This window comes from Phycodurus eques, chromosome 10 (assembly GCF_024500275.1).
Source record: "Phycodurus eques isolate BA_2022a chromosome 10, UOR_Pequ_1.1, whole genome shotgun sequence".
Lineage (NCBI taxonomy): Eukaryota > Metazoa > Chordata > Actinopteri > Syngnathiformes > Syngnathidae > Phycodurus > Phycodurus eques.
Genome location: NC_084534.1, coordinates 8901493 through 8955699, shown reverse-complemented (window position 1 = coordinate 8955699; position 54207 = coordinate 8901493). Strand labels below are relative to the sequence as shown.

The 54207-nt window shown below is 41.1% G+C and overlaps 1 protein-coding gene, 1 long non-coding RNA gene and 1 other non-coding gene across 6 annotated transcripts; 2 read left to right on the top strand and 1 right to left on the bottom strand.

Moving 5' to 3' along the window:
• Window positions 1-4504: 4504 nt before the first annotated feature.
• On the bottom strand, window positions 4505-48987 carry fgd5a (FYVE, RhoGEF and PH domain containing 5a). 4 transcript variants are annotated; one of them, XM_061687902.1, is made up of 21 exons: window positions 48653-48987; window positions 44184-46833; window positions 35050-35164; window positions 34426-34484; window positions 33326-33356; window positions 29393-29544; window positions 29151-29307; window positions 25387-25477; window positions 24735-24785; window positions 24558-24616; window positions 22714-22785; window positions 22528-22596; window positions 19120-19203; window positions 18943-19022; window positions 16805-16901; window positions 13534-13671; window positions 10982-11084; window positions 10749-10885; window positions 8536-8664; window positions 8123-8277; window positions 4505-6082 (listed from the first exon to the last, which is right to left on the bottom strand). In XM_061687902.1, the coding sequence occupies exons 1-21, from the start codon at window positions 48660-48662 to the stop codon at window positions 6046-6048; spliced, it is 4476 nt and encodes a 1491-aa protein (XP_061543886.1). In that variant the 5' UTR covers window positions 48663-48987; the 3' UTR covers window positions 4505-6045. The 4 variants fall into 4 exon arrangements, with proteins under 4 accessions (XP_061543886.1, XP_061543888.1, XP_061543887.1 ...); XM_061687904.1 differs by having other exon boundaries at window positions 8563-8664; XM_061687903.1 differs by having other exon boundaries at window positions 8536-8646.
• On the top strand, window positions 9142-9213 carry trnae-cuc (transfer RNA glutamic acid (anticodon CUC)). The gene has a single exon. It is a non-coding gene; the product is annotated as a tRNA-Glu (tRNA).
• LOC133408730 (uncharacterized) lies at window positions 48931-52205 on the top strand. Its single transcript, XR_009769317.1, has 4 exons — window positions 48931-49228; window positions 49645-49693; window positions 51732-51902; window positions 52027-52205. It is a non-coding gene; the product is annotated as an uncharacterized LOC133408730 (long non-coding RNA).
• Window positions 52206-54207: the final 2002 nt, after the last annotated feature.

The following is a 54207-nucleotide window of genomic DNA, read 5'->3' as shown; positions in this document are numbered from 1 at the left end:
GTCTACTCAGGTTAGGAAGAAAGGGCCCTTTCACCTTAAAGCGTGAGTGGTGATTGGCTGATTCTAAGGGCTCAGTAAAACATCAACAAGGTTTCCCCTCACAGATTCTCCCAATTTCCCTAACAGGGTTGGTTCAATACAGGACTAGTGGGCCGCTGTTGTAACCTATTGACCTCTTGTAGGTGCATTTGAAAGTATTTGCAAGTTGTGCCTTTATGTATTATTGTTTTGGATTTTTTTTACATTTAGATTTATGTAGCTTTTCCCTCCACAGCGCCTTTTACGCTGCCTGTCGAATCCTGCATTTTTCAACTTGGCAATTTTCTGCATTTGACTCTCGTATCACAGCCGTAACAGTGAAGACTAAGCCTGTATGTCTGTAGTGGTGAAAGTACCGGGTTCTTTGATTTACGACTGACTTCCTTTCATACGGTGGTAGGAATTGAACCGCTCATCACATCTTTTTGGCATCTCGTCTTCTAATCGGCCAATTCAAAAAGGACTTGTCTCCCGCGCAATGTGTGGCCAACAAGGTGACACAGTCTTCAAAAGTCTGTGTGGGTCACATGGTACGAAAATAAGCTGGTTGTGGACGAGCATAGCAGTTAGCATCGCTAACTTGGGCTAGCCCGATCACTGCCAGTCTCAAAATATTCATAACAGCGGCAGCTGTCTCTATGTACGAGGAACTTCCGTGTTCGGTGTTAACGTGTTCAGATCAAGCATGGCATAGTTCACTCCTGTCTCTTGTGATCTAATGTTCCAATACCAAATAAAAAGGTATAGTGTCTTTAATATACTGTATAACATTTTCTTTATTGCTTGCCCTGATTATGGTTGGAGGTGAGCTGGAGCCTATCCCAGCAAACTTTGGGCAAGAGGCGGGGTACATCCTGGACTGGCGCTAGTCCAATTGCACGTACATTCTGTATAAAAACGCTTCACGCTCACACCTACGGACAATTTTGTGCAGGAGCTTCAAGAAAACCCATGCAAGCATGGAAAGAAACTGCAAAATCCGCACAGGAAGGCCAGAACCAAGATTCAAACCAATAACCTTTATTGACAATTATTATATTATATATATAATATATATATATATATATATATATATAATTAACAATCTTAGTAATCAGTTCAACTCCCAACTGAGTAATATGGTCAAAGTGATTCAACCAAAGACAAGCATGACAGATGATTATTATATTTTTATATTATTATAATATTATTATATTAATGATTATTAAATGTCTGCAGATTGCCACAGCCCTTTTTGCTGGTCAATGTTGGCTGTTCTTGGACCAACCAATCAAAGCACGGAGAAATTCTGAAAACATCAAGGGCCCGTCTTGTCCCTTGAGGATACATTGGAAAGCTGACTGGTTAAAGAAGCAGTCGGATTGCTAATATAATTTAAATTACATGGTCCAGCACTACTGATTCTGAAGGCCCTGGGCAGATTAGACCTACATGGTAACACAGTTGGCTGAAATCTGATTTGACAAAAAAATTTAATAAAAATCGAACATACACTGACCCGAAGGAGTGCAGCCGAGAGAAATGCTATGAAATGAAGAGGAAAATAGAGGGATGGGAATAGAATTCCATTGGAACAAATATTACAATTGACGTTGCTGGCAATGAGCGCCACCCACACAGGAAAACACACCAACTGAGGATAGAGGCAGAGAGTTGCTTGCGGAGCAAATTGGTGTACATGCCGAATCAGGCCTTTTTTCTTCTGGTCAGTAAGGAGCTAGGAATGCAAGTATTGTTGTCCTTGAAGTTGTTATATTCAAAGTAGGATTATTGGAGTCTGTTAGCCCTTAGTGTCTCTCTCCACTAGCAACTCTTCGGCCTTTGTTCTCAGTCAGGGTGTTTTTATGCTCCTGTCCACTTGGCTCAGTCTGTCTGGGGCTGCTTTTAGCACTGGTTTAATTGCCATGGTCAGTTTGTTCAGTTTTTAGACTTGGACCGAAGTGTATTAATTACACACGATTGTCCCGATTGTCAAAGACAAACTCATGAGTTGTATGCTTGTTACCGGTGGGATCCACCAAACTAATGCACTATTGGGTCAGAGACACTCTTGGAATCACAAAATTAGGGCAACTATCTCCCTATTCGACAGATTTGTATCATTGCTAATTATTTGATTTGTATCATTGCTAATTATAAATGCCTCTTTTGCTGTGCCAAAAGGCGCTTAATTAAATACATTCTCTTCAGTTCGGAAAGTGCTCTCTTCTAGTTAATCCCCTGTCATTAATATTGCAGATGTCGCAAAAGTAAAAAGGCCAACATGTTTAGTGATCTTTCTATTCCTTTAAATATTAATAGCGGTTTTCATGGTCTCCGTCCCAGGCTGCGTGTCTCTAAGGAACTCTTTGCTATAGATAATTAACTCATTAGAGCTGGGTTTTGTTACCCAGCAGTCTGGCTCTGACAGGGAAATAAGCATTGATTGCAAACCGTACTGGCTCGTGTTGCGCCCTTCGCAAAAGATTCATTCAAACGAACGAATCTTTTGCATGAATGTACAGAATGAAATCTTTTCATGAATTGATTCATTCCTTGCTCAGTTTAGTTGACCTTAGCCACAAATGTTTTTTTGTCTCCATAGAGTGATTTTGGATTGTTCAGCACTTTGGTCAGAGGGATTTAAAGAAGACAATATATATATATATATATATATATATATTACAATTTAAAACAGTTCACAGTTGTCCGTATGACATCCAATTTGTTGTCTTGCTGAAATCACCCTGTTTTGAGGGGCTGGCCCTGTCTCATGCAAGGAGCAATGGCGAGTCCCAAAGTGACTGCTACTTGCAGGAGCAGAGGCCAGAGTGCTGAGGAGAAAAAAAGACAATAAAAGCATTTTTTCTCCTCGAGGCAGCATTTCATAAACTACACGTACTGTATGTATGTGCCGCATCCTCAAACACAAACACCAACCACGGCCTCCATGTCAACAACATCACAGAAAAATCACGTAAGCGCCGCTTATCCGAAGCTAATGTTGTTAGCTAACACTAACACTGTCCGTCCAACAAAACGTAATGCAGCTCTGCTTACCTTTTGGCTTTGACATGACAGCAGGGGTGTCACACCTGTATGGGATGTGGATTTTTCTACATGATGGTGCTTCTGTATGATGATAATGTTTCATAGTGTAGTTCTGCCGTTGCTTGAAAGTGGTTGTGCATCTTCACCTATCTTAGCTGATCATGTCATGGGCGTAGCGCCGAGGTTCTCGCTTTATGGTTACATAACAGTGGGGCAGAAGAAAAGGATGACTTGCTCACAAACACATTTTCACAAACTGGATCATGATAACGAAAGATTTATTGTGGTTGTTTAATTTCACACTTGATGGGTGGGCAGGCACGACAGAGAACCGACTATTTGTATACAAGTCATTAAAAAGTCAATTTGACATAATATGTCCCGGTTAACATGACCGGATGAAATGACTGCACTTAGTGGATTTAACAGCGGCAGACACACAAAACACATACGCTGCTTTAGCTTACATAATGATGGACATTTTATAAGACAGGTAAGCGACTGTACCTGTTGATCGACATGACACAGGCTCATGCAAGATGGCGTCAGGGAAATTTCCATCGTCTCATAGCTAAAATGCTTTGAGATGTTATCACGAGAATGTAATTCGTTATAAAACAAACTGTAAATAGCACAAGGACCAAGTGACTTAAAACCGTGACAGATTCCTAGCGATTTAGTGGGCAGTCTGTTCTGAAGCCCAGTTACATGAAAATAAAACTCATTGTTCATTTCTTATTAATCATCTCTTCTAAACACTGTTATTGCAGCAGACCGATACAAACAACTAATGCTATTGGACTAAACTGCATATATGCAAAAACACATCGCATGCCTCATATGGATTGGCAGCATTCATTCCCGATTTCAAATTGGTCTTTGGGCAAATAAAGAGTTTTTAATTTCCCCAACGTCATTTTAAGTCGACTTTGTGGGTATGCTGCCCTCTGCTGGATAAATTAGATATGAATCCAACAATCACGGAGCTGCAAACGTGGCAACCTCGGCCACCAGTATGCTGTGGAGTGCTGAGGCCACCTCACGGAGCAACTACCATGAAGAGAGCTCCGAAAATAAATAGGCTACATTTGAATTCAAGGATAATAAGTTTTGGATTAAATGGGGGTAAAGAGAAGACCAACATGCAAAGTTTGCAAGTCAAACATAAGCGACTTTTTGCCACTGTAACTTGGGACTGGCTTGAAAATTGAAAGTTAAGACTTGCACATATGTGACTCACTCCCACCTCTACAAATAAGTCCAACTCAAACATTTAGCATTGTGCACTGTCAAGTTAATAACTCACTTCTGACCGATAAGCCTCAACATTGTATCTCAATGAATAAATAACCAGATCCTTTGTGGGTTATGCACAAATATGGACCTGTATGAATAAAGACAGGCAAATAAAGAGCATTGCATATTTTCCAGATTGTTTATTTTCATATGCATCTATATACATATTCATTTACATTTACAATGCACTGTATGCAAGAGGTACAATCTCATGGAACACTTAAGGTCTGGCAAAAGAGAACAATTGAAAAGCAGAAAAGAACATGTGAGCTTTAGATGTCATGGTAACACTTCACTTGGACTCCAGTTTTCTTTGAAGTTGTACTCATACATAATAAATAGTTTAGAACACAATCTAATGTTTTTTAAGCAACTACATATTCATCAATAAGCCTACGGATGTTGGATGGGATGAATACATCTTCAAAACGTGATGTTTTTCTTGATTATGTATAACTGTTGACTAAACAAATGCTCTGCATTCACAAAGCGCTATAATGATCCTGTCTCCCTATTACTACATTACAGTGTGTTTAGATTATAAATTGTTGCCAAAATTATCTGTTTAAAAGGGCTGTACATATACGTATAGTATGTGACGCATAAATGTGTGTTGTTGTTTTTTTAGAAATACTGCATTAACAGATATAATTTTCTCTATAGAAGAAAATGATCAACGTTTGAACTTTGAGAAAGTGTGAAGCTTCAGATTTTGAATATTTAAAATCAGCATTTTCTGTCACGTAAATCAAGTAAGATTTCAACCGGCAATATATTTAGAGCACTAAAATGGCACAACTATATATTCTTAAGTTACCCGGGCGGTGAGTGAACACTTTCAAAATACTAAACAGTTGGAATCTATAAAAGCAAATATAAACGCACACTTCTTCTGTTGACATAAAACTAGTACAGTGTTGACTAACATTGTAACAATTGTAGTTCAATATCAGGCACAAAAATAATTCAATGCAAATTGCACTGAATGCAACAGGAGGAAATAAACTGGCACTTAAGAAACAGTTTCCTTAATTTCAAAAACCTACAAATGCAAAACATGTTCATTATTACAGAACTATTACAGATGTATACTTCACAATATATACTCAGAATAAACTTTACTTGACAATGGTGAAATGGCTCCCCTCTTTTTGTTTTAGCTGCTGCCAACAATGATGCGTCTGTGTCTGTGTGTGTATGTGTGTCCGTGACATCCCAGTACATTCATAACTGGAGCCAGGATCCAGAACACAATGCAATCCAAAATCCAGTGGCTAATCACTTTCAAAGGTAGAAAAATATAATCCATCTGGAACGTTTACCGGACGGAGAGAAAACTGTTTTGGCTCTCAAATGACAAAATGTGAACAAAATAAAATGTTATGTTGTCCGAGCTTCTTCTGAAGAGTGGACGCTCATGTGCAGGCTTGGCGCACCGAGAAAAAAAAAATGGTGTGCGTTGGATCACATGCTGAGCAAGATATTGGATCCCCCACTTTTACCCCCTTATCATGTGGCAGTCGTAGCTGTGGGTAGTCTGTTGAGATAAAAAAAAAATTTGCGACAGGGAGGTGCTGATTTAGATATGGATGGAGTGTCTGTGCTAAAATGATACATAACTACATCAGGTTCCATTGACTGTCCATTGTCAGAATGGTTTGTTTTTACATTGAGCTGGTGCTATAAAACTGTAGCCTCCTCAATGGCGTTGACCCATCTGGAACAAAAAAAGGTGGAAAATAAGACACTTTGAGACTAGAAATGCAAAGATGAACAATTATTTTGTGAAAATGCCAAATTCCTTTTGTGTCTTATAACATACTTGGCCAATAAAGCTGATTCTGATTTGGGGGGAAAAAAAGAGCAGTTAAAATTGTTTTAGTCCGGGTCGCGAAAAAAGCCAAAGTACTCGGAAGGAACCCACATGAGCACGGGTTGAGGGTGGAAACTCTCCACAGGAAGGTCAGAGTCCAGATTATTTTAAAGAACACGGGATTGCAGTGTGCTGCTGCGTGCTGTGCATTTTTGGACTGCAGCATAGTACATACAGTGTGTAGATTTGACCCTTCTTTGATGTATTCAAGGCAGCTACAACTACAACTACAACTCTTTATAGCCAATCTTTTAACTTAGGCCTCTTGTCTAACTTCGGGGATGGGCTACCTGAGAGCTTAAATTGGTACATTTGAAAATATCTGAATAGGGACCAGGGGCATACATTTTAGACCTAATTATTCATCCATCCATCCATCCATTTTCTGAGCCGCTTCTCCTCACTAGGGTCGCGGGCGTGCTGGAGCCTATCCCAGCTGTCATCGGGCAGGAGGCGGGGGACACCCTGAACTGGTTGCCAGCCAATCGCAGGGCACATACAAACAAACAACCATTCGCACTCACAGTCACGCCTATGGGCAATTTAGAGTCTCCAATTAACGCATGTTTTTTGGGATGTGGGAGGAAACCGGAGTGCCCGGAGAAAACCCACGCAGGCACGGGGAGAACATGCAAACTCCACACAGGCGGGGTCGGGGATTGAACCCGGGTCCTCAGAACTGTGAGGCTGACGCTCTAACCAGTCGTCCACCGTGCCCACCTAATTATTCATCCAATTTAAAAAAAAAAAAAAACAGTATTATATGGATTATGCATTTATTTATTTTAATACAATGAACACAGTCAATAATACAACTATTAACAAAGGAGGTGAAGGGAACCTCCAGAGGGTATAAAAAGTCTACACACCCCTGATCAAATGCCAGGTTTTTGTGATATACAAAATGAGATTAAGATGAATCCTTTTCAAACCTTTTCCAATTTAGTAGTTAACCTATAACCTGTGCAACTCAATTGGAAAAATAAAATAAAAATAAAAACATTGTTTTGAATGTATAAATGAAGAAAAAACCTGCGACTCTACTGAGGATAAGCGGTATGGAAAATGGGTAAATGGACGGATGAAGAAAAATATGGGCTCCAGCAAAAAGGGCACTTTTTTCAACCAGGGCAAAAGGGCAGATGCTTCAACACCAGTTTGTGTCATGTATGCACGCGCCTGACCGGGAGTGCTATACTTCATGTAGAACAACCAGTCTACACATCCTGTTAAATGCCAGGTCTATGTCAGCAAGATTTTCCATACCAAACCAAATGATGCACAAAAAGCAAAGGTGCTTCGACAATATTGTTAGGTAATCCAGTCATCCATTTTCTATACTGCTTGTTCCCATAGGGGCGCCGACGTCGGGCAAGAGGTGGGGTACAACCTGGACTGGTCCGCAGCTAATCGCAAGGCACATATAAACAAATTACTCACACTCCCATTCACATCTATAGATGATTTTGGATTTTCAATTATCCCAAGAAGCATGTTTTGGGGGATGTGGCTCCAGCACGCCCGCAATCCTAGTGAGGATAAGCGGAACGGAAGATGAATGAATGAATGAATGAATGTCTAATGGAAACATATTTCTTGCATAGCGGGCAGTGGCTCACATGGGTTAGGGTTAATTCAACCATTAAGAAAAGATGAGGAAAGTGCACTGTGTCATGTTTTTCAGATGGACAGGGCAGTTTACCCTCCAAGCCCACAATGACTCACACTTTTCATCACATCCATAAGCCCCCACTTGCTGCATGGTCCAGTTGTCATGATATATGATAGGTTAGTAGCCCTGCCAGGTTTGATTCTTTTGATTGATGTGCCACATCTCCAGTATCAAGGTACAAAGCCATGTCAGGAAGAGGAGTAAACGCTGACCTGCGTGCTGTGTGATGATCATCAGCCCTGAAGGTGTAGTACAGGGTTTTCTTGTGGTAGAGATGGAACACGTTGCTACTCTCATCTCCCTCGGGCCTCTCAGTCAGCTTGACGGTGAAGCCTTGTAGAGGTAGACTCTCGGAAGCCACTTTATCCTGAAGAGATGTCCAAGGGTGTAAGTGAAATCAACATAAAAACATATTCAAATGACAAGTTGTAGAAAGAACAGTGAGGGCAAAGAGAAGAGAGTCCCTTAAAAAGTCAGAGTGGCCAGCAGGAAAGCTTGAGAAATGCAGAAACAAATACATTCAATTGATGGAGACGAGGGCTTGCGAATGAGTGGTCATAGGTTTGTGTGTGTGTGTGTGATGTGTTGGGGGGGTTGCGGTGTGGGAGACTCTGTGCCCCCTCACCTCACAGGCTGTGAAGGTGTAGAGCACCTTGTCTTTGAGGAGGAACCATAGCCGCTTCCATTTCCTCTTGCTCTTCTTTCGCCGCTGTAAGACACCGCTCATGGTGGAGCCCTCCACCCCAAGAGTCAACTGTTAATACAGAGGCAAGGTAAAACATAATAGTGCAGTTGACTGTTGTAAAGACATGCAAAATAGTTAAACTGTCAACATTTTTATTATAGGATCATGATCTGCCGTCCTGTAGGTCAGTCATCCCCAACCACAGTGAATGGGCTGTGGGAAATTACCCAATTTCACTTAATTGGTCTGAAATTTATTATTCATTATTGCCGTGAGTCATCGTTTATCCCTGCGAGTATACAATATCGGCTTGGTGTTTAACGAAACAACAAGAGTTCACAGTGAGTAAGTACATTTGTGAGCAAATTGAGACGGGATCAACATTATTTCAGTGTAGTGTGTATATTTTTTGTTGTTGTTGTTGACATTTTTGTGTTGTGCGCTCAACAACAAAAAAAACAGATAGTAACTCAGTGACCTCTGCTGGCAGTATCATGCACTCTGCACGCATTCTTAGAATCATAACAAGAAGCAGTGTATAATAAGTCCCTGGTGGTCTAGTGGTTAGGATTCGGCGCTCTCACCGCCGCGGCCCGGGTTCGATTCCCGGTCAGGGAACGTTGTTTTCTTTAAGTATGCTTCAAAACCCAAATTCTGCTGGGCTATTAGGGGCCACCCAGGAACTCTGAGCTTCTGGTAGCTAAAGGTTCCTGTGGCTCATGTTGCTCATTACTCACTGCATTGTTAATGATGTTGCTCATTACTGACACCTACTGGATTTAAAATGCTGGTATTTCAAACTTTCAGTTTATATCTAAATTTCAAATATTTCTTATACCTTTAAAACGTAACCCTTTAACCAGGCAGGGCAATTGAAAACTGATTCGTATTTGCAATGCCAACCTGGCTGCGGACAGTCTTTGAGGTAGGGACTTTTATTATATGCAGGTACATTTAAATAAATTCGAATATATTTCTTCTGTTTTATTGAGATGACATACTTAAATAGATTGTGCAACAGAAGCTTGTGATTTATCAGCTGGAAAATGCAACAGGGACATGAGCCTGAAGCCTTTCACAGTTCCACTACAAATTTGAAAACAATAAATCACATCTGTAGTCATCTGCAGGCTTCTACATTTATTTGTATATTCAAAAAGACAAGTTTTGCCAATGTCTTGGCATTCAGGCGACTACATTCATTCAAGTTCCCCAGCTTTAGAGAACATTCGCTCACGTCTTTTAAGGACCTTTCATTCACCATGCACTGTGATGTAATGCAATATTAAATTTTTTTACTATCTCACTTTGTACAGTTTGTATATGTATTTGCTTCTATTTTGCTTTGTTTTACTGTGCTGTCTGCAGCCAGATTGGCATTGCAAATACCTTACCTGGATAAACTTTGATAATTAAATAAAAAATACGTGACTTCATGGACAACACTTAGTTAGTTTTTAAATACAGCAGTGTGAAGTATTTTGGTATCTGTAAATGTGTTTGAGAGACAAAACAAAAACAGACTGTACATTACAAATATTTATTTGTGAAGGCAAGGTTTTTTTATTTTATTTTCCCCAGCGACTGACTGGATTGGCCCATCAGAGCGTCCCCGCTGGCCAGCCTGACGCCGGTGTTCGTCTCCTCTGGCCCGGCCGAGGAAGACGCACACACCCCCTGGGGCTCGGTCAGCCGCTCCTTAACGGAACCGAGTGGGCCAGCGGTGGCGGACCTTGCCGCCATCCCGTGACGAGGTCCGCCAGCTCCAGGCTTGATTGGTGAGTCAAAGTTATGCTTTTCAATGTATTTTAACCCTTTTATTTCAGGCCTTGCATAACCCCGCATAATGGTGGCCCCGAAAAAGTAAACGCCTACAGAGGTCTGTCAACCAATCAGCGTTCGTCAGCACAGCGCACCCCATCAAAGAGTTCCTGGTAGCTCTAGGAAGACCCTCGCTGCACATAGCGTACCCTGGTAGTTTTTTTCGGTGGGGACACATGGGCAACTCAAGCTACCGGGGTAGCTAGGGAAGTTCCTGCAAAGGTTCCTGCGGTGGGAAAGCCCCTATTTTCCAGCTCATCGTGACTATGAGGACAAATCATATAGAAGATGGATAGCTAAATATCACTATAACCTGCACAAATGTAACACACCTGATTGAGGGATGATATACTCTTCCTACTCTTCCAAAGACTCGGCGTCTGTAAACTTTGGAAGACAGCAGAGAGGGGACGACTGGCCCGGTGAGTCGGCGGACTAGAGTTGCCGCAGGCCCCTGACAAACTGCCACCTATAATCACACAATTAATATACTGTAAATTTGAAAGAACTTCAAACAGATTTCTAGTACACCTCTACATGCACGTATACAGTATGCAAGCTTCACCTCTTTTCCTGAGCTCGTTATAGCAGTGGTCACACACTTTGACGACCCTGTCTTTGAGGTACTTGAGCGGATATCTATTCCTGGAACAAGCTCGGCACACTACCTGCAGGGCCAGAATACAAAGAACGTGTCCACATTATGAGCCATTTGAAATTAGATGAATGAATAATTGCAACAAACAGTCGTCAAAAAGTCTGAAGAAACATAGTATCACCTAAAGCAGGGTTGTCAAAACTACTGCCTGGGGGCAATTGCACTACAGTACTTAGTCTTGAGTTGGCAAAATTACCTATATTCACATAATGTATTATTTTATTGTTCCATAACTCTGGTGTAACTTCTCTAAAATGTCAAGCTAGCCATCTCTCCCTCGCTCTCCTCGGCATCTTCTTTCTGCTTCTTCTTTCTCCCTCTGTCTTTTTGTTTCTATCATGCAAATAGCTTTTGCATTAAAAAACCCATAAAGACAAGATTTCTTCCTTACTTATTCTGTCAGAAAAAGATATATGAAAAAAATATATATAAATACAACTAAAATAGTCACAAAATTGCTATTCATGACACAGGACTAAAGATAATTCAGTTACCGAAGCAAATAGTATGAATCGCAATTGTTTGCACCACTTTCTACTCTGTGCCAAGGTCAGCCTAGTACAGATTGCTCTTGTTTAGGTTCTGAATGTGGAGATGTGATTCTGAATGGCCAATGGTCAGTGCTGAAAAGTGTTGGATGAGGAGCAAGGGTTCATTTTAGATATTTAGGTCAAATGTGTGTTTGCTGTGGTTAAACATGTTTTAAAAACCACTCACGTAGGTGAAATAAATGATAAATTAAAGCTTTCCAATTCAAACAGTGCTTATAGTTTAAAAAAAAACACACATATATATATATATATATATATATATATATACACACACATATACATATATATTATTTTTTTCAGTCAAGGGAATAAAAGAATCACTGGAACTAAACAGAGAGAAAAAAAGTGGTGGCGTTAACATAGACACTCAACTTCTGATATTTAGGATGTTGATGATAAATTATTAAAAACAGAATATACATTAGGAGGTTGAACTATACATGTACTGTGTATGTACTATATGTGTATGATATGTTGGATCAAAACGTATAGTTGAACCTCCTGAGGTATATTTTATTTTATAATTTTTTTTTTTATTTTATAAAATTTGCTTTACACGATGGTTATTTGATAGACTTCTAAAGTAATGATATACTTTAAATTTATAATAAGCCTAAAGGCAAAAAGTGATTATTATGATTTTTTGTTTTTTGTTTTAATATGATGCTGCCATTATTTATTTAGTTATAAGCATGCCTGAAGTCAACTCCAGCCCTTTCTTTTTGGTTATCTTGGTTGATGTTATACATGACTATGAGCCTTCTCTGATTATTATCAAAAATAAAATTGTAACCTTAACATCTTGAATATAGCTGAATAGATAGAACCCAATGAAATAAGATGGAATAGCAATTAGTGGGTTAGAGTTTTAATGGGTAAGAATGTTGTGCAGTTTTGCCACAAAGTTCCAAATATCCTAATTTTTATCTTTTTAAATGAAATTGTAAATTGACCGGCGGCACGGTGGACGACTGGTTAGAGCGTCAGCCTCACAGTTCTGAGGACCCGGGTTCAATCCCCGGTCCCGGCTGTGTGGAGTTTGCATGTTCTCCCCGTGCCTGCGTGGGTTTTCTACGGGCACTCCGGTTTCCTCCCACATCCCAAAAACATGCATTGATTGGAGACTCTAAAAATTGCCCGTAGGTGTGACTGTGAGTGCGAATGGTTGTTTGTTTGTATGTGCCCTGCGATTGGCTGGCAACCAGTTCAGGGTGTACCCCGCCTCCTGCCCGATGACAGCTGGGATAGGCTCCAGCACGCCCGCGACCCTAGTGAGGAGAAGCGGCTCAGAAAATGGATGGATGGATGGATGGATGTAAATTGACCACTTTGTAAATTATCATAACCTCTCTTTCTCGTCCTGTGTAGTCAGCTCAGGCTGCTGAGTTTGAGTTGAGGAAAGAGATGAAAGAGTATATCCATCCTGTATACTTAATAAATAACATATATACCAAAAATAATAAGAGTTGTGTTTGCGATAATAGTAAAATACAATCTTTCGAAGAACACGTACTGTACATAAAGTAAATTACTGGTCAGCAGTTGTCCGCTAATTATGAGGTGCCTGTCAAAGCTGATTATTTTTTAATTTTGTATTTTCTTTGCTCCAGTCCAGCCCTGAACACAGGGCTGCTGGATTTGATTTTTGCTTTATCATCTTGCTGTTTCCTTTGATAAATATATGTACAAGAATAATACTGTGTATACAGTATTTGCTTAACATATCTTTACAAATATGGATTGGTTTAAGTGTGTTAAATAAATTAAAAGTGAAGAATGTCAAAATGGTCCTGACATCGTTCTCTTGTTCTGTACAGTGTATGTGGCCTTTGGGAAATAAAATTGTTTGGACATGAGCAACATCGTCCATAAGGGGTTATTACCAAATTACTGTACGATAAATCTAACCTTGCCACAGGCATTGCAGTGGTGTCGTCTAAGAGTGAGGCTGAAGTCAGAGGTGCAGTTCATACACATCATCACTTGAGACACTGGGACTAGAACAGGAGCAGCTTCACCCAAGGCCATCCACAACTTCTCACGGGCCTATTAGAGCATGAATTGAATGAATGAAAAACACCGGTTGGAAAAACAAAACACATCAACAGTTGACAACATTGTGCTTTTCCTTTCTCAATCGTGATGCTGGTATTTTCCACTCATCAGGTTAAAAAAAAAAAAGCAGAAGGTGGAGTTTTCTTCTAATATGTATTTTGCATTGCCTACCTAGCATTGATTCAAAAATGAATGTGCCGAAATAAACCTGTGACTTTCTGTTCCACAGCGTCAGTCATTGGTTTACCTTTCAAACAGCCAAAAGGCCATCACGGCCATACATCATATTGTTGTTGGGCTTTGGTGCCCCCATGATTCAGTTCCAAGAATTCTGCATAGGAACAAGTGTGATGTGACCCCCCCCCGCCACACTTCTCCCCAGTGCAACTCGCTTTATGTGGATTCTATGGCTGGATTCTTCCCAACATTATGTGTATATTGCAATAACTCCCAAGCTCATTACTCATATTTACATATAGTGCCCTAAAAAAGTATTGCCCCTCCTTCTCAAATTCTTATATTTTGCATAGTTTTCCCACTTGAATGTTTACGATCATCAAACAAAGAGAACTTAAAATGCTGTTTTTAAATGGTGATTTCATTTATTATCGAAAAAAAACTATTCAAAGTTACCTGGCCCTGTATGAAAAAGTAATTATCCCCCATGTTAAATCATGACTTGATTGTGGCTAATCACAACCTTTGGTTAATTGTCACTGATCACGCCCAAGCCTGATTACCTCCAGACCTGTTCAATTAAGAATTCACTTAAACAGAACCTGTCTGACAAAATCAAGTCGGACAAAAGATCTGCAACAGCTGGAACAAAATGACACAATCCAAAGAAATTCAAGAAAAGTCAAGAAATAATAATTGACATCTGTCAGTCTGGAAAGGGTTACAAAGCCATTTCTAAAGCTTTACGATTCCAGCGAACCATAGGAAAAGCCATTAACCTCAAATGGAGAAATTATGAAAACAGTGGTGAGCCTTCCCAGGAGTGGCCGGCCTACAAAGATTACACCAAGAGAAGAGCAATGAATCATCCAGGAGCCCACAAAGGAACCCAGGACAACTTGTAAAGAACTGCAGGCCTCCCTTGCCTCAGTTAAGGCCAGTGTTCATGACACAACAATCAGGAAGAGACAGGGGAAAAATGGCATCGATGGCAGAGTTCCGAGGCAAAAACCACTGTTGACCAAAACGAGCATAAAGGCTCGTCTTACTTTTGCAAAAAAAAAAAAAAAAAAACTGAATGAATGAATGAACTTTTGGGAGAATATTATATGGACTCACGAGATGATAGTCGAGCTTTTTGTAAGGAGTGTGTCTCGTTACATCTGGCATAAATGTAGCACTGCATTTCAGAAAAAGAACATCATACCAACAGTCAAACATGGTGGTGGTTGTGTGATGATCTTGGGCTGCTTTGCTCCAGGACCTGGATAACTTGCTGTTATTGATGGAACCATAAATTCTGCTCTTCAACAGAAAATCCTGAAGGAGAATGTTCAGCCATCAGTTTGTGACCTCAAGCTGAAGCGCACTTGGGTTCGGCAGCAGGATAGCGATCCAAAACACACCATTAAGTCCACTTCTAAATGAACAAAATGAAGCTTTTTGGAGTGGCCTCGTCAAAGTCTGTACTTGAACCGATTTGAAATGTAGTGGCATGACCTTAAAAAGTCCGTTCATACTCGAAAACCTCGACTTTTTGCTGAATTAAAACAATTCTGCAAGGAAGAGTGGGCCAACATATCTCCACAGAGATGTGAAAGACTCATTGCCCATTCCAGAAAACGCTTGATTTCAGCTGTTGCTGCTGAGGATGGCCCATCCCGTTATTAGGTTTAGGGGGCTATTATTTTTTTCACACAGGGCCAGGTAACTGAATCGTTTTTTTCCCGCTTAATAAATGAAATCACCATTTAAAAATTAAATTTTAAGTTCACTTGGGTTATTTTTGTCTGATATTTACATGTGTTTGATGATCTTAAACATTAAAGGTGGGAAAGTATATAAAAATATAATAATTTAAGAAGGGGGCCAAATCTTTTTCACGGCACTGTATTTATATTCGCGTAAGTTATATATTTTTCGCTATCCATGCTACCTCTAAAACATGTTACAGGTGCAATACCCAAAGTGCTATTTTACATGTACAATTATACAAGTGCAATATTACCATCTTGTTTATAAGTGCAATATACTGTACCTGAACATTGCTCACAAGTGTATCAGTTTGTTTATATGAACACTATATTTTTCACCTGCCCTTGTAGTATTTCATTTAATTAATTCTTTTTACAGTTCTGAGGACCGGGGTTCAAATCCCGGCCTCACCTGTGTGGAGTTTGCATGTTCTCCCCGTGCCTGCGTGGGTTTTCTCCGGGCACTCCGGTTTCCTCCCACATCCCAAAAACATGCATGCTAGGTTCATGCTCTAAATTGCCGTAGGTGTGAATGTTAGTGCGAATGGTTGTTTGTTTTTATGTGCCCTGCGATTGGCTGGCAACCAGTTCATGGTGTACCCCGCCTCCCACCTGAAGATAGCTGGGATAGGCTCCAGCACGCTCGAGACCCTAGTGAGGATAAAAGGCACAGAAAATGGATGGCTGGATGGATTTGTACTTGTATTTTATTTTTTTATTTTTTTAATTGCTTCTACAGCTCTTTGTGCATCATTTCATTATTTTCATGAGCACACTGTGCTGTCTACCTCCACTTTTTTTGTATCACGACAAAGGACTATCATTCCAATTTCATTGTGCACTACAATACATAATAAAGGTGATTCTATTCTTTTCCACTGGATGTTGCTGCACCTTTGTTAAGTTTTATCATAAATGACACACTATTAGTCATCTATGCTATTTTTAGCATTGCCATTTGAGAAATTGTCATTTAAATGGAAACAATTTAAAAAAAAAAAAAAAAAAGAGTTCTGCATTTTGCAGTGTGTAGCCTATTTTAACAGTTGTTGGCAAACCAATGCATATAACTGTCACTCTTATTATCACTAGTGAAAAGGGAATGATTGCTGTTAGTTAATCAATTATTTTAACTAGATCACATCACAACCATTGTTATTGTAACTGATCACATGTAACTTATTTAGTCGCACCTCATTACAGGGTCCTTCAAATGTACAGAGTCCTGCAGCGTGGTCCGCAATGGCTCGACTCAATGTGTGGAACCAGTCCTCCCTCTCTCCAACTGAGCTGAAAAAAGGCAAAAAAAATAAAGGCAAAACATTATCGTCATGAAGTTTTCTGTAATGTACAGTGCAGGAAATAATTGTTTCATTCATCCATTTTCTTCCGCGGAGGAAGCTTTTTGGCCGCTTGTAATCGCCATTTTGTTTTTTCGGTCACGACCATAGGTGAGGGTAGGAACATCGATCATCCAGCTCTTCCGGGGAGATCCCGAGGCGCTCCCAGGCCAGCCGAGAGACAGTCTCTCCAGTGTGTCCTGGGCCTCTTCCAGGTGGGACGTACCCGGAACACCTCACCACGGAGGAACACCCGGAACACCTCACCACGGAGGTGTCCGGGTGGCATCCTAATCAGATGCTCGAGCCACCTCATCTGGTTCCCCTCAATGTGGAGGAGTAGCGACTTGAGTCTGAGCCCCTCCCGGATGAGCAAGCTTCTCACCGTCTCACCCTGCGGAGGAAGCTTTTTGGCTCCTTGTAATTGCCATTTTATTTTTTCGGTCACGACCATAGGTGAGGGTAGGAACATAGATCGATGGGTAAATTGAGAGCTTCGCCTTTTTGCTCAGCTTTTTCTTCACCGCAACAGACCGATACAGAGTCCTCGTTACTGCAGATGCTGCACTGAACCGCCTGTCGATCTCCTGCTCCATTCTTCCCTCATTCGTGAACAAGACCCCGAGATACTTGAACTCCTCCACTTGGGGCAGGATCTCTTCGTTGATCCGGAAAGTGCACGCCACCCTTTTACGACCAGGGACCATGGCCTCAGATTTGGATGTGCTGATATTCATCACAGCCGCTTCGAACTCCGCTGCGAACTGCTCCAGCAAGAGTTGAAGCTCATGGTTGGATGAAGCCATCATAACCACATCTGCAAAAAGCAGAGACGCACAGCTGAGGTCGCCAAACCGGACGCTCACAACACTTGCGCTGCGCCGAGAAATTCTGTCCATAAAGGAAATGAACAGAATCGGTGACAAAGGGCAGCCAAGGCGGAGTCCCACCCTCACTGGAAATTAATCCGATTTACTGCCGGCCATGCGAACCAGACTCTGACACCGGTCTACAGGGACCGAACAGCCTGTATCAGAAGCACCCCGCACAGCCTGTATCAGAAGCACCCCGCACAGAACTCCCCGAGGGGCACAGTCAAATGCCTTCTCCAAGTCCAAAAAACACATGTAGACTGGTTGGGCGAATTCCATGCACACTTAAGGATTCTGCTGAGGGTGTAGAGTTGGTCCACTGTTCCACGGCGATGACGAAAACCACAATGCTCCTCCTGAATCTGAGGTTTGACTTCCAGATGAACCCTCCTTTCCAGAACCGCTGAATAGATCTGACCAGGGAGGCTAAGCAGTGTGATCCCCCTATAGTTGGAACACACTCTCCGGTCTCCCTTCATAAAAAGAGGGGCCACCACCCTGGTCTGCCAATTCAGAGGCACTGTCCCCGATGTCCATGCGATGTTGGACTGGTGTGTCAGCCAAAACAGCCCCACAACATCCAGTGCCTTTAGGAACTCCGGGCGGAGCTCATCCATCCCTGCGGACCTGCCACAGAGGAGCTTTTTAATCACCTTGGTGTCTTCAGACCCAGAGATGGGAGAACCTGCCTCAGAGTTGGTGGAATTCGAAGTATTCGGCCCACCAACTCACATCAGTCAACTCGAGTTGAGGTCAGCAGCACCCTGTCCCCACTATACACTGTGTTGATGGTGCACTGCTTCCCCCTCCTGAGACAGATGGGGGACCATAATTTCCCCGAAGCCATCCAGAAGTTATTTTCCATGGCCTCACCAAACTCCTCCAATCCCAGAGTTTTTGCCTCAGCGACCATCAAAGCTGGCTGCATTCCGCTTGGATAATAATGATTTCCTCTACTGTAGATTTGCGATTACTGTTGCGGCACTGCATCATCAGTAGGGTAAAACTAACCTGTCTCACGACGGTTACAAGACAATCAAAACTCAGCATTATTATCTTTGTAAATGCAGATTATTTTTTTTGACAGGGATTGTGTGTCAGATTGTGAGTTTTACTTACCTGGCAGAGAGTGTAATGGTGATGTCAGACACCTCGATCTTAAGACAGTTCAATACGTTGTCAAGAACAGGTTTGCTCACCTGTGTGTCCATGTAGGGAAAATAGTTCAATCAACAATATTATCCTATGAAGCTAACAACTGTCTAGCATGGTGTTGCACATTAAAAATTAATGTACCTTCATTCCAGACAGGGATAACGTGTTCTTAAGCCTGTATTTCCCATCCTGTTGCGGGTAGGTGTACAGCATTATATCATTCATCTGATGGAGGACACAAATAGAGACACTGTAGCTTGTTAAGAATAACTTAATATGATGCATATTTTTTTCCCAATGCACTGAACTGTTGGTCAATGGCAATTTGAGAGAAGCTTCTTCTTTTTAACTTTGCAGTACTTCCAATCACCACAAGATAAAGATAATAATGATGATAAAGCTACACAGATCAATAAAAAAAGGCAACACAAACAATTGGTAATTTAATTGTTTTTCAAAAGTTGATTTATTTATTTAGTTTTTTGCGAAGCAGTTTATGGCCATAGCGACATTTATATCTATTAAGTTATTTCCTTTCCCAGCGCTCAATGAACCTTGTACAACGACGCAGCACCCAACTCCCATGTACACTAAGTGCACAGCAAAATTAGGCAATAAAGCGTTTATTTGCACGGAAGAGCAGAGTATTGTTGTTCCATGAACACACCAAGACTCCATTGTGTTGTACATGAGAGGTATTTCATTCCCCCCCTAAAATAGATGACATAATTGGTCACACCTAATGTGCGTTCTAAACATCCGCTGGGGCCATAAAAGACAGCATCCAGGAATTCTCCACCCTGTGCTGGGCTCCGGGCCTCCCCTTGCTCTCCCAGCATTCTCAACCTACACTGTCAAGGAGAGCTGGGTGGGACAGGCCACCTTCAGCACGGCACAACAACACAAACAAGCCAGGGAAAATGTTCTCCTGGCTGATGGCCTTTGGAATATAACAATAAATGATACCCAATTCTGACCTAAGCCTGTGAACTTTGGGCTGCTTGCTCATTTGCTCAAACAATAAGCCCAAACTCCTAATTTATCAGTGCTGTTTCATTCCCACCACTGATCTTTCACCCATGGGAGCTTTTTTGCATCGCTTGCCTTCCTGAAATCCATTCCCTGTTCATTCACTTTTTCCATGACATCTTATTTCAAAACTTAACAATTTGTTGTCTATATGTAATAATAACTTCAGGCTATTATACATTTAAATTGTTTCACAGTCATAACGGCGCTCTAAGAACTATAACTACAATGTGGCCTGTGACAAATATGAATTTGGCAACCCTGATTTAGAGGTATCAGCTACCAACACTTTGCATTATGGTCAGCAGTTATCTTGATTCAAAAGGTGTGGGTGACGGTTGAAATATGAATGAATACACTGTCTCATATAGTGCTAAAATGTCATTTGGGTCACCTGGTCTGAGGTAAACAGTCAATAGTTGCTCTTCTGTGCAACTTGGCAGTAGATAGAACTAATTACTTATGGAACAATAGAGTGGACTCTATTTCATGTGATGTGTTTGTCTAACGCCCCACACCCCTTCAAACTCTTCAACCTTCCCCTCCCTGCATTCTACAGGCTGTCTGGCCTTCACTTTGCTGTCAGTCCCCTCCCAATACACAGGAAGCCAGCATCCAGTGACCCACACCAAACATCCTGTAAGGAAGCGGGGCCCTGGAAAACAAGTCCTAAGAGGGGAGGAGAGTGACGAGGGAGGCCCAACCAAGAGGAGATTTTACTACTTTGGCCATGTGCCCTTCCATAGTCGTAGACTGACCTCTGCCGCAAAGTCCCCCATATTTTTGTGGCTCATGCTTGCTTTGCCTACAGCAGGTGCTCGTCACTAACATCAAAATGACTAACGTAACACAATTGATCTTAAAAACTGAGCGTGCGTTCTGCCTTTATAAAACCTTATAATGCTTTCTTTTGATTGACACTGTCAAAGAGCAAAATCATTGTTGTGCTTATATTGGTTATACTTTGAAGTCAAGTGAAATATTAAAAACACCTGACATTGACAGTTGAAATAAACATTATCATACTTTTGAAGGCAGGATACTGTACTTACTTGAAATGAACATTGCAAGTGTACCTAAAGTTGTGGAAGTGAGTGTGAATGTGGCCTTTAGTGAAACTACACCCTATTAAAATACTTTAGAGAGGAATATCTACATGACAACAAATTTACAGTCAGGTCACAAATGATTCCTACTCTGCATGTCCAGGTTTGGAGTTATGGGAATTTCCCCCGCCCCGTTACACATTATTTATTTATTTGTTTATTTATTCATTCATTCTACCTTTTGACAATGTTGAAAATTATTCACACTCTTTCTCAATAGAGGCACATTCAATAATCGAAATGTATAGAAGATAATGTTCTAAATTCGTATGCTAGAGGTTACCACAAGATTGCACTTCCACAAAATTGTCAAATTTATAAAATATTGAAAGAAATCTTAAAAAATGGCCAGTATTTATCATCAATCTTGCTTTATCTTCTCGTTATTATCTTATTTTTACGTCATTTCCAGCCAGAATATAACCCACGCAAGTTGACGTAAAGAAAAATCAAAGTAGGGCTTGAACCTAAAGTCATTATAAGGATAAATATACTGGGTGATTGAAAAGTAACTCCCTATTTTAAAATACTTAAAATTTATTCATATAATATTTTTCTCAATTGTTTTGTGTATGTTCCATGATTAAAGGAGCAAGTCTATTCTACCAAACCAACGACTTTGGAAGAACTTGAAGGACGAATACGAGTAGTTATGTCTTCCATCCCACACGAGTTCCTTGTGAAATCACTCAATGCGGTTCCCAGGCGGCTTGAGAAACTGGTGGCTAATGCTGGCGCCCATATCGAATTTTAAATAAAACTCGATGCAATACACTTTCTTCTCATGTTCATTTCTTGTAAGAATTATAGTTCAGAAATAAATTACAAGTACTTAAAAATAGGGAGTTACTTTTCAATCGCCCGGTATAATGGTATTTGAAATTCTGTCCAATGTACAGTCAGGGAAAAAGATATTAGACGGCCTATGTTTCTTGTTCATTTTAAATGCCTGGTACAACTAAAGCTACATTTGTTTGGACAAACACAATAAGTAACAATAACTGGAATCAGAACTGAGGAAAACAACTATCCACACTTGGCCTGTTCACTACACTTCTAAATCTCAGTAATTAACACACTGAATTTAGTTGAAAGCCTCTGTGGGTAGTTGCTATGCAACCTGTCACCAAAAATGCATTACACGCTGTCAGGAAATAGGCATGCACATACTGCATCTCTCTAGAAACTGCAAATTGTCTTTTTACACAATGAAGATGAGGTGTTAATTAACAAACTTTGCGTTAAGCCAGGCTGGGACCACAGCTCTTGTATTTCTGCCTAGCTTAGCAAATACCAAAGATAATTAACCTTTGTATTTAGGTAACTGAGTGGTAGCAAAAGGCAAATCGTTACTTAAAAAGGTTCAATGCAAGCTCTGAGATATTGTCATGGGATAAAGTTAGAAAAGAGTTACCAGAAAAAGGTGTCTGGGCTGTCTGCTCTTTCTCGAGACCTTCATGAGTGTTCCCTCTTTAACAAACATCTGCCAACAGAATAATTGTCAACACATTAGACACAAAAGACTCTCACCTACAATGTGCCTTCGGGTTCTGCGTTGCAGTGATCTGGTGGTGAACATGCAAAGTTGTGTTGTGCTCACCCTGCCAGCCTTCAGGAGGTCCCTCTTGCCTTTCATGCTGTATTCTATGTGGACCATACGCAGCAAGTTCTCCTGGGAGATTGGAGGGAGCAAAGAGATGTGATAATCCGAGAAGGAGAAATAGAATGAAAGTGCCCTTGTTTGTTTGGGAATGAAAGCGAGAGGCGGAAAGGGATGTGATAGGGAAGAATGAATAGGGGGGTACGCAGATAGAGGGGGTCTGTGTTTACACTGACTGTCAGCCTATGTGAGTGTGAGTGTCAGAGTCGTGTGATAAACAGAGGCGGCGAGCCAACGTGAGGAACACAGCAGTCTTGACAGTGCAAAGCGAGTGAGACACACTGGGGCGAGCATTTTGAATTATCTCCATAAAGAGCTCATGTTTGAGGGAGGCTGTAAATCTTATCCAATCTAACAATGCTCCTCTTTGTAAAGATACACCTGGGACCTTTGCATGCGCTCAACATGGAGGAAGAGACTTCTCCTTCCCAGCACAGAAGAACCTTCCTTACTCTGCTTGCGTAACGTCCATAAGACGTATTTCTTTGCCTGCAAATTAAACCATTCTTGGTCAATTTTGGTGTTGAATCTAACAAACACAAATATGATGCTCCATCTGTTTTTAACTTTTTTTTGTGAACAGTTAAGGACTGTGGGCACTGCAGAGAGAAAAAAATACCTTATTAATAAATAAACATTATGAGAAGAAGTTGTAATTTTATGAGGGGAAGTGAAAAAAGGATATCAGAGTAGCATTGTGTGGCCTCTGCAGAGATGAGCAGTAAAGAGGTCTGGTAAAGTTATACTTTAGTATCCTGTATGTTTCAAAATGAACGATCGTTGGAGGGGATATACCGCAGATACATTAGGTCCACGGACATATTTACGTTCACCAGCTCATTCTGTATTTAATAAGGGTACCCGCTAAAGTTCAATGCCCCAGTCACGAACAGATTGTTGCGTCTTCTTCCACATATGGAGACGTCTCCATGCGAAACTATTGTGTCGTTTTTAAAGGGGAAGAGAGAAGCCGCTTCGATTGAACAGGACTGAAGTCGACTTTGATGCGGCCTACACCAGCGTAGCTGTCCCACTTTTAAATGTGCTGGGGGTATGCCGGTCCACGCAATGACCAAAACCTGGTCTTGCCTGCCTCCTCACAGAGTTACACCAAGCGCAAAACAGTTATTCTCTGATTTTATCGGGGGTTTTTTTGTTTGTTTTTTATTTGTTATGTATTTACATTTTTTTAAATATGACCATTCTGTGGAAAGTTTATGACTTTTTGTTGAAAATAAAATAAAATATGACTTTACTAAGATTAGGACCTTTTTTTCTTCATAAAAATGGGATTACTGACATTATGTATTAATTATTGTGGTTTTATTTATTTTTTCCTTTACAGTTTGGCTCTAATACTCATGTTCTGTGTTCTGTTTTTTTAATGACATGCTAGATATATATGGTCATTATAGCATTGACAAAAAGACTAATGGTGGCCACATATGTTAGCGCATCATAGAATTATGGAAAGTCAATGGGGTGAGGTTCCATTGGCTCTCTATGAACATTAATTAGTAGACTGGACAGTTTATATTAGTACAGTTTGTGCATTTGAATGTGAAGAACTTTCTGGGTTCTTGGAATAAGTATTTATCTGTGGAAACGTGGACATACCATCTTTACTATGCTCAGCTGTCAGAAATGAATACAAGAATAATGATGAATAAATAATATATCAATATACTTTCTGAGGATTGTTTCAGCAAGTTTCTTCTAAAGACCCTTCGTAGCTGTGTAATCACCTTTAATCAACACATCAGTTACATCCAAATTGAACTCACCCCCTGTTTCAGATTATCGTTGGCCTGGTCCGCCACCTCTGACACAATCACCAAGGCAGCTGCAACATAACCAGAAAAAAAAAATAGCGATGTCATTGAATGATGTGAGTGGCTGTATCTCAACAAGTAAGCCTTGCGATACATCTTGATAAGTGTGTCTCAATATCACAGGTTTACCTTGTGTGTCCTCGTATTCTTTAGAATCAGGTGACAGGTTATTTAGGTAGTCTGTGGATGTAGTAAAACAGAAAGTCCAAGATATAAATTAAGATTTTGGGGGGGGGGGAATCCTTATCTGTATACAGTATATAGTACACTAGGGCAGAACCAGGGGGTGGCCAGCGGTGGCCGCGGCCACCCTAGACATAAGGGTGTCCACCTCCCTCGTGTGTTGCCAATTTTCATGTTGTTTATAAAAAGCCACAGGACACGAAGGGAGAGCAGGAATAAGCTTGATCAGCACGCCCCCGGTAACATTTTTTGTCAAGGGGCAAAAAAAATCAATCAATCGGGACCCCCTCCTCTCCCTGTTGACTATTGTTTTTCAGAGGGGAAAAATTTAGATCAGCAACCGCTAACCATCCCCCACGCCCTCGTCAAATATTGTTTTTTGAGGGGGAAAAATAATTTGGCTTAGTAGCCCCCCCCACACACACACACACACCTCCCAAAAGGAAATTTTGGCCCAACCCACTGAAAAAAATAAAATAAATAATAATAATAATAATCAGGCTCTGCCCCTTACAGTACAGGGCCTTTTAAACTTGTGCCCAATGTCCCTCTGTTACAAATGACAAGCTTGTTGCAAAGATGAATGTTTGTGTGTTACCTGTGAGAAGCATGCGATATTGCAGCACCCTCACTATGACCTGCTGCAGCTGGTGCTTCAGTGGGACTTCGGCCTCCTCTGGACTTTTCCTCTTGAAGATAAAATTATTATTCTTGATTATCATTGTTGACTCATACCCCTAACAAATAACACCAACCAACCTTTAATGGAAAATATGTTGCCCTAAAAAAAACGTGTTGCTCTAAAGCAAGGCATGAACACCTTTGCATATCAGCTAAGAGCCACAGTCCCTGTTTGTGCACCACATCACTCTGACATCTCTCTTGCATGTGTGTGGTCTGCTTCTATGTGTTGTGTACCACAGCAAATATATACAGGCTGTAAAATTTAATTAAACATCAAGGGACTGAAATTAGTAAAATTGTTTAAAGTCTAAAGTTTTCATTTATTTATTTATTATAATACCACCAGAAAACTAAGAGCCTCTACATGCTAGTGGCAAGTATTTAATGTACCCTTCCCTTGCAGTTGAGCAATACTAGGACACTACCTCTCTGAAATAAAAATGGAATGGAATATTTATTAATATCATTGTTAAAATCTTTCCTTCTATTTCTTGTTTTATCGTGACAAAATGTCTGTTGTGGAAAACGTTAAACATAATGAAGAAGGTGGCCTATGAGTTTGATAAATTTCTGTAAAAATACATGAAAATGTAAGTATTGCCCCTCTGAAAAACCCTTGTGTGTCCACAAAAGCATGAAGGTCAACCTCTCCAGTGTGATGCAAGGCAAGGTCAGAAGTGACCGAGGCAATTGTGTTGATCAAGGTGACCTTCAGATCTTTCTGTGAGACAAAAAAACTGAAAAAAAATCCCATTCTTTTTTTCTGATGAGCCATTTGCAGGAGGAAGGGTGCCGAAAAAAAGCACACAATCAAGAGAGCATTGGAAAAATCAATCAGTCTGATTGCCTCTGACAGGTATTTACACTCTAAGGGGTAGAATCACACATCCACACGCACCTGCATACACATGCTATTTTTTTTGTATACTGTACATCATCTTTGTAAAAAAAAAGCCTCTTTCTATATTTGTGTTCATTTCCCCTCTTTCTTTCCTCACCACCACATTGGGAGTAAAATAATTCAGATTTAGATTGAGAATCAGGAAACCAAATGGTTAACCCAATTTCCGCTATAGCATCTGCTCTCCTCGAGTGTCGCATGCAAACCGCCATCCAATTGACACTTCTTCAGAGGAAGTGGTTCGCTGATGCATGCCAGAGATGATAATTAGCATTTGGCTTGTTTGGGCGAGTGAGCCAGAGAAGAAGAAGAGCGATGCTTCACGCTGCGATGCAGACACACAGACACCCGTGCACAGTCAAACAATCGCACTTTTCAGCCTCTTTCATGGCCAGCTGATTTGCTGTCTGCACACACAAAACTAACCTAATTGGGGAGTTGTAAAGGAGTCTGCTCCTCTAATTACTTTCTGTCCGCCTCATTGGCCAGCTACCTTGACAAGAGAGGGAGTCACTCCATTGCTTTTTTAGCTCGATCGCTCTCCTTTCACCTGGTGCAAAGCTCCCTCTTGCCACCTTGACGTTCTTGCACATGATAAAATAGGCTTTGCACAAACCTAGTGGTGCACTGGCTTGGCCATTTAGAAATAAGAGTCATAAAAGCAGCTTCACAAAATCCAATACATTTGTGTCGCCCCATGGTGGCCAATGTTTATAGATGGTGCGGCAAACAAGAAACTACCAGCGGAGAGGAGGCTCTTAATCCTGTAAGGGCTAACTGATCTGATCAGGGTCTCAGGCTACTTCGTCACTGTCACCGCATCCAAAATGAAATTACCAACACTTCTACTCCTGGGCTTTGCCTTACAACAATGAAAGTGGGGTGGGGGGTGAAAATGTTGAGGGTCTGCAAGGTAGATCAATAGTGGTGCAATAATGAACAATTAAATGTCAAAACTAATGCATGAAAACAACAACATACAGTAAATAGATAACTGAATGTTGTCCCTCTCTGTGGTAGGTTCCGGTGTATCTAGCGACCCATAGATTTCCCTTTGCTCTCCCTCGGTGCTCCTTCTCCCTCATTACGGAAGGGTCACACTCTCCACGCTAGTCCCAAGGCGGTGCTCTGACATAGCATAGCATCCATCATTATCTTCCACAAAATACAATGGCCCTACAACCCAGGAGGGTGGACGCACAAAAACCCCATGGCTTATGCAGAATGTGGGAAAATGCAATACGCCATGTGCATGTGGTGGCAGATGTGGTATCAAACATGCCTCCAGGTAAGCTCCTTTTGCCCACACATCACCTCTCACTGCAATAAAAATAAACCATCCTTTGAATGTACTATGTTTTCATGTATTCAACTTTCTCTGTAGATCATTTACTGCAGATGCTTATTAGTGTAACTCAACTTCAGGAAGCAAAAATGAAGAGGCCCATTAGGCCCAACTTTTATGGCAGTTATCAAGAGACATGGCCTCGGTTGACATAGACAAATCTTAAAATATTCATTTCATCCTTCTTTTTATGTAGATTAGACCGCCTCCCGTCAAGGAGGTGAAAACGTTTTTTTGTTTCTTTTTCAGGAGGGGGCAGCTGCTGTTAAATATTCATGAGTGTAAACAGTTGGTGCATTGTCCACTTTCTTACCAAACTAGAAAAACTTAGAAGCACTGTGTCAACAAAGATTCAGCAAATCAAAGTACGTGGAGGTTGTTATGTAAACAGGTGAATGCAGTGCGCTCTGCCTAAACAGTGAATCTATTCTGCAGACCACCATACAGCTGCATGGAAATGAGAATCTGATGTGGTTATCTTTCTTTGCTATCTTAATATCCTGTATTTTTATTAAATTATGTCAATGTTTCCATTAACACCAGTGTGCACTTTTGCCTTCAAATTGTCCTGTAGAAGTGACAAAATGTATACTGTAGAATACAATAGGCTGTAAAAGCGTCACAAACTAATTACTCCCTTCTCCTAAACCTTTGCTCTCTGATTCTTTAAGAATAAAGAGATAGATGATGGAGAAAAAATAGTAATGCTGAGTAGCTACAGAAACTGTGAGCGAAACAGAGGAAATGTCAGTCCCACTGAGAAGTGCAGAAATTTAAGGTCAAGTCTGTTGGATGAGTGGAAAGGAAGATAGCAGAGTGACTGATCAAAGCAAGGTGTCCCTTCACGAATATGGAAATTGAGTATGCGCTTTAAGGAGCACATTGAAGCGTTTAGTCAGAACATCTGCCTCACAGTCACAGGTTCTGGGTTTGAATCTTGGCTCTGACCTTTCTGTGTAGAGTTTCTATTTAATGTGCCCTGTGATTGACTGATGACCTCCAGTCCAGGGTGTACCCTGCCTCTCGCCTATGGGATAAGCTGGGATAGGTTGCAGTTCACCGTGACTCTAAACAGAATGTGCAGTATAAAATGGATTGGTGAAGTATGACATTTAAATAAAAAGAGCATTATGGAGACCAGTGGTTCTCAATGTGGTCAACCCGGGACCCTCATTTTCCCATTATTGCAAAATCGCAACTCACTTTTATAGAAGCTAGAACAATAAAGCATTTTTTTTGTTCGTTTAAAAATAGCCTCTGAAAACAGTTCGTTGTTTTTTAAATGCTGTTTCAAATGAGTTTGACATACCTCCGAAAGCATATTGCTAGCCAGAGGCTAAGCTGCACTGTATTTGTGTACGGAGTAAACTAGAGACTAGAGCACAAGTGACACACAAAAAAAAAAAAAAGAGGGTTACGTTTTGGATTTTACCTCAAATTTCTTGACAGTGCTGGCAAAGATTGGATTGACCTTGCAGCTCTCCTCCAGTAAAGACATGCTGCGATCATACTCAGAGATGAAGGTATCAAACACCCTGAAGTCCTCACGATGTGACAAAATCACATCCACCACTCTCTGGCCTTCCTCCCTATACATGAGAGGACATTGGAATCTCCTTAAAAAACAACAACTGATTATTAAGTGCTTTTGTTAATGTCTATGACGTTGCGTACCATTGATCAATGCGCTCCTCCAGCTCATTGAGGATACTGCTGTGGAGAGTTAAGACCTGAGGAAGAACACCCAATATCTCCTCCAACCTCTGATCCTCCAGAACTTGACCCCCATCCTCGCCCACGGCCTCAGCCACTGCTGGCCTGAAGTCCTTCACAAGACAAAAAGTTACAGGGCATATTGATGAGAAAAAAAAGGGCTAGAAAAGGCTGGAATGATGGAAAGAAGAAAGGCGGAGAGTGTGACCAGTGTATTTATCCACCGGCCAAAACAGTTACAGCTGGTAAATTAGAGACCAAAACATTTAATTAAAAAAATAATAATAATGCATTTTTGAGTTGGCTCAGCACTACATTTTACACTTCTAGCATGCATGCTTGATTTATTTTTTATTTTTTATTTTTTTCAATTATTTTCCATTATTATGCTGAAAAAAAACTAAACTTTACACCAATCGGATCAGCTTGATCGGTATCGGACGATAAGTAGCAATTTATGCTGATTGTCTGATCGGCTTTAATTTCATAATTGCTTGAGGTATGTTCACATACTTTTAATACGATACGGCTCGCAAGCAGGGAACAAAACGTTATGTAGCCTAGCAAGCAACCTAGTGCTAGTGCTAACGGTTGGACGTACACATGCCAGTGGTCTGTCGAATCATGCTCTAAAGTTATGGTGTGTGTGAAGTAATTTAATTACAATAAAGTAATTTAAATACAGTAAGTTAGCACTCATTATTTCTGTCATGTTGTAAGGTTGCTTTGACCTGACTGATTAGAATACATGACCTGAATAGAGAATAATTTAAGATACACAGTATACAGTACACAAGTATATACAGTAAATGAACAAGTCACATAGACACATTGCTCCATCTTGTGATCGGATCGGTGATCGGTTATCGTTTTTTTTTAAACTCTGTGATCAGTGATCGGCCCCAAAAATCCTGATCATGTAAAGCCTAAAAAACCTCAAACTATACTGTAGTTTAACAAAATGGGGGATATAATAATGTTCAGGTTTGACTGACATTCTCAAAGATGCATTGCAGCATTTATTATTGTGGTTGCAGTGAAAAGAAATGCTGTAACCCTGCTGTTAATTGCCAACCAAACCTGTGAATTAAAGGCATAACTTCTCATGCAGCATTTACATACAACTGTGCAGGTGAACCTAATGTCGTGGCTAGTGTATGTTAAAGAATGAGAGTTGAAAAGGGAAGGAAAATGAGAGGAAGGTCAGGCCTTCCTAAACGTCCTTCCGCCTGCCCTCCCTTCACTTTGTGCTCTGTCCAGTCATTCAGGAAAGGAGGAACTGTCTGCATAAGACATACCACCAGGTGTTGTTGCAAAATGGCCTTGGTGCCACAGTATTGTTTGTACTGATAGTAGAATCTACTGTATGCTATCAGATTCTCAGTCAAAAATAAAACCAAGTTCTGTGATGTATTCAGAATCCAAGTTAAGAAACAGGCATCGCTAATTCTTGTACGAAGAATTAGGACACAGCGGATACAAGACATCAGCGAAGAGGTGAAAGATAAAAAAATTTATATCAGAAAAACGGGACAGCAGCCGCATGACACTCAAACTTCCTACCATCATCTATAAAAGCAAGTCTTTGTGTAAGGGATGGACCTCTGAAGCCCATCAATTGTAGTTTTGTGTAAAGTCCAGACACAAACTAAATAAAGATGTCCCAGTTGGCTGTGAGATAATATAATGACCCTTGGCGCTACAAGCCGTTCATCTTGCACAATTGATCTCATACGAGTTAGCATTCATCACATCTGCCAGATACAAGATCAGCTACATACTCAAACAGCTCCGGGTGGCTCCGTCTCCTAGGTTACATAGACACGCATGCACACACACACACACAATCTATTTTGTGCAGCCTATCCCCATTTTCATCACATAAGGCGGATCAAGAAGCAACACGAGAGGCTCCTTGAGCAGCTAGTCATGCTTGACCTCAATAGAATTTGTCCAGAGGTCGCAGGTTGCAAATAAAAACAATAATAAGCCTCATATGTTGAAGCTGTTGAGCGAAAGGTCCTTTAAAAGAGGAGCACAGCCTCCCTTCCTTCGCAGAGACAGGCTCTGAAAATTCTTTGTGCTCTTGTTATTCCTTATCAGACAATGGAACAATAGCTCATATGAGTTTCAAAATCCCCCCCAAAAAACAAGCATGTTTGGCCACTGTAATGCTTCCAAGCTAAATGATTCCATTTTATGCACCACACTTGTTGGTCTCCGACCATTTTAACAGCTCACCTTTTAAAGAATTACAAGACTTAATAATGTTACAGACAAAAATTACATGAAAAAATAAAAATTTAAATTAGTCGGCCTTTAATTTCCTCTTGAAAACAGTCAATGTACGGTAACATCAGGAGAGCTTTCTTTCATTGTGAGAATATCTGAAAATATGTCTGATTTTTTTAATAAAGTAAAAGTGTGGCTTTTTCTATCTGTATCCTGCAGCCTTCGGGTCATTAGTCAGGTCTCCGGTACAATATTTGCATTTTTAAAGTTGAATGTCATCAAATTAATGTCATTTTTCATACTCACAGTGGACTTTCATAAATCACTGTACAGGGGCATGTGTAAGAGATTCAAGGGTAACCTTGTTCAAGGTTAGAAGGTAACGGCTGAATGATGGCCTCCTATGAGTTCAGTGTCAAACTGTCAGAGCTTTACTGGTAGCCATTAATAGTGATTTTTACACACTGCTGCCGAAAATGTTTTCAAGTAATCTCCTCTTTTTGTCAAAATTAATTCATTGAAGTAAATGTTTACTTGTCCACAGCTTGGTGTGGGAGCAATACAGTTGTGTTGTACATGACAGCAGCTGGCTGTGATGCATGGCCGCCCCACTGACTTCCGCTCAGCCCCACTTACTTCAGCTCAGTTTGAAGTCCCTTGGCAAGAATTGCATTACAAAGATGTAAAACTAACAAAATATGAGAAAACGAAAACTGCGTGCCCTTTATAAAACTGTAAAAGAACCTTTCATGATCGTTTGGTGGCTGAAAGTCGCTGGCTTCCACAAGGGATGGGCATGATCGTCTAATTGATTACTAACAATTCTCTCCATTTTTGGGAATTGATTGTTCATTAATTGAGTCCTGAAGCATTTGAGGCTCAATATATGGATAGAAATATTGAGACACAGTTCAGTAAATTAGTTAATCAATCAGCATTTGTGGGTTTCTAGTAGACCACATAATTCATCCATTTTTCAACACCGCTTATCCTGTTCAGGGTCGCAGGAAACTGGAGCCTATCCCAGCTGACTTGAGGCGAAGGCAGTCTAGACTATCTTAAGAAATGAAAGACACATCTGTGCGACAGTTTGGGAAAGGCCCTTTCTGCGCCAGCATGACTGTGCCACAGTGCACAAAGTGAGGTCCAATAGTAACATGGTTGGATACATTTGGGAAGGAAAAACAACTCCATGAAAATCAATTAGGATGAACAAGAACACAAACTGTGGACAAAAATTACACGGATCATGTAAAAAAAAAGTGGTTTAATCTGAAGAAGGGACCACATCTCTATTTTCTTTTCTTTTCACTTCCGTTAAGTGCCATGGCCAGTTGTTCAACTACTTTTGTGAATATATAGTCTATCAGGTAAGAAAAGATACGAGCACAATATCAGCAGACGCCTGTAAACACACTGCATCACTTTACAACTGACCACACCAGAGCACAATATTTGAACTTTATCAAGACCAGGAAGTAGAGCTTACTGCAACAACATTGATAAACTTCAACAGAGCTTTACAGCAAGAGGGGGGGGGGGGGGGGGGGGGGGGGGGGGGGGGGGAGAGACGCAGACAGAGGCAGGGGAGTTGACTCACATGATGAAATGTTATCAGCGGGTTTTCAAGAAAGTGGAATAGGAGGACACACAAATTTTTACCTCTTGAAGATACTTGAGGGCACTGACATGTCTGAAAAGGACAGAAAAGACAAATTGAAACCAAATTCTTAAAAATGTATATGTGAATGCTGTGAGAGGTTGTGGCCACACAAATACACAGGTATATGAAATAAAAATGACTTTAATGCTAGTTAATAACCCTCAGTGAATCGTAGTAATCGACAGCTGCAAATACTGTGTGCCCTCATTGTGTTGTGAGCAGTAGAAGGATGATATGAGAAAAATCGGTGGAGCTGCCATGCCATCACTGACACATTATTACTTCAGTCCGTGACCTCTGCTTCTACCCTCCTGTTATGCTTTTTACTTTGGTACAGTACACAGTCGGGCCTATCCTCCGCGAATCGTGGGAGTCCACTGTAATGCTTTCGAAAAACAGTCTGCTGTTCAATGAAATGTGAAAATGGAAGCGGCATTGGCATTGTGGATTGCTGATTGCAGGGAAAAGACAGTGAGTTTGGACACTAATATGATCAGGACAAAGGCCAAACCTCCGCCACCAACACAAGCCTCTTCGCCTCTCTCAGAAGGCAATGTTGATGAATGTTAATTACTGTATAATAAATGTTAATTACTGTTTCAGGTTTTACAATTAAAGATTTAAGTAAATATGTGTACTGTTGTAATCTTTGTCTCAAATATGTAAAGTATAAATACTGTTTATATATTTTAAACATTCCAGTACCCACATACACATACACGAAAATTCCTCGGTGGGGTGGTGGGTGCGGGTCAAATCCTACTTTGCGGTTTATCACCTTTCGCGGGGGGTTTTGGTCCCCATTAACCGCGAAAAACGAGGGATCACTGTAGTGTCAATGCTTGTATCTCAACATGCACTCAATGAAACTAAGTTCATCCATTCACAACACCTATACATTATGTATGATGGCAACCCACATTAGAGGATTAGTTAAGTGGAAAGCAGGGCGAGGACGAGGCTGCTACTCTCCATGTAGCCTGATGGATTAGCTTATATGTGGGTGACATTACAGCATTATATGTGGGTGACGTTACAGCAGGCAAAACATCTTCAGGATGCATGTGTTTGGGTTTGATGACACCATGGCGATACTCACAGTCTTTCCGATTCAACAAGCTCCTTGGCGACATAGAACGCTCGGGATCGCCCATCAGTCTAGGTGAGAGCAGTGATAGATGAATGACCACACCTAATATTTAAAGGGCACATATTGCTCTCAAGCATTAACAGCAGCAGCTATGGTGAAGCCAAGGGGACTGATTTAAAAAAAATAAAAAAATAAAATAAAGTGTTTTTTTTCTTAGCTCTGCTGTCAGAATGAGACTGATTATTTCATTAAAGTGCATCATAGACATGAGGGCCCTCTCAACGATGGCACTTTTAAATACAAATGCATTATGTATGAGTGTGTGCGCGTACAGTGACAACAATGCAGCTATTTGATATAAAAGCTAATCAAAAGGTCTCAACACATCACATTCAAAACATTTAACGGTTTACTGGCAAGGCTACCGTACTTTCTCTGTGTTATGTTTTCCAAAGAGGGGCACTTCCCAAACAATTTCCCTTAGATGAAAACACATTTCAATTCAATATAATCATTCCTTCTGGCAGCTTATGTCTCTCAGGCCAATTCCACTGTCATACACTATTGGTAGCCTAACCAAAAGTTAAACAGGCAAATTACACTGCAGTATAATTTGTATGTCCCATAACTCACTTGTCGATCACAGCTTTGCTCAGCAGCCCCCTCTTCTTCTTCCGAGGTACGTCCATGGTCCTCCTCAGCTGACCCAGCAGAGACTGAGCTCAGCGGGAAAGGTTCTGTGTAGGCGCTGCAAGACCAGGGGAGAACCGAATTACAACATCAAAACATAGGGAATCTAGTGTGGAGTTGTTCTTGCTTGTGTGGGTTGAGTAGCTTCATACCAAAAATGTGCACGGGAGGTAAATTGAAGTGTTTAAAATGCCTCTAGGTAAATGTGAGTTTGTCCATACAGTATGGACCCTATGATTGAGCAGCAGCTAGTCCAGGGTCTATGAATGGATAGCTGGAAATAAGTTTCTATTTAACATTAAGAAACACACACACAGTCTCTCTCTCGCTCTCTCTAATAACAAATTTAGTGCGGGAAAATATTGACACATTTTAATGGCAAGTTTGCTTTCCAAACAAATGCGGAACCTGTGTCTGTCAGTGCGCGATTTCCTGGTCCTGGTAAAACTGATACACACGTCAGACGTCTTGGCTAGCTAACTATATCTTTATGTGGCTAACGGCTAACACAGTGGAGGGGTTTGCATACCGTCAGAGCACTTCAACCCTCCTGTACAATCTAAATGCAAGAACAGAGAAAGCCGAACCTGTTAGCGCTAGCAGTCACGGGACTAATCATGATTTCACTCGCAAAGTGGATTGCTCTGGACTGTAGACCAATAGTATAATAGTAGAAGATAAATGATTAGAAAATGTGCTACAGATAGTGTCGTGCCATCCAAGTCATTCTGTAGAATGACTTTCAAACATGGCCATAGTATAAAAGTGTCAATTTCATTTGTGTCAAGAAAAGACTCACTGACAGCTACTTCTGTTTGAACCAGTTTTGTAACTCCTTTGTCCATATTTGGCTAAGACCGCCCCTCTTTCCTCTGATTGTTTGCCTGTCGTCCCCTTTAATTCATTTCCATCCCAGCTTCAACTCCCTGAATGATGGCAGGAGATTCTGGTCCAGAATTTCTTAATATGCCTGGAAATTCATGAGTCATAAAGGTCCCATATTTTACCAATCCAACGGTTTCTAGTATTTGGGATGTTATATTGGCTCTATGGTGCCTCAGTAAACACGTGAAATATGACTTAAAATCGTCCATGCATTCCTCAATCACAGATGTTTTTTTTTTAAATCAAATTGACACTTTTATGGAGGGCTAAATAGCCAAAATATGGGACGTTGAAGATACGATAGAGCCGTCCAGGTCCAGAGTGGAAAGGCAGCCCCAGACCTTCACATTTCCACTATTGGGAGGAGATTATTTACTTCATATACCGTGCTGGCTTTTATCCAAACATGGTGGTTTTGATTGTGACCAAATAACTCTATTTCTGACTTGTCTGTCCAGAGAAAGGACTTCCAAAAGGCCTCTGGCTTGTCCAAGTACTCGCTGGCATAGTTGAAAAGGGCAGATTTGTTCTTTTTTGAGAGCAGATGTTTCCTTCTAGAAACGCTCCCATGAATGTCATGGCTATTCAATTTTTGTCCAAAAGTAGACACATGCACATTTATCCGACATGCTACCAGAGAGACTTGCAACTCTCTAGAGTTGATGTCTGGGTCACCCATAACCTATTTTTTGTTCTGGTGTTTCTGGCTAATAGTTTTGTTAGGCGTCCAATTTTGACAGAGTTCCTGTCATGTTGAAGACCGTCCATTTGTAAATTATATGTCTTACAGTGGATGGATGGAGCTGGAATCTTACGAGAATGGTCTGAGAGCTATCCCCAGATGGATGGGCTGTCAATACCCTCTTCTTCATCTCCTTGGCTATCTCCTTTGCTCTTGGTATTTTTGATTTGTATGGGACCACAGTTGGTTTGGTTGCTTTCTTCTCTCTATTAAATAGAGCAGGCCAAACCCTTACCCGGATGTCTTATTTCATTGGTCTGCTTAAATGATTTAATAAGAACCCAAATGTTTAGGCTGTGTCTTTTACCTGATAGATTTAACCAATGCAGGTGGGGGTTCACATACTGTACTTTTGCACACATACAATTATCAGTTTTTGTGGAAAAATAAAACATCTTTGTTGGATTAAATAATGAAAATATATCTCTTTATGTATGTGTGTGTGTCTACTATTTGGAAGGTATGCTTTACAAATTGTGATTTGGATGTATGTTTAACAAGGTTATTTTGTTTTTTACAAAAAGAGTGACCTTGTCCAGAGGGTTCACAAATGTTCAAGCAGCACTGTATGCCCTGCCCCTGGCTTGACGACTAGTCCAGGGTGTAGTGTACCTCTCGCTTGAAATCAGCTGGGATAGGCTCCAGCACACCTGCGACCCAAGTGTGGATAAGCGGTATACAAGATGGATAGATGGATAGTGTCTCTGAGCATTTCCATTTCCCACATGCAGCACAATGCCACACTGTAATCCCCTTCCCAACTTATCCTTTTCTCGATGACACAGTTGTGTTTGTCCAGTGATAATCCTTCAGTGAGTGAAGCAGGGCTCTAGGGAGTCACACTGTAGGTCAGTTCTCTTGTAATCCCTTTAATGCTACCCGGGGAAATTATTAAAGTTCTTCAAACCATTAACACCCATTTAGTGTACTTGACCAAACTCCCTTAACAAGGATGATGACTGGACGATGATCTAAAACCAGCAATAAGAGAGTCACATGATAAGGTACATCACCTGCCTTTACAAAGATATGTTACAATTGAAAAATGTTTGGGCAGTATAAATTAATGTTGAATTATTGTGATTGCAGTGGTGTAAAACTCCACTGCATCATACTGAAAGCTGTTTCTTACAATTAAGCCACATAAGAGGGGCTCTTCCAATGAAATTGGTATTCTCGTCTCATTTATTACAATTTTGTGGCCTCATAATGAATAGAACCTTCTGGCTTTTAAAGCTCCACTGTGTATATCACACAATATTGTGTAATTGAGTACATTTTAATTTATTACAGTACTCCAGGGCCCACAGACATTCCCCCCCCCCCCCCCCCCCCCCCCCCAATCGATCTGTGTATCGTGCTTTTAAAGCGGCACTCCGAGGTGAGTGGGAGGCTTGGATGACAAGCAGCGAGAAATCTTTCACAAAAACTGGCCGCATGCAAAGATCATCCTTTTATGAGGTCTGCCAGTCGATCTTAAAAGCTTGGAGCAGTGTGAAAGAATCTACGATCACCATCGGATTACGAAAGGCTGGACTGCTACGTGAGGAGAACGGCACAACTTCATCCGAAACTGTGTCTCGAGGTGAAAATGACATTGGGAGCGACACCGACAGAGAGACTGAAATGGTGTGTGACGAAGATGTTCTGAGGCTCTTCAACTCCGACACTGAAGAAGACGACTTCAGTGGTTTCAGTGAACAGGAGGAGGATGAATAAAAACAATGACTTTTCTGTTATGTTTGAGCCGTTTTACTGCCGTGTTACAGGCACTGTTTGGAAACAATTAAGGTATGTAAATAAACATTTACAAAATATTTCTGTGTAAATAGCGAATTTTACAATTTATATATCAGCAGCGTATAGTCTGGTGCGGCTAATATATGTAATAAAAAAAAATTTCTACAAATTTTGTGGGCGCGGCTTATATTCCGTTGTGCTCTATAGTCCGGAAAATACAGTACTTCCTTTCCCCAACCAATACATAGCCTGTAATATTGCAATATGTAAATCCTTTAACCAGGATCATTATGGAAACACCATTATGTTACCGGATTGGCTTTTATACCACAACAAATTAAATCTACTGTGTCAAATTTAGAGGACAAAATTCCTTTCTGAAAAATGACCTATATTTAAATGAGTTTATTTGATGATGCTTGCAATATGTAATTCAGTTTAATTTAAATATATATTAGGTGCAATCACAAAAGCTTTTTTCACTTCTAATGGCACTATTACAGGAAATAGGTATCACAGAATATTTTTTTTCTGCCACTACAGGCAACAAAAGGCAATTGTGAGAATAGAATGCTTTACTTTTAAATTGCTTGCTCCTTTTTACAATGATTATGTGTTGCCTGTGGCAGTTGTGCTTCTAATGTGACCGCATGATGTTCTAATAATACAGGTCGCTGACTTCTGTCACGCTACCTGTAACGCGACAGGTAACAGCTTGTAATAGCTGCACATCGTGCCAAAGATTAAGGGGTGCATGCTGTGTGCAATGTTGTAATCTAGCAGTTTGAAACTTTTCCTCGACTGTATGAATTCAAATGGCTCCAAAAACAACAAGACGTCCTTAAAACGCAGCACTAAAAATGCAGACCTAGCATTATTGGGAAGACCACACCTCTTCAGGGAGAGTCTGTGAACCTCCGCCCTAACATCATGGTGACCCCCTCCTTCATCCTATGGGTCCAGTCTTGTCTCCCTCTCCTTGTCTCCTGCTACAGTCCACTCCTTGTCCTGCATTTCCTGTAAACAGCCCCTAGGCAGGACATTTCCTCCCCAGGGATGACCTGCCAGTGACCTAAGAATGCCTGGCACAGGGCCTGGTGAGCCAGAGACACACCCTGTCCACCACCTCACCACAGAGCCACCACCCAGTACAACAATAAACATAAAGGAACTCCTTCATCCCATACCACAACAGAAGCCATGACGGCTACGGCAGGAATTTATACAGCAAAAAGGTTTGTGCTTTCCAGATAATTCCATAATCAAATTAACAGTGCATACCTTATAAGAGCGCAACTAATTTGCTTTGTTAAGTGCAACTGACTAAAACTGACATCAGGGGACAATGAATGGTCTCAAAGTTGAACACATTTTCACATTCTGCACTTTCTTTGCCAAACTGTTGTTTACTGCTCATTTGTTGCCACATTTCTAATTGGCAAGATGAAAGTGCATTCTCAGCAAGGGTGCCATCTTTGACAAAGTACATGCACTCTCTCCATACACACATCTGCAGAAAAATACCTTTGCTCGCATTGTGTTGCATCATTAGTGAGTTTCGCACATTATACGAGGCGAATTAATTGATTTAATTAACCTGATATAGTCATACCAATGCTAACTAAATGTTAAAACATGCAGATTTTTTGTACAGCACCTTTGTAACTACGTTTGTACATTGGAAATAGTTTTCTGCCACGGCAGCAAGGATGTTGTCTGCAGTGCTGTGAGGCCATTTGGCTATTTTCCTCAGAGAGTGTACAAACTCATTGACAACACTGGCTGTGTTCTCAATCAATCACTGCCATTGTAAGATGGCCAGCCTGGAAGCATGCTTATGTTGAGATTAAAGTTTAGACGACAATATAGCCACAAAGTATGTGGACGTACATACAAAAAATATATATGGTGTGCACTTGCATTTAAACAAACATTAACCAGCCCCTCTAGACACACTAAAGAGTGGCTCTGGCAATACAAGACTATAAGGTATAGTGTAGGGGACAGGACTTTGTGTTATAGAGAGTGCTGTGAGCTCTCCAACACACAATTAGCCACATCGATAACATCACACACAGTGAATCAATGAGCACACACAGTGAATCAATGTGAAAAATGCAAAGGCAACGAATACTGAGATATATGTAAGTGTATATCAGTTTAAGGTACATTTGAATAAATGGTGTAGTGTGTTCGATTCGGCAGACGCGATCACAATCTTTATGCCGAGAACAATACACTGAGTTAGCATTTACAATATAAACAATTAGATAATTTATTGATTTCTGAGAATTCTTCCGATTGTATAAGGAATTGATTTTGGATTAATCGTATTTTGCAATGAAGGTTAAATTGAGTGCACAGGCTGCCACCAGCTGGGGCCTACATATATCTATTTTTTTTACCAAAGATGTTTAAACTCGCACTAAGGTACATGTTCATTGTACATAAATGTAAGCTTGTATGTAAATAAGTTGTTTTTCATATTTTTGACATAGACTAACTGCTTCAAACGGAGACTGACAGCTGAGCGATATGGCCTAAAATTAATATCATGGTATAATAATAATATTGCATGACACTTGTATTGCGCTTTTCAATGCAATTAAATAGATTTTAAAATTGGACATGTTATTCATTCACTCCACAGACATCTACTTGGAGGTAAGCTACTTGTGTGCCAACAGCTGCCCTGGGGCAGTCTGACAGAAAGCATGGCTGACAGACCCTCCGACCACCACTGAACGTCCAACCACATTCATCCATGGACAACGCGAACTAAGTGTCTTGCCCAGGGACACAACAACGACATATGCTCGGGTGGGGATACAAACAGGCAACTGACCCTCCAGTTTCAGGCTGTACACTTACCTTCTTACCCTCTGCGCCACGCCACCCACAATATAAATGGAATTCCTTCACGTTAACAGTATATATTGCGATACGTATAAAACAGCAAAAAATTGAATGGACGTGTTTCTGAATGGGTTATTTAAATGTAAATATTTCCCGTTAAAAGTCGCAGAAAGTATGAGTTGCATTCTTCTCTGCTTCTTTTAATTCAAATTTTCATGTAAATGTGGTGACTTATTCTTTTATGTAAAACAATATTTTTGAAATAAAAAACATATAATATGTTAGCAAAGCTAAATTGATTAAAACAAACACAAACCAGCCAAATTGTGTAGATCTCAAAACTCATAAAACTCTGCACTTTTTGGTACAAAGTAGTGCAAACGTATACAATATTACTGATATTATTAATATTTAATATACTAATATAGTTTTGACCTTTTAAGATCCTTGTCCTGGCTGACGTACACCGTAACCCCTTCATTTCCGGTTCACGTGTGTGTGCTTCTTATGTAGCTGTTCCATTGTTTTCTCTCTTGACACTTATTAATTAATCTGCTAATTTGCTGTGCGCCAAGTAGCATTCCCCGATTGCAAGAAGCCGGAAAGGAGAAAGACTGGGTGGACGTGTGTTTTTTGTTTTTTTTTTTTTTTAAACCACCTTGGAGTTGACGGGTTTGCCTGACCCATCCGCGAGTAGCAGGCCGCTTCTGATTGGTGAACTTGACAGGATAGTAGACGTAGTTGACACACAGATTCTGGGTCAGTCTGGAGCGTTCCCCAAAAAAAACAAAAAAAAACACAAACAAACGCAGCTTTGCGTTTTGATTGAGTTTTTTGAAATCATGATTTTGATCTAAAAATTATAAATCGTTCACAGCCCTAACGAGCGGTCTACCTTGCACCCTGCTGCAGATGCGCTGTCCACGAAAATAGAGCTCAATGAGTTTACCCATTCCACTTTCATGCATCAGTATCTTTGCATTCCTTTGACTTTTTGTCTGACTGTCTCTAAAAAGGCTGCCATTCTCATATTTCCCAACAAGAACTACAAAGCTGTGGATACTTTTGTCTAGTAAAAAGGTTTTGTTGGGCCTGGGTCTTCTTGAAATTAATAAATATATGTGGAAAAACCTGCGATTGGCTGGCGACCAGTTCAGGATGTACCCCGCCTCTCGCCCGAAGATAGTTGGGATAGGCTCCACGACACCCGCGACCCTTGTGAGGATAAAGCGGTACAGAAAATGGATGGATGGATGGATGTGGAAAAACACATTTCCAATCAATATGTATAATATAGATATACATATCTGTATTACAGAAATATAATATAGAGTATAGAAATATTACTAAGGTTCTCATAGGCACTCAGACTCGGAAACTAACGCCTAGAAACCCAAATGTTTTGATATGTGCCCAAATTAAAAAACAATTACCAAATTAATAGGTTGTTAATCTTCCCCATTCTCGAGGAAGGAAATTTCTTAACACTGTGCATTACTTTCCACAGACTAAAAGTGGTATTCGAGAGTAGTCATGATAACATTGTAGAATAAAAAACCTTGAAATCGATATGGCGTTCATGACATAAAAACTGCGATCGGGAAAATCTACTTCCACATTATCTTTGAGTCTGTGCTCGGTAAGGATCGTGGTTTTGACCACACACTGGTCATCAAGCACTACTATTTTATTAAGAATGTGAAAGATTGTGGCCTCATAGCAACTGAAGCTGCCAGTCTGGCTGAGGAAATATGGCACTGTTTGCCCATGGTGATTCCATACTGCATCACACACTGCAGTAAAGTCTGTGTTCCCCCGAGGGTCCAATGAAGGAGAGGCACCCGTGAGAGTGGTCCTTTAATAAAAGCCCCTCTAAACTAAACCATAAGTGTCAGGTGCAAAGGAGCAATCACAGTCAAACTGCTTTTTCTGTTATTCTACCTTTTCTCTTGTTCCAAATGCCCTTCATTTACTTGAATATTTTTTCCCCATGCCTCTGCTCAATCTATTAGCAGGTTTACCGCTCCTCGTCTCTTCTTTTGCATGTGAATTGTGCTCCTCTATTGCTAATAGCCCCCATTCATTTTCCCCACACTTTTAATTGCGGCCAGTGATGACTTTATCTAATGTGAATAATCTCTGCTCAGTGAGCTATTGCTTATATGTTTTATCATTTCAAACCTTCGTTGGAGGCACATGCATCCTAAGTGACCTCTAAAGCCACAAAACATTAGCAAGCTTCTCCACAAGGGCTATCCCACAAACCAGCCGGGTCCTCATTTCTCATTTAACAGACTCTTACGGGAGGCAGATCCCACTCAGCCTTGTGCAAGAAGCTCTAAGACTGTAACACATTAGTACACCATTAAAGGATCAAGGCTGCAATTAGTGTGATTCTTACAAGTCTGCAAACACTGCATGTGAGCACAGACTACTGATTTGAAAATATAGGGTTCAGTCCTGGCATATGTATTGTAAAATGACCTCTGTGAGAAGTTTACCTAAATTTACACAGCGAAGTATAATTATTTGTAATGGTTTACCACTTACACTCAGTTTTTATGCCAATAAAAAACACAGACCAGTGGTTAGCAGTTATCAGCATATTTTTTCTCTCTCTGTGTAATCCACAGCATGAAATGTCAATGTTTTACCTCCCAAATTAAATTGTCTAAGGGGGATTTTTACAGAGGTCTAAGGGTTATCCACAGCTAATTGTTTACTACTGTAATTATTAAAATCCTTTCATTTAGCAAAAAAAAGAGACTCACAAGATTCAAAAGCAAGGAAGTAAAGATACAATATAATATTTTAAGTGGAAAAACTTGAAACAGTTTGTAGAGATGTACAATACCTTTCAGCGTCTGCTTTTGAGGGTTTGCTGTCTATCCCAGTGAAACTATTCATGTCCACGTAACCGTCATTCTCATTGCAGGGAGCTGTCATCCGATTTGGATCATCAAAAAACTCTGTTACAGTGTGCGATCTGGTGGGTCTGCCTGGAATTTGGATGTTCTCATAGTCCGAACTCATAGCAGGAATATTTTCATAGTCAGAGGTGTCTGCACTGGGGAAGGAGATTGAGCGAGGTTTGGTTAAAGGCAGCGGCATGGCAGAGCGATGCGACCGGTCCTCAAAAGACTCAACTCTGGAAACCCCTCTGCCATAAGCTTTGAGGTCACCTTTCCTCCTCTGATGATCTTTGTAGAGGACAAAAGTTGATGGCAGTTCTGAGGGACGCTGCTGGGGGTTTACAATATGAGATTGGAGCTGAGGGGAGCTGGAGGTGCTTCTACGGTCAAGATCAATGACTCTTGCATGGCCATGATGACTGGACTCAGAAGATGACCGAGATGAACGGACAGAACCATCACTGAAACCTTTTGAATCTGTCTTCCGCTTGAACTTGAGAGCCAGAAAGCGTTTAAAGGAAATTTTCTTCTTCTTGAGCTTGTCGTCAGGTTCATGCTGGATCAAAAGGGAAGGGGAGCTCTTGGTTACTGGTCTCTTGGTGATGTATGCTAGTTCAAAGGGTGGAGGTATGTCCACTAGAGAGGTTGGGGTAGAAACGCCGCTGGATGATTGGTGACTACGTTGGGAGAAACTTCCTGAGGAAGTCATGACACATGGTAGCGAAAGAGTGTCATCTTTTCGATTAATTTTTATCTCATCATTTATAGATTGGTCAGTCAAGGACAATTCTGGACTCCCTGCAGAGCGGGAGTACAAAAGGAAGTGACAAGATTTTGTCGATGAGATAAGGCAGTTGTCTCCAGGCGTTTGGGACTGGTTGATTGGTTCACTATTCTGATCCAAGGACACTGTGCAGTAATCATGTGTTTGGTACTCAGTGCCTGTCTCTTCTGGCACAGTCTCCGGGACGTAACCTGGAACTTTCCCAGAATAAGAGCGAGAACGTGTCACAATAGTTTTCTTATCTACGTTCAAAAAGTTCTCCCCCTCAGAGTCAAACCCAGCCTCCTCATAAATATGCTCTTCACTTTCCGAGTCAGTGTCATCATAGAAAGGCACAATGTGGCAATCAAGTTCCTCAATGTCTTCTTCGAACGCCTCTGTGGTGTGGGCAAATACCAGCCTGTTAGTGAGCTCTGGGGTGCGACCCAGGTCTAAGTCTTTTGGCACAGTGATGTTACATAACCTGAGGCGAGGTTGGCAGCTTCTTCTTTGACTGAGGAAAGACTGCTCTCGTTGAGCTGTTCTCTCTTTTATACTTTTTCCTTTAACTTGTTTCTTTTCTGTCTGTTCCTCTTCATCATCGTCACCTATTTCCACATAATCTTCTGATGAGATACATTCCAGCTGCTCAAAGTCATCAGCTTTTAGACAGGAAGAATCCTCAATGTCTGCATACTCATCTGCTGAATCAGTGTCCTTTACTTTGTCTTTATGCTGAATCCCGTGTTCAGCTCCCTTCTCAACCTCAGTCTGATCTGTGAGCACTTGCTGATCTTCGAGTTTGTTCACATCATCCGATAACACATAGAAAGGCTCCAGGTTTGAAGCCGCTGATGTTTGCTGATCATTTGACTGGTTTTCATCAGTCTCATCCTCCCTCCACTCAGGGTCAGCAGTGGAAGTTTTACTTGTTGGAACAGATTCAATGACAGAATACGGCCCGAACACATCCTCTGTGCTGGATGTGAAACGAAAGCAGCCAGAGACATCTTTGGTGGCCCGTTCTGGCTGCCATACTTCAGCATCTCCACTTTCAGTTGGGTCACAAGACTCACATGTGTCACTGGTATCATCTGTGGGGCCAATCACGTCATAGGGATGCTCCTCAGTTACAGTCGGGAGCGTGCGGAATCCAAATGCAAATCTTCCAATCTCGAGCTCATTGAATTTAACACAGTTTGTCTCACCCAGACTCAGTGAATGCATTTGATCAAGCTGTTGTTCTATTACATGTTCATCTAAGTGCATGTCAGTCTTTCCACTCAACCCTTGTTTGTGGCTTTCCTCCTCCTCTCTAGTTATGTCGTCCTTGTTTTCATTTGTAGGTGACAAAAGAGTAGAAGTATCTTTTATTTGGCCACCATAAGGTTGAGTCGTGTCATTATCAAGACTCTCATCATCAGTGGTGTCTGCAGTCAAACCATCATCTGCTATAACTATGTCTTCAGAGCCAACGCTCTTAACGTCATCAAATATTTCCGCATTATCTGTTTTGACCTTAACCTCTCCTTCTGTTACGTCATTGACCTCTTCTGTCTCAGTTTTTGCCTCATTGTCGTGGCTTTTATCAGCCTTCTTTTTAAGACCTGTTTCCCCATTAGAGTGAGGAAGGTCCCCATTCGTGAGGCTCGGTGAGGAGCATTGCTCCCCCTGTGATACAAATGCATTGAAAGCTTTGGGCTTGGGGGCGACAGGAGGTTTTGACTCATGCACAGTAGGACAAGGCCTTGACATCAGTTTGGAATGCACTTTGATGGTCAAATGACTTCGGACCTTTGGTCGAGCGACTTGCAGCGGATTTTGGAAATCTGTAAAAGAGTAAAGATCATGTCAAAGAAAATCCTACATAAAAATGGGCACTTGTTGGACTTTATGCTGACAAACACAAATAGGATTGTTTCTCGATAGAATGTAAAGGGGAAGCCATGTCCTGTCCAGTAGTCAGTGACATGCAGAATGCTGCAGAGAACATTATCAGCAGGAAAACCAACAGAGCCACAGCATACTTAGAGGAGAAACAATAACATCTCCCTGTCTGGGAAATGACACATCCAGTAACTGTTAGAGGTTCACTATCATCAGTAGCTTCTCTGATTCGCAACCAAAAAAATTCAACATATACAGTATACAGTATATTTAATTGACTAAATCTGTGATGTACAGTAAAAAAGAGTGATTAATGTTCTCCAATTATTATAGCGCTTTATCAACACCATACAGTGCCCAAAGCACTTTATAGAGGCTCCACATTCATCCCTTCACACGCCAATGGCCGGCTGCTGTCATGCATAGTGCTGCGAGGCCCACTGGGAGCGAATTAGGGTTCAGTGTCTTGTCCAAGGACAGGTAAACAGTCGGAGGATAACAGGATAACAACCGGTGATACTTTGGTCAGTGGACGACCCGCTCTACCAACTGAGCCACAGCTGCCCTTTTGCTGCCCTCTTGTTACACTCTTTTAAATCTGTAGTGGTACTTATTGTAATCAACGTTGCTCATGCAAATTTATTCTTCAAAAATGCAGAGTTAGGTGGTGGTTGTAAAGATATGTGCTTATATGAAGTTTGGGACTGTCATGAAACACACCCGTTCCTAACAAAGTGTGCACACCCCTTGTCGCTTCCTGTTATTGAGCACCTGCCCTGACGCACATCCTATTAGACACTGTGTCTCTGCATGTCCATCACCTTTTGTGAATTACTCAATGTCTTATTTGAGACACATTTTGTTTGGTCCACAATTTTTTGAAGGAGTCCACACAGGATGTCCATGGGAAGGACATCAGCAGCAACCCCCCCCCCCCCCCCCCCCCCCCCCCCCCCCAAACCGGTCCCAGAGAACGTCTAAGAGTACAAATTTTCACTTCACAAATGGACTTCCTTCTCGTCATTCTTTTACTGAACGCACATAAACACACACACACACACACTTTTGCTGAAAAGGCTCTTTGAGTGTGTCAAAGAACAATACAACAAGAGGAAAACAAGGGTCCCAGGCTGACAAAGCAACCAACTGCAAACAACAGGATATGAATTATGTAACAAGAATTCAAGTAAAGCAAATGTTTGAAAATCAAAAGAGGTGACAGACAGTAGGACCCTAGCAAATCCCAGCACAGGATATGATTTCAGAAAATGTCCACGCAGTGAAGTCCTACCTGTAAAGCCATAATAATACTCCTCTATTTTCAAGCTTTGACAAATGCAAGCCCACATTGGCCATTCAACAAAACGTATAATTTGTTAATGCATATATTATACAGATACTGAAATTGCATTTTTCTAAATGTGTGACGTTATTCTGAAATAATGAACATATAACCAATGGGAAATTCAGATGACAATGCAAATTTGCGTCTAAAGAGATTACACAGAAACTGCTTGAAGTTGAATTTAACTTCTCTTTTTACCTTGTCGTGGGGTGGGGGAGTGGGGTGGGGGGGGTGGGTAATTTTCATTCATTCATTATTTGATCAAACTGACATTAAAATATTAATAAATGACCCACTGGGCGATCGCTGTCACAATCGCACGAACAAAAGCACATTGTCTCCTCTAGTAAACCCCAAAGCATTTTATTTGATTGTGACAGCGGAACAAAGTACTAACAAAAATAGTAACAACCAACCTGTGTTCATTGTGGGACATCATCATCCACGGCAACCGAGAGTTACGCTCATTTCTCGCCACACTGACTGCATCCTCCACAAAGTTAATCCACATACACACGGAAAGACGTCGGTGGGCAAATCAAGTGTCAAAAGCAGAGTTGCAGATCATATCCTCTGGTTTTCGCCTATCGATTGGCACCAGAATGATGCGCGTGGAGCCGGTGTGTCGCGTGCACGTCCTCGACCGATGCTCCACTCAAGTGAGCTTCTGTGCTAACGGGAGGTGCTGCTCGGCTTCCTGACTGAAGGCAGGACTTCAGGGAGCGCAAACCCACGCGAATCAAACACTACGTTATGTTTTTGGAAGTCTGAAACACATTACCGATGTGCTCATTTTACATTTGCGTGTTATGTCACCCCACCCAAACCCGACCAACCCCGCGGACCGTAACCCCTACAAACGTGTAGGCAACTACGAACTAAAAAAATCATTTCGTTTTTGACTGAGAACCAACAAGTAGGCCTACAACTACATGGCAAAGAGCCACAAAACCTATGTTTGTAACCTGAAACGACAGCTCGGGACGTCTCAGGTAGGCTTCGCTCTACACAATATACAATACCTCGCATTCGAATAAGAAGTCGAGATGCAGGCCTTCCTTTCTGTTTGTACTTTCCCGAGTCTGTCATGAAAATAGCCAATGTAGTGCAGGAGTTGGCGACTAGCAGCTAAACGACAACCAAAGAAGCCGGCGCGATCTGTTCTTGGGCTGGCCACCAATATGCCGGAAATTTTTACCCACCAAACACAATTTGACGGAATGGTGGTTTTTCTTTTATTATTATTATTATTATTATTATTATTATTATTATTATTATTATTATTTAACTGTTTTATTGAATGAACATATTGGCATCTGTACAGCGGTGTTGTGGGACATTCATATGCATTTAAATAAATACAAAAAAAGAAAATTATTGATTTAATATATATGTATTTTTTTGATAGGTCATTGGCAGTCCCATGCCAGTTCATCCCAGTTCTCCTGTCGTCACAGGTGAGCTGGAGCCTATCCCATCTGACTTTGGGCGAGAGGCGGTGTACTCCCTGGACCAAACAATTTGGACAGTGATGTTCTCGCACATCCGCACACCCACTCCGACTTAACATCACAGCACTCCAATACAATTGGCTATTTCTAAAATTTACCGAAGGGATATTTTCCACAGATATCTCACAATATATATTTTTATGTTAATCTGAGATGATCATTATGGCCAATTTGGTGAACTATAAAAGAAATAGGCAACAATTATTAAGACAAGTTTTTTTTTGAGCGAGGCCATCAGAAGGGTCGTGATTGGTCTGCATTGTTGATCGCAGCCCCCTTTTCAAAATATATCACTTTTGACAAGATAAATTCATTACTCATTTGTTTAGTAAGTAATGATTTGGTTTAAATAATATTTGATTAACATGAGGTTTACCTCCCACAAGCATCATCTTTCTCAGTCTTTGGGGAAACAAAACACTTGTGTTGTGCTCAAAGACCACACTACCATAGACCAAAACTTCCCAAGACCAGAACTCACCAAGAATATGACAAGACCAAGATTTTGGGACTGAGTCAAGTCCAAGACTGAAACAAGACGAGACCGAAACAAGACCAAGACAAGCTGAGACCACGATAAGAACAAGACCATAAAAATCTATTTAAAAACCATGACGAAGTTGAACAATTAAAGACCAACCTCTCTTTCATTTTCTTTTTCTTTTAAAAAAAAATTACATTTTGTTTTCTACAGCTTTGCCCTGAACTGGTTGCCAGCCAATCAAAGGGCACATAAAGACAAACAGTCATCCATTGCTCATATTCACACATATGGACAATTTAGGGTCTTCAATTCACCTAACATGCATGTATTTAGGACGTGAAAAAAGGCCAGCGTATCCAGAGAAAACCAGAGGGAGAGCATGCAAATTTCACACAGAGCTCAGATTTGAACCCCAAACCTCATCATACAGATATGCTAACCACTACTTCACCACGTTGCCACACCTGAAATACTGCATACCCACAAAGTCTGACACAGTGGACAACTGGTTAGCACGTCTGCCTCACAGTTCTGAGGACCCGGGTACAAATCCGCCTTCGCCTGTCTGGAGGCTGGAATCTGCGTGGGTTTTCTCCGGGTACTCCGGTTTCCTCCCACATCCCAAAAACATGCATGGTAAGTTAATTGAAGAGTCTAAATTGCCCGTGGGTGTGAATGTGAGTGCGAATGGTTGTTGGTTTATATGTGCCCTATGATTGGCTGGTGACCAGTTCAGGGTGTATCCCGCCTCTCGCCTAGAGTCAGCTGGGATAGGCTCCAGCGCGCCCGCGGCCCTAGTGAGGATAAGCGGTGCGGAAGCTGAATGAATGACATAATATGTCGATGTTCTGCTGTCGATCGGCGTAATGTGGCAGGGACACATTATGGCCATTGGGCAGTCGGTGAGCGTATATGGGCCAGGTGTCCGTCTGCATGCCGAGTCAGCCGCCGGGCCGCCATCAGCTGTCAGAGGCTGATTCAAACCTGAAATATAATGTTTCACCTTCCTGGGGCGCTCGACTTACTACAGCCTCTGGTGTGTGCAAGAGGAAAGGCCTCTTAAGCCCAGACATGAGAGGGAACGCCCACATTTTAGCGTTACTCCACCCAAAGTGCGCACATGGCCAGAAGATGCGCAAGTGATTGACTTAAGTGAACAGCAGAATGGGCGTAGAGGGAAAAACGCAGTGCTGCACTCTTTTTCTGATTCAAGCATGATTCAATGATTAACAGAAACCATGTCTAAATAAATATGGGTTATATGCTCTTTCATAGAAACAAGCAGAGATTATTCTGTTGTCTGTGCATTATTTCTTTTACCGGAGCTGCTTATAAAAGTTCCTTCAAACGGTTTCCAAAAACAGTTTACCTCGGACACCAAAGCTTTTGCTATTGGCCGGTGTTCCTGACCCAGCATCTGTTGCCTGATTAAATGAGTGCAACTCTTTAAAAGTCTCCGTTCATAACAGGAAACTGCTCTCCCTGTTTCCTGCACAACAGGCTGCACTTCCTTAGCAACAGATGGGAAAGGTTGGCCACGTTAACCCCTTAAGTAACCTTTCTTGGAGATGATTGATTGATGCTGTGCGGAGGCTGATCGCTCGAGGAACATGCAAACACTGACCGACTTCAATGAGGGGCTCGCTTTCAAGGACACCTTGTGTTACTCAGGTAGGCAGGGATAATCGTCCGCTTGGGGTCTTGGATTTGATGGCCCAGAGCTCCAGTTTGATGCCGACATACTGGGATGGGAATATTTCACCTAATTTCTCCTTTTCTTCACCATACTTTGAAGGTTAATCTATGGAGCCAAACTTCAACGTGGGAGGTGAAGTTTACACCTTTTGAGCAATGGGACATAGTCAAAGAATTAGCTCAACTGTATTGGGCTTTGGCCGTGACTGCAGGAGGGCGTATATACCCATACAATACATCCTCATCAAAACTCCCATTCCAGATGGTTTGATCCAGGGAAGATTAAGTTGTGAGAGTCAGGGAGGGCGTACGCCGTAATCACTTCATTGTGTTTTTTTTTTCCCCACTTGCATGAAGGTCATCACAGTAAAGAAACAGTTTTGTTGTAATAAAATCAAGGACGTCACAATTAAATGTAACAAACATCTATTCATTGCAGTCGTGCACGCGTTTCTCCACAGCTTACCATCCAGATAAGAGAAATTCCACTGATTAGCTGTAGTAAGACTTGCCAGCTGATTACGATTGGACTCATCTACAGCTGCGTGGCAACTTGTTTGTGCAGTCACAATTGAGACAGTGCGGTGAGAGGCGTGCAACTCCCAATAGGTCAGTACTATCAATATCTGCAAACAGAAAGCTAGCATAGTAGGAATTAAGAGGATCTGTTCCATATCCTTTGTAAAACATGATAGTGTTAAATAAACATTGCAGTCATGCCTGTTTATTTCATATTTCATTGTATGTCAATATTTGAAAACCTTTATAAAACAATCACATATCTGTTAAGTACAGTATTTTTCACATTTTTTAAAGAAAACGGGGATCTATATTTGAAAAACTTGACATGATAGAGAAAAACTGAGATCAGGTTTGGATTCCGCACCCAAAAACTAGTTAAAAACAGCTGTCAGACCTAACTCAACAAAAATTGTGTTCCCCAGTGTTATTCATTACCATTTTAATTGTATTATTTATTTTAGGTGAATTACATTCAATTCTAATATTTACAATAAATTAATCAACCAATAATTTTATGAGATAAATGAATACAAATAAATGAAACATGGATGATTCAATTCTAGTTCACCAATTTTAGGATAATAAATTGTAATTAATGCAGCAAGTAATACAGGATTCTTGATAATGTAAATGCTCGGTGGAGTGGATTAAAAAAACGGAGCGGGTCATATGTGGGCCATGACCCATACTTTGCCCACCACTGATCCAAGGCATAAATATCATGATGAATCTACCGTATGTTGCACAATGCATGACTAAAGTTGTTTTGTTTCCACTTACTGCATTGTACTACTGTCATAAACCAGGTTGCAGAATTAGTGGCACTCTCGTGGCACATTTATGGCTGCAAAAAAAAGTAAGCTTTTTTTTTTTTTTTTTTTTTTTTTTTGGATGACTAAAGATAGCTCTCATCTGTTTTTTTGTTCTTGTTTTCTATTCACACTCTCTACAGTTGACCTTTTTGCTCTCATTTGTCCAAAATGTGTTTTGCTTTCGCAGGGGTGTGCAAATAGATCCTGTCAAGCATATTGTGTCATGTAGCTGCCGAAAAGAATGGCTTCAGGAGTAAATATCCCTCCAGATGTGGCACAGACGGTCAAAACATGTTTTTTTGGACACAGGACACAAATTTCCTGGACCGCCCGTGTCTGCGCGCTGCGCTCCGTCACTCCACCTGGAACATGACATGACTGAAATAGAGGAGAATTGTGATGTGAGGAAAACATGCTGTGGTGGCACGGAACAAACCAACTGTATCTCCACTCTGCTCGGCTGCCCACCGCTCCAAACAGGAAAGGGATCAGGGAAAAGGGTCAGCGATTTGTTCCCAGAGCTGAGACAATCCATAACACCTGCTTTGCCAACGCCTGCCCACTAGACTGAATGGATGTGCTGAATGTTTTTATTCCCCTCTGAGAGTGAACAAGTGTGACATCACACTTAAGCGCTGCTGATTACTGGAAAGTACATTCTCGCCTGCGCTCCATCATAATATCTTCTTACCAGCTTTTAAATTCTAATTAATATCTAAAACGGAGGTACTTAATCAACCCTTTATGCAGACTATCTGAAGTGCATTAAGCTTAGGCACTGATGTATGTGATAGTACAATCAGGTTGACTCTTTAAAGTGACCTGAACACCTTTGTAATTGGATGGCAAAGCCTTTGACTGCTGTAATGGATCGGCTCATTATTGGCATGTATTATTGATTTCCAACCACAGTGCTCTCCTGAGACGTGTGGGTTTTCCCTGAGCTT

Excerpts from the sequence above, each read along its gene's own strand:
- fgd5a (XM_061687902.1), bottom strand. Across the intron at positions 33,357-34,425 it reads CTTGTTGAATCGGAAAGACT|ACATGTCAGTGCCCTCAAGT; the intron begins GTGAGTATCGCC and ends TGTCCTTTTCAG. Across the intron at positions 16,902-18,942 it reads ACCATTACACTCTCTGCCAG|CTCAGTTGGAGAGAGGGAGG; the intron begins GTAAGTAAAACT and ends GCCTTTTTTCAG.